The sequence below is a fragment of the Lolium rigidum genome, chromosome 4 (genome assembly GCF_022539505.1).
Source record: "Lolium rigidum isolate FL_2022 chromosome 4, APGP_CSIRO_Lrig_0.1, whole genome shotgun sequence".
Lineage (NCBI taxonomy): Eukaryota > Viridiplantae > Streptophyta > Magnoliopsida > Poales > Poaceae > Lolium > Lolium rigidum.
In genome coordinates, this window is record NC_061511.1 from 113,019,545 (window position 1) to 113,091,633 (window position 72,089).

Sequence of the window (72,089 nt, forward strand, 5' to 3'; positions counted from 1 at the left end):
CTGAACTTCCCTCGACATGAACTTCTACTTATCGGGCAATGCGGTTGTACTTCTTGGTGCGGTTTCATGAAAGTGTCCAGTAAAACAGAGCTATAACTTTCTTGACACTGTCAATTTGAGGTCCACGGCCACACAAAATGTGCAGCACAACCACGCGCATCTGAACTTCTCGCAACATGTACTTGTATTTCCTGGCCTTTGTGGTTGTACTTCCGAAAATATTTCCATACTAGTGTGTTTTACAATAAATAAATATGTGTTTCAGAATGATAGTTTTAGATTTTCCCTAGCCTCTATTTAAGAGATTCTGCACTTCCTGGATCTTAATATTTGAACTTCCCAACATTGCTATGTGAACTTATGTGTGAGTATTTTCTTTCTACAATTTGCAGTTCTGTAATTACTGTTTGTACTTCCTGTAGTCTCCTCTTGTACTTCTCGGAATAACTCCTTGTACTTCCTCACGGATGATGGGATTATTTTGTTTTTCCTACATTTGAATTATGTCAGTTTTTTGTACTTCCTATATTAAGTGGGTGTACTGCTGTTTATCGAATGGTTGTACTTCTCTCCGTCAACTATTTGAATTTCCTCTTGGGTGATTGGATTATTTCGTTTTTTACATTTGGATTTTGTTGGTTTTCTTGTACTTTCTATAATAGGTGCTTGTACTGCTCATGTCGAACGGTTGAACTTCCCGGATAACAGGGTTGACCTTTCTGTTGGAACTTACTTGAACTTCCTGTTTCTTTAGAGCTACTAATTATACTTTGTGTTTATCAACCATTTATCGTAATTGTGCAAATGATATACCACTAGAGAGATAATGAAAAACCGCAAAATTTTCATGTTCACGCTTTTCACACCTTTTGCACGGTTTAAATTTAATTTTAAAATACGAAAACGTTTCTATATGGCTAGAAAACGAACTTTTACTTTGATTTTCGAACCCCTTATTCAAATTGTGCAAATGATACACCGTTGGATAGATAATGAAATTTCGCAACTTTTTCATGTTTTGAGTTTTTTCAAATTTCACACAGTTTTTGACTAATTTTTAAAATACCAAAATCTGGACGTATTAAAAAATGAGCGGACAGTAATTTGGGCGATTTGTTTCAACCGTATGTCGGAATGATTCAAATGATATGGCGTTGGAAAGCTGTGGAGAAGGCGCAACTTTTTAATTTGCATTGTTTTCTCCAATTCGTTACGGTTTAAGAGAATAATTAAAATTACCGTCCGCCCGTTTGTATTAACACGCACCAAATGATTTGCCCGCAAATACCAATTGGTATATTCAAATAGAGAAATCGATATACCATTGGAAAGGCATCAACAAGCCACATATTTTTTGTATCTAACATTTTCCTAAATCCATACAGAGTCGAAGAAATTTTGAAAGTTCGAAAATCACATCACTGGTGTTCTTTGCGAGATAACGACTTGAATTTGATGAATTATATCCATTTATTTGTTGTGTAATGCAGTCGATAATGAAATTAGACACATACTCTACCATATAATTTTTTTGGTGAAAACGATTGAGGTGTTCGGTGATCAAATCGATGAGATTTGACCAATAGATTTCCGCCCCATAAACAGAGCATTGAACTTCCCACGATATGAACTTGTACTTCTCGGGAAATGAGGTTGCACTTCTCAACGTGATTTCATGAAAGTGTTTAGCAAAACGGTGAATATTTTCTTTGGACAATTTGCAGTTCATGTAATTACGCTTGTACTTCATGTATTCTTCGCTTGTACTTCTGGGAATAACTCCTTGTACTTCCTCGCGGATGACGGGATTATTTTGTTTTTCCTACATTTGTATTTTATCTGTTTTGTTGTACTTCCTATATTAAGTGGGTGTACTGCTGGTGTCGATTGGTTGTACTTCTCTCCGCCAACTATTTGAATTCCTCTTGGGTGACGGGATTATTTCGTTTTTTTTTTTACATTTGGATTTTGTCGGTTTTCTTGTACTTCCCATAATATGTGTTTGTACTGCTCGTGTTGAATGGTTGTACTTTTTTCATCAACTATTTGAACTTCGTTGGAGGTGACGGGATTATTTTGTTTTTACTACATTTGGATTTTGTCGGCTTCCTTGTACTTCATATAATAAGTACATTTGGAGGCGGTAGGCTTGGGAGGGCCGGCGGTGGGGGGGGGGGGGCAGGCCGGTGGCGGCAAACAAGGGACTTGGTGGTGGTGGGGATATGCACGGCTTGGTGGGCGTGCGGGAGGAAGTGGTTTCCGCAGTTTTTTCCTAATCGTATCCTATATAGGTAAAGTGGTGCTCAAAATATTATTTCTGTTAGAAGATTTTTCTGTTTATAAGAAAATAATTATGAGCGAGAGTTTTACTTGCTGGTAGCCATCAAGTCACAACTTCCAGTATCAGATTTTCTATCAATCAGCAACAGTACTCAAGCACCCAATCCGCAGTAGTGATCTGGTTATCACTTCATGACAAGGGGGCAAATGTATTCAGGCCACGGATATTTAGCTAATTATTACAGCATTATCAACCAATGTATGCGACTAAGCACAAGATTAATTCTAACATGTAGCACCTTCAATCTCTAAGAAAAAGTTATGAACCAACTCAAGAAACCAAAGAGCTGCGCTGGAGAACTCTTTTCGCTCATTACAGATCAGATTTGCCATGTACCTAGTTGTTGATCCTTCACCTTGCAGTCTTGTCACCACGGGAACTGCTACTTGAATGTGTCACTGCGGGAGCTCCTGTTTGATGTCTCGGCGCTGGTGAGCTTGAGGTGTGGTTTCATCTTTGCCGAAACTGTAGACTTCATTTCCATCACGTCCGGTGAAGACTACTACAGGGAAATATTATTTTAGATAGGTATCAAATGTATGCCCACACCCTGCCTAGTAGAGGATCAAGCATGTAGCTTGGAATGTAAATTACTGCGCTTTTCTGAAATGTACATGGGTATATTTCAAGTGTAAAGCATTATGAAGCAGTAGCATCTTAGTATAAAGTAAATTACTACAGTCTTTAGGATAACCAGGACACCGTGGACAAATCTGAAAGGTGGAAGCTTGACTATCAAGGTGAATGATTGACCTATCCTTACCTAATGCTGCCATTAATGGTAAAAAAATATCCCTATTTGACCCATAAATATCAGCACGTGTTCCATATGTAACATCACTTATTATTATGTTGACATGATTAGTTCCTGGAATGACACAAAATAAAATTAGTTATATGATGTTCCTCCACGCATATATCTCAAATCATATGTTACCCCACTCTAATCATTGGACAGATTACTCTTGCATCACATTTTATTTCAGAGAAAACAAGAGTAGTATGACATACAAATGTAGAGGATTTCACAAATGATGGAAAAGAGTAGTACTACCTATTTAAGGTCAGAAAAATCCTTTTCTAAAATACACATGGAGCAGCAAGTAAGGGACAGTGAGATAACAGAATTATATAATGCAGGGAGACAATTTTATTCAGGTTATGACTAGAAACCTTGAGCTGCAGTAACAAATTGGCATTAGATGGCTGCAGTAACAACTACATTGTCAGGGTGAGAAGCCTGAAATTTCATCTGAAGAGATGGCAGAGGTGACAGGCTCAGATATCTTAGCTATTTCTAGTGTAAACGTAATTATCACTAGAAACTAAATAACCAACCGATCAGTGATCAGTTTAACAATATGATACTCCCTCCATTCAGATTAAACACGGGTGAATATCGTTTTAGGCTAGCATCATTCAGAAACATGGTACGGACCGCGTCAATTAAAAACGTACAGAGGTAGTACATCACATCACATAATCATGATTTCACTAGAAACCAAAGAATCAAGCACGTACCTTGAAGTGTATCTTGGGTTCTTCCAACTTTTAGCTACAGCGACATTCCCTAAGAAAACTTTGTATTGGAGGCGGTGGAGAATCCCAGAAAGGCACTCCTGCAGCGACCACTGATATCGGACGCCCAGAAGTTGTAATTTTGGCCTACGTGAGGCTTCTGTGCCTCGAGCACCTGGTCGTCCGGCCGAAGACCAACACCGTCGGCGTACGTGCGACAAATATCTCTCCGCTGTTGGAACTAATTTTTTTTGCCAAAAATTGAACCAACGGAGGAATCAATTGAACACGTTCCACATATTCATGCGCTGATTCATACATCAATTGAGAATTTCTCAAATTGAGCTTGCCATGGATGACCAACGGACCTGCAGACAGAAATTCGCGAGCAGCCTAGCAGAATAGGTTCTCGTCCAGGTCCGGCGGGGAAGATGGTCATGGCAACGATGGGAGCTGCTGCACTAATGGAATCGGAGGAGTTCGAGCTGGGGGAGTCGCGCCGGTGGCTGGAAGTCGCGCCACGGCCGGGAATCGCGTCGGCGGCGGCGGAAGCTGCATGTGGCGGCGAGGTAGGAAGGCACATCGCGGATGTAGTAGGGATCTAGCGATGCGGCGGCCGAGGGAGGCTAGCCGCGGTGGGAAGGATCCGGCGGCCGACGGGGAGGGCATCGCCTCCCGGCGGAGGGATCCTTTTCCGGCAGTAGTGGGAAGACCGGTAGTGAGCGCAATGGGGATCAAGGTCGTGGGGAAGGATATGGATTTGGGATTCGTGGATGGTTTCCTTTGGACGGGTGCGGAGCGTTTTCGCTTTTTTTCTGGGCCGCCTCTTTATAGGGCCGGACGGTGCTCAGAATACTGAGCACCGGTTTCAGAATATATATATGCATGCTTGGTAGGCCATGCATGCACACTAATTATATATATATATAGTGTGAGGCAACTTAATCAAAGTGTGCATTTTCATTCGAGAACTTGTCAAAATTCAAGTTAATTTAATTTAATTAGAGGACCGCGAGGCCCCCTGGCCTGCTTGATGCGCAATTACGTGTAGTTGTCCTATATAGGGTTTAGGGCTTAGGGTTTAGGGTTTAGGGTTTAGGGTTAGGGTTAGGGTTAGGGTTTAGGAAATAGTGTTTAGGGTTTAGGGTTTAGGGAATAGGGATTAGGGTTTAGGGTTAGGGTTAGGGTTAGGGTTAGGGTTTAGGGTTTAGGGTTAGGGTTACAAGGGTTATTAGGGTTTAATTTTAACTTGTTGTGAATTAAAATACAACTTTTTTATTTGTGTGCTACAATTAATCAAAACTAGATCGATCGAGTGCGCACACACATTATTAGAGGCACCCGCGTCTTTGCGCATAAAGTGCATGCATATGTGTGTTGTTCTGGCCACCAACGATAGATCGAGAGAGGGAGATTTAAATCCCCAAGAATATGTTCAAATATATAGAACTTGTCAAAATTCAAGTTAATTAATTTATCATCGCTAATTATATAATTAATTAATGAATCTCATGGATGTTCTTAGATGATCGATATAGGCCATATATATATATTAATTGGGGTTAATCTAGGGTTTGCTAGCTATATATATAGAGCAGGTTTTTATTAGATCGAGTTAATAGCTAGGTTGGGGTTATCTGTTTTAAGTAGGGTTTGATTAACTAGGGTTAGTTATATATATGTGGTTTAGGGTTAATGGCACATTTAATTTAATTAGAGGACTGCGATACCCCTTGGCCTGCTGGATGCGCAATTAAGTGTCGTTGGCCTATATAGGGTTTAGGGTTTAGGGTTTAGGGTTTAGGGTTTAGGGTTAGGGTTTAGGGTTTTTAGTGTTTAGGTTTAGGGTTTAGGGATTAGGGATTAGGGTTCAGGGTTAGGGTTAGGGTTAGGGTTAGGCTTAGGGTTAGGGTTAGGGTTAGGGTTAGGGTTTAGGGTTTAGGGTTTAGGGTTTAGGGTTTAGTGTTTAGTGTTTAGGGTTTAGGGATTAGGGTTTAGGGTTTAGGGTTAGTGTTAGGGTTTAAGGTTTAGGGTTTTTAGTGTTTAGGTTTAGGGTTTAGGGATTACGGATTAGGGATTAGGGTTTAGGGTTTAGGGTTTAGGGGTTAGGGTAATTAGGGTTTAATTTTAACTTGTTATGAATTAAAATACAACTTTTTTATTTGTGTGCTACAATTAATCAAAACTAGATCGATCGAGTGCGCACAAACATTATTAGAGAGGCACCCGCGCCTTTGCGCATAAAGTGCATGCATATGTGTGGTGTTCTGGCCACCACTACAAGAAAAGTTCTGATACACAACGTCCGAAAATCAACTAAGGCCCATTTTTCGTCAACTAGCCCTACCACGTTTTTTCGGTTCGTCGCGTTCGGGCGCCCTTCCGCCATGGAAAACCGGACCGTTGGAGAAGTGTTTTCGGGAGCCCATTGACTGCTGACGTCGTGCAAACTGACACATGGCAGACGCTGTTAACTGCAAGTTAACACCGTTAACCGGCTGTAACCCCGTGGTAGATGGTAGGCCCGCACGAGGCCTGCCACGCCTTAAGCGGAACGGCCCATTTAGTTTGCGGGTCGGGCCAGCTGACTTAGTTTGATCGGTCAACTATATAGCTGGGCTGGTCCATTAGGTACGTGGGCCAGGCCTAAACTCTAAGATTGACGGGTCAAAATTTAAATTGGCCGGCCCACTAAGCATGTGGGCCGGGCCGAATGCCCTCTTTTGACCGGTCAACAGGCAAATGGGCCGGCCCACTAGACATGTGGGGCCCACTTTCCTGTTATTGGGCCGGCCCATTTAACAAGAGGGGTCCACCAAAAATCAAGTGGGCCGGCCCAATTACCCTATGGGTCCCTCTTTCCTGTTATCGGGCCGGCCCAGTTAGTAAGTGGGGTCCACCATAGATCAAGTGGGATGGCCCAACAAGCTAGTGGGCCGTCCCAAAAAACACAGGTGGGTCCCACTTTCCTGTTAAAGGGACGACCCAGTTAGTATGTGGGGTCCACCATATAGCAAGTGGGCTGGCCCAACAAGATAGTGGGCCGGCCCAATAAGCAGGTGGGGCCCACTTTCCTGTAACCGGGCCGACCCAGTTAGTAAGTGGGGTCCACCATAAAGCAAGTGGGCAGACCCAACAGGTTGGCGGGCCGGCCCGAATAAACATGTGGGGCCATCTTTCCTGCTAACGGGCCAGCCTAGTTAGTAAGTGGGGTCCACCATATAGCAAATGGGCTGGCCCAACAAGTTAGTGGGCCGGCCCAATAAGCTTGTGGGGCCCACTTTCCTGCTAACGGGTCGGTGCAGTTACCAAATGGGCTGGCCCAATTAGTATGTGGGGTCCACCATATAGCAAGTGGGCTGACTCAACAAGTTAGTGGGCCTGCACAATAAGCTTGTGGGACCCACTTTCCTGCCTACGGGCCGGTCCAGTTACCAAATGGGCTGGCCCAATAAGCACGTGGGGCCCACTTTCCTGTTGAAGGGCCGACCCAGTTAGTGTGTGGGGTCCACCTTAAAGCAAGTGGGCTAGCCCAATAAGTAAGTGGGCCAACCCATTTAGTTGTTGTTCATATGTCGGCCTGTTAGGCGCTTTAGGATTTTGTGGGCCGGCCCATATGTGATTTCGCTTAATTGGGCCGTTGAAGGGAAGGGAATTTGTGATTTAGATTGCGCCGCACAAAGAAAGATACTGAGAATATTTACGCGGACATGATTTCTGTTGGATAGCCTCACTTACCACAAGCACCATAGAAAGAATGCGCGAAAGAACTATAGAAACTAACTAAATATTACATCAGCTGCAAGGCTTTGAAAAAATATTACAAAACCTAGAGAAACTGAATGGTAATTAAACCTAACAATACAATGAAACGATTCAGCAATCTTTTAAGTTGTTCGTGCACCACCTATATCTGAAACAAAGACATTACAAATTAAGACAGCAACAATGGAAAGGCAAAGACACTACAATGTTGTTTGCCAAAGAATTTGGAGCTCACCATTTCCTCGCTATAACAAGATCATTGTAATGCGCACAGATAGTCTACCGGTATGGGGCTAATATAGACTACCAATAAGCAAATAAAGAGTGCATGCCACATTGCAACAGCCAGAACATTTTAACGTGGACAGATGGCAAATAATAAGCTGTGAGCTTCCTTTTGATGTGTATAATCTATACAAACATAAAAAAATTGATTTTCTAATCATTAAACAGCTGAGATAGTGCAAGATAAACAAGCAATGGAAATATTTTGTGGCTTATATAACCAAGAACGTTAGAATAAAACAACAGACTTACTAATGTCAAGTCTCATGCAGCTCACCATGTTGATACACTCATTGAAGATGTCCGATGTTGCCCTTATTTATAAAGGGAGTTTTTTTGCTACTCTGCATCGAGACACGATCAGTCATGCACATACGAGTTCCATCATGATAAACAGTATGTATGTACTCCCTTCATCCCAGTGGTATTCATGCATTAAACACCGAAAACAGTGAGCGATGGGCTACATAATTACACTATATATGTGGCTGGAACCTCTCAAGAATGTGTGTTCATGCATATATACACACACGCAGGCCTATAGCAATACAAAGGGTACACATACTTGAACCAGAGCAGCAGTACTGGCCTGACTTATGACAAACCAGAATGATACAATAGGTGTATCGTTTGAAGTGCAGCAAAAGAACCAACATGTTCAGTTACTTCCAAATTGACATGAACAACTACATAATAGAAGGCACTTACTTCTGTAACAAAGAATGAACCAGATAATAGTTATAATGTCAACAACTATAGAGCAGGTAATGCAAACCAACATGCTCAATTACTTAAATTGGCCATGAACTAAATAATAGCAGCATTTTACTGTCATGGCTAGTAATAAACCATAAAGGAATTATAATCTGAACTTTGTTGTGCAGGGAATGCTAATCAACGCGTTCAGGGACTTAAAATACGTAACAGGCAGCACATAGATTGTAGTGAAAGAACTGATAGCAGGCAGTTAATTTAGTAGCTCACGACGAACTAGGTACAAATAATAATGGTATTACTTGTACAGGGAATGCAGAGTGAGATGTTCAGTGACTTCAATTTGGCACGAACTACGTAATAGGAGGCTGTTACTTTTGTAACAAACAATGAGCCAAATAGAAGTTAAGATGGCAAAAGCTATAGAGCAGGGAATGTGAACCAACATGTGCAATTACTTAAAATTGGCCATGAACTAAATAATTACAGAATGTTACTGTAATAGATAGGAATGAACCAGATAGGAATTATAACAACACCATTCCTGAAGTTGTAGTGAAGGAATGAAAATCAATATGTTTCAGGACATAAATTTGTTATGAGCAACACGCAACGGATAGTTAATGCTGGAGCTAAGGATGGACCAGATACTGAAATATAGTGGGATCACCTGTGAACTTGTAGAAGAGCTGAAGAGGGAATGCAAACCAATATGTTCAGCATTCCAGGTGTGAGTGCCATGCAAAGTAAGAGAAGCGAGTTAATGTTGCAGCTTTTGAATAACCCGATGGCACACAAAGTTATTATCGAAGTAGCTAGTGTGATGAGTTTAAATAAATTCGTACTGTAGGATAGCAGAGCGATAGCATGCAGGAACTAATAGTAGTCAGTTACTTTGTTAGCTTACGACGAAGTAGATAGAAATAACAATGGCATCACCTTTAGTACAGGGAATGCAAACCAACATGTTCAGGGAGTACAAAATTGGCATGAACAGAATATTAGCAGGCTATAATTTTGTAACAACGACTAAGCAAGATATAGAAGTTATGATGGCTACATCTACAGAGCAGTCTACAGGGAATGCAAACCAAAATGTTCAATCGATTAAACTTAGCAATGAACTAAAAAATAGCAGGGTGTTACTGTCATATCTAGGAATGAACTTAAGGAGCTTCAGACAAACAAGCATCTGAACCCAGAACATGGCGCTAAAACAAGGGACTTACATTAGGAGAAGCACTCTGTGGGAGTCACAGCAGATCTTCCTGGGGTTGATAGATCCGGTGATGAAGTACACTATATGTGCTACTTGGGGTTGGAGAGACGGCCATTACACTTCATGGTTACTCATCTCATCTGCAAAAACGTAACGGCGCGTCGTTAGCACAAACATGTTCCCCCAAGATTAAACAAGAACTTGCAGGCAAGCACTAGAAAAGCGACAATAGAAGAATTTAGATCATGCACGGAGTCGGTGAAGCAGATCCGGTAAATGCACAGAGGTGTCGGTGAGCTAGATCCGATGCGGTGGACGACGGATACGGCGAAGCGGCTCCTGTGCGGTGAACGATACCGCAACTGAAGCGACAGCGGTAGACTGCTGGATGAGTATATGGTTTTGAGGTTCGGCGGGGATGATCCGGTCCGGTTGATGATGGCGTCGATGAAGCGGCTCCGGCAGACAGCCGGATGAGGAGGATCGCGGGGCCTAGGGTAGGCCAGGGAAATCCGGCGGGGATGTTCCGGTGCGGTGGTCGTGGAGGTGGGAGAGAGAGCGACTTGGGAAGTTCCGGTGGGTAGTCTCAGAGGAGAGACTGACCGAAATGAATTTTTTTTCGGGGAGTTTCCGGGGCTAGGGAGGTGGTGATCGAACAAAATGACGGGTAGACCCCCCACCAACCGAATTATACATGGACATTGCTGTCATCTTTACGAGGGTAGAATGGGAAGTTAGAAGCGTGTGAAATATTTGTATTTTTTGGGCGGGAAGTTTTGCCGCCGGAATGAGATTTCGAATTTGGCTACGGTCCAAGTAATACAAAAATATGAGACCGTACTAGTACGGCCAAGTGTCACATCAAGTCATCATCATGTTGAAAATCGGTTACCACGATCATAATCATGATTTATCTTGAAAATCCATTTTGAAAAGCCCTTCCGAAATATTTCAGGATTGGTAGGAGATTTTTGCAGTTTGACTGAAAATTGATTTTGAATATGGCTATGTTGCAAGTAATATACTCGTGATTGTAATATATAAGGCCAGGGGTAGACCATGCTACTTAGTAGCTCTGTTCAGCAAAAAAAGGCCAGGGGTGACATCAAGCCATCATCATAAAATCATTTACACCCAAGTTCTCCAAAGTTCAATTCAAAAACGCGTCTAAAATATTTCAGATTCATTTTGCGGGGGGTTTTGCCTCTCGACTAAGATATTGAACTTTGAACTTTGCTACAGTAGAAGCAATGTTAGTACTAGAAAAATGGTAGACCGGCGTAGTGCCTCTGTTCAAGAATCCAAGGCCTACGGTCACATCAAGTCATAATCACAACCGAAATAAGTTCCCATGTACTATCTCCTAAAAAAACTTAAATTCAAAAATGTGTAGCGAATATTTTAGAATTTATTGGCGGGAGATTGTAGCGCTTGACAGAGATTTTCAATTTTGGATTTTCGAGGAGTTTCCGGGGCTAGGGAGGCGGTGATCGAAAAAATGACGGGCAGACCCCCCACCAACCGACTTATACATGCACACTGATGTCATCTTTACGAGGGTAGAATGGGAATTTGGAAGCGTGTGAAACATTTGTATTTAGTGGGTGGGAAGTTTTACCGCAGGAATGAGATATTGAGTTTGGCTAAGGACCAAATATAATAACAATAAATTGTAAGACCGTACTAGTACCTATGTTCAAGGCCGAGTTACACATCAAATCATCATCACGTTGAATATCGGTTACAATGATCACTATCTATCGTCAAAATCCCATTGAAACGCGTCTAAAATATTTCAGGATTGGCGGGACATTTTGCCGACCGACTGAAATTTGATTTTGATTATGACTATGGTCCAAGTAATATAATACTAATATTATTTTTGGAGGTGGACGGAGGGGAAAACCCCACCATTTGTTATTTATTCCCGAAAATAGCCAAGTAGACGGTCCAAGTACATCGAGATAAATATACTAGTAATACTAAGGCTAGCCATAGTGCTAGTATCATGCACATTGGTCTCACAAAAATGCTGATGTTGCAGCTAATTAAGTAGGAGAGAGGAGATTAGAGTAACATAGGTAGATACTATATCATAGCGCAAACAACGAGAAAAGTTAATGCTAAACAAATTGGCATTGAGATTCTAAAAAAAAATATAGCATGACTATGATACTACTCCATGATACTACCCACTATAGAAATAGTATCATGTAGTAGTATCATATGCATGATACTACTACATGATACTTACCACTATGACTAGTCTAATATAAAAATGGTAGACCATGCGAAGTAGCTCTGCTCAGGCATTTATTCCCAGCAGTCATATCAAGCCATTATCACAAACAAATTGGCTAGTGGTTTTGCAGCTCGACTGATTTTGAGTTTGAGTGTGGCTACAGTCGCAGCTATATCTGTATCTATCCATCTATATCTATATTTGTCCATCTATCCACTATATATATAAAATCTCAGTTTTTGAAATCAGATAAGCCATCACCATGATGCACAAGCAATTATTGGCCGTTGGCACATCAGTTCTCCAACGCTTGATCCAACGGTCAAAGTTCCTTTTTTAAGAGAACGGTCAAAATTCATTGGATTCGCTCGGGAAATGCGCGCGCCAAAACGAGTCTGACGAAGATGTTTCTAGAGTTCTCACGGACGCGCCTTGGCGATATATTGAATGCAAATCTTGCAAGGTCAAAAAAAATGCAAATCTTGCAGGATCGTATGTCGCTGCTATGAGGTGAAGTACTCCACGAAACCATGAACATACATGTAGATGGGAATCCCATGTAGATGATCTGAAGAACGACCCGCTGCATCTTTCACAAATCCATCTACATGACATGATAAACTTTAATTAAGGAGCAACCACTTAACAATCATTGCCCAAATCTAACGGGTTCGACAATAAGCTGGTAATTCTCTATTATATATAAACACCAAAAAAATAAATTAGCAAGTAAGAAAGGAGTGTCAATGCCACCAGGACTTACAAAAAAAAGGGAATTAGCACTTAATAATCTCTTTGTTTTAACACATACCTTCTGCTCAGGAATCAAGGGCCTAGGGTCACATCAAGTCATAATCAGATCCAAAGTCGGTTCCCATGTTCTCCAATTCAAAATGCGTACAAAATATTTCAGTGTGTGAAATCATTGTATTCGATAGGCCGGAGGTAAATGCTACATTGTTGAGATTTTGAATTAGATGGTTGTTAAGCTATTGATTATATGGAGTCGAAATTTGGTAGCATACATAAGTATCTCTATTCACAACTCGCCTCTACACAAGCAGGAACAACTGTTGAGTTGCAGCACAACACAAAGGAGAAGCCACTGTCCCGTTCATTGCACTCAATACAACGATGAATGAACCAGACCAGTTGACAAGCTTCTAGACCTGGGCTACATGTAGAAAGCTGGAAATCAATGGATCACAGAAAATCATCAGTGTCAAGCTTCATGCACTAGCCAACGCAACGAAAAGTCCGAACCGATGGAAAGGGCTAGGCAATCCACTTTATATATCTCAACATAGCCAACGCAACAAAAAGTCCACACTGAAAGAAAGGGCTAGACCAGGAGAAGAGAAGAGCAGGTTTGCGAAAGCGATGACTCGAACTTGAGACTATGGGCTCTGATACCATGTCAAGCTTCATCCAAGAGCCAACGGAACCAGAAGTCAGAACTGATGGAAAGGGCTAGGTAATCCACTTATAATATTAACAATCAGCAGGGTTCCGATTCAAAAAAAATCCACACCACAACAAGGAAACGACCACCAAGATCATAGCAATTGCAGATAAATGCACCTACGAAATATGCTCAGACTAAGGAACCATTTTACAGGACCAAGGTACTGACTTTTCACTGTCCCCGTTCATCTCCAATTATCTACCATATACTCTTATTACTAGCTTTCCTAACCTGCTCCAGTAGGGCCTCCTTCTCTTCTGTTATCGTTCTAAAATAGTCGACTTCTAGTCTTAGCGCAGCTGATGCGGCTCGTTCTACTTGGAGTTGCTCCTCTAGAACTTGAGCATGCAAATACTTTGAATTGGACATGGACTTGCACTTCAGCAGTCCAACATTCCGTAAGAAAGTATTTTTGGCACAACCTTTCTTTTTTATTGCCATGGAAAATGCCTTCACACATTCTTCATCGGTTTTTTTCCAGACCGTTTTTACCGGGTTTTGCCATCTCTAATTTCATATCTTCCTGCAAAAAATTCAGTTCGTACACATGTGTAAACATGGTAGTTACTACAGAGAAACTTGCTGATAGTAGATTGATCATGTGTATGACCTACTTTTATTCCTACAGTTTGGCATGTCTGATTCACATCACATGAATTTTAATAAACATCTATAATATCATATTGACATGTACTTTACTACTCCTACAAGTTGGGATGTGTGTCGTCACAAAATTTCAATCGTAGAGAAGACTTACAAGAACACTCAGTGCGACTTCTCCAATCACTTCAAATTTGTTCTTCTCGCATGCTTCGAAAATCTCTGGCAGAGTCATCTCTTTGTTTGGTTCCCTTTTACTTGCATTATCTAACATCTGCATTTTAGTACTACCATTTATAAATCGAATGACGTGGTTGAAATGGAGGATCATAATATAGGTTGCACACTGGTGTATACTCTGCATGATATTTTACTAAAATATTTCTAAATAGCAGTATAAAACAACATGTCCTTACTTTTTGCCGAATGTGCACAATAAGGCTATGAGATCCCGTACGGCTAGGTAAAAGTAGTTTACCGCGGTTTTTCTAATTCTGTTTAGCCAAATTCTGCAAAAAGGAGACTAGTGAGACACTGCTATAAATAAGAATCCAAGATGTGATCTGGTCTCAGTCTTACAAATCATACCATATTCTTTGGATCAGACCAGTGCTTCACAAGATCTCCCCACTGTTTGTCAGTCATTTGCTTAAGAGGAGATCTAGTTGGAACACTCCCAGTAATCTTTCCAGTGAAGTATTTGTTCTTTAGCCTGCTGCGATACTGGCGCAGACAGTCTGAGAATAGACTATTGAGAACATGCTTTACTTCCTCTTGGTCCTCATCGAACTCGAACCTTAACTTGTCCACAACAATATAAACCGTTGGTGCGATATACATAGAGCCAACAACAAGCTAGAAGGAACGGGACGTGCCAATGTGGTATACTAGTATGAGTAACATTACCAAGAGAAAGATGACTTACGTGTAACTCTGTGCACTAATTTTTGAAAATGCGCGAGAGGTGTCTACGTCTTTGTTTCCATGTTGGGAAGATAGGAATTTCCTTCCTGACGAAAATTCCTACATCCGATACTAATTTACAAGATTCTTCTGGGTCCGGTGGCCTTCTGCCACCTACGATAAATGAAAGGCGAAATCTTGATTCCATCCCAGCAAGCTTAGCTACGAACATTTTCCCTACTATTGGGCCCCTCGTTTTTCTTGATCGTGGTGCAACTACAAAGTTAAGCGTTACATCAAGCAATCAAGGTAGATATATGTATATTTATCTATAAAGTATAACTTTATAACGGAGAATGAAACTATAAGCATTGGAAAATGTACCTTCTTTGGTGTGGGGCTCATCCTCAGGGGAGTTGTCTATGGCAGGACTAATATGGGTCAGTGGGAGATCATCAACAGTTTGTTGATGTTGTGCTAGTAGTGTTTGGCCAGTTGTGGTTGTGTTAGCTGGGACTGGTAAAGTGTGTCCTTGGGCAGTATTTCCTACCACAGCTACTGCTGATCCCAATTGTGGCTGAGAAGTTGGCGTGGAAACTGGTTCTGCTGCCAATTGTGGTTGAGAAGTTGCTGTGGAAACTGGTTCTGCTGCCAATTGTGGCTGAGAAGTTGTTGTGGAAACTGGTTCTGCTGCCAATTGTGGCTGAGAAGTTGCTGTGGAAACTGGTTCTTCTGCCGATTGTCGCTGGTTGACTGGATTGGTAACAGGTGGCTGATTCAACCGCTTGGGGTGTTCACCATGTTTTTTTATTCAGTACTCTTAGCATTTTAGTTATGTTCTTCAAGTAGTGCCATGAATCACTGAGACTGTCTAGTAGCAGACGCAGATTTCTTTTTTGGTTGCAGCTGTTCTATCACCGATTCAGGTGCCTGTTGAATGGTCTTCCTCTCATTGGTGGTTCCTGCGAAATTCTTACTTGAAGCTGCAGATTCCTAGCACACATAAACGATATTTCAGTCTACAGAAGTCCCATATATTTATATGATGATATGCAAATGGAATAGAATGAAGAACAGTAAAGGATGACGTGCATGCTGAAACATATATATGATGCATTAAGGAGACCTGGAGGTGGCATGTGAACATGTTTGGTGGGATTCAGGATACAAGTATACAACACATGGAAGTTGCAACAGATATCTCAAAGTAAAAACATAGAAATCAGCTGGTGGGGATGAGGAGAATGGTTAGGCAAGGCATCTTCCTGAGTCAGCTCTCCAAGAGGCTCAGCAGGATCAAATTGTGAATCATAACATTGTTCTTTATCTTTGGGGAGGGGAAAGAGTTCTTCTCCGATTTTGTTCGGGTTTGCACTAGAGGTAATAGCCTTACCCATGTTTGTATCCATACGGCTTGCAACTCTGCTACATATCGTCCGTATCCGTTCCTCGTCTAATTTATTCTGTAGTGCAATAATATCTAGAATGCATTACAAAAAAAATGCTAATGAGATGGCGGTGCAAGTAAGCAAAAAATACTTTTCGAAATCACATGCATAACGAAAGCGGCCACATAAAAGTGTTGATCAACCTTCTTGGGAGTGGAAGCGTGTACGCTTTGGTTTCCTGCCGTGGACCATGGAGGCGCTTTGTGTACCCATCTCTCCGGTCCGGTGGACGGAGGGAGTAGGGGATTAAGATACGAGAACCCGGCGATGGTGATTGTCGCTGACAAGGCGGCGGTGGAAGTCGGCTACGGAGGAGCTCGTATGGTATAGTGGTTGTCGGTGGGGGGGAGGTGGAAGCTACTCCGGCTTGCTAAAAAGCAAGGGAGACGGTGGAACGTTGTCGGTCACTACGGTGGCCGATGAGAAGGAAGTAGTGCTGGTGTGGGAGTGGGACAGTGGGCCGGCGACGGCGTGTGAGATGATCTGGTGGGTCATGGAAGGTGGAAGCGTGGGAGAGAGATGTGGGGTTCGGCGCCGCCGGTGATAGGTCTGAATTGAGCGGTCCGGGGGGGGATAAGATCGGCACTGTACTTATTTCACATCGCTTTGAATTTTGGAAGCGGGAGGAATTTCGGCGGGAATTTTGGGGCAGAGTTGAAATTATTACTGGTTGGTGGAAAACCGTGGAACCCTAGCCTACGAAATCCTAGGTCTGAAGCTGAGTAGGTTCGGGGTCAAGGGGATATGCTTGTTGGTTCTTGTGTGCATATGATCTCTTTATTTCAAAATTCATCTTCTATACATTTTGAAATGCCAAAAAAGAATAAAACAAAAAATGCATGTGTACTTCTTCGCTTGCTATATACACATAAAATATTTCAATGGAAAATCGAATAGTAATTTGGGCTATGTAAAAAAGAGTTAAAAAATTGTGCTAACAATAAGGCTTTTTATGAGACATGTTTTCTCTCTTTTTTTACATCGACCATGAAAAATACTTGTTTTTCGTGTAAAATATTAAAATTTGCATCGACCATGAAAAATACTTGTTTTTTTACATCAACCATGAAAAATACTTTTTTTACACCGACCATGAAAAATACTAGGAATTTGCTAAAGTTATATTTTCCATCTTGTACACAATTAAAAATATCTTTAAAACAAACAAATCTCTAATGTCTAGGTGTACCATCTCTACTAGTAGTATATACTAGTAAATTGCATGTGCCTTGCACGTGAGAGCTCTTTTTTTTAGTGAAACAATTTCGATGCAATAAGAATTCAATATTTTTTTAACAAAGGAGGGGGGGCCAAGGGCTTGGATACCATTAAGTGCAACAGAGGGTTACATATTACAAATTATAGATGGGGCTGAGAAATTAGAAAATAATAGATAGGTACCAGATTTTGCAGGAAAGTGCTTACAAAGAAATGTAAACATGCAATCAGGTCCTCCGGTTCTCCTACAAAGAAGAACCTCAGGCCATGGCCATATTCACCGGCGACGGGGACAATACCACTTGGCACCGAGTCAACGTTGAGCTTCACGACGAGCTCCGCACATGGCCTCCGCATTGAGGTTGAAGAAACGCCGGCGAGCATGGCCACCACATGGCATTCACAGTCGGCCATCAATCAGAGGCCGCCGTGTGTGTACTACAGATCGAGGAAATCCCTTGTCCAAGGCAAGTCGGCTCCGGCGACGAATCTGACATACTTCAATGTCCTCGCTATGCCTCCACTACGAGCAGAGAAGAATAGCAGGGCCTCGTCCAGCACCGATGCCCAGCTGGCGACACGAGACAAACTAATTGAAGGAGTTCACGCCGTCACTCCATCCATTAAGCTGCATCACCTCGCCGAGACGAACACGGTACCATCGTTCCCGTAGAAGATGACCGGACGTCTTGGCTCTGGCGGTGCCAGCACCGGGATGATGAACGCCCTCGCGGTGGCGTACGGGATCACACTACTAGGAAAAAGCCTATAGATGGAAGAAACACTGCCGGCGCACCACAGGCTGAACGCGCCGGTGGCATGTGGTGCCGGCGCACCACTTTTCAGCCGCGCCGGCGATGCAGGCTTACTACCGGCGCACCAACGAAAAACACGCGCCGGCGACTGTTTCTGGCATGGGCTCGTCTGCTCCGGGCCAGGCCTAAGAAACACTGCCAGCGCACCAGCCCAGGAGCGCGCCGGCGGTAATTTTCTATTGCCGGCACGCCCCTGGGCTGGTGCGCCGGTAGTGTTTCTTGGGCCTGGCCCGGAGCAGATATAGCCGGATGGGCTATATATTGACGGCGAACCCAGGTCGAGGTGCGCCGGCAGTAACCTGGGAGTTATTTTTGAGCCACCAACCAGCACTCACTCACCTACACACTACACTTCACTCCTCCACACAAACCCGAGCCTTCTCCCAACCCAGCTCATTTTTGCCCATTTCTACCCCCAATTTGGCCAATTTGACCAAACAAAATCATACTTTTTGAGCAAATCTTCCCTTCCTACATGCATCTCCCACATCCCCCTATGTAGATCTAGATCTACTATCCCGCATTGACCGCTCAATCTAGATCTAGATCTCGAAAGTCGGCTTCCATACGCCGTGGTCGCGGCGCGACGTCTCGATCTCGTCAACGAATATATCAAACAAATAGGTGATTAATGAACAAATTGAGGAATGAAATCGACGTATATTGGACATTTGAAGCAAAGCTCTCGTGTGTGGCATATATGTATGTTGTGTTTGTGCTTGTGTGTGTTGGAGTTGAAAATGAGTTGCCAACGTTGCGACGAAATGTTGATTCGTTAAGTTTCCGTTTCGGCACATTTCTGGCGCTCCTATGTCCTACCGTGTAGGAAGGTCATGCCGAAATTTTCCGTGAAAACTACCGACGGATGCATGGTTCTAATCAATTATATAATCTTACCGTGCAGGCAATAATGGTTATCGAGATGAGTGAAAGCATCGTGATGAGATATCTGAAACACGCGATCATCGACATGTATGAAAATAACCGCACAGAGGTATTGTGTCCGTGCCAAAGATGCAAACTAGGGAAATGGTTTGCCCCTATTCAGGCAAATTGCAGGGGCACCTGCTCACTAATGGTTTCATGCATGGACACACTCAATGGATGAGTGATGATGGCGCGGAGGTCAATGGGGCGACGGTAGCAGGTGGTAATGGCCGGCAAGAAGGAGGGCATCATGATATTGATGACGATGAAGAGTTTGTCGCACAGGACGATGCATATCAGTATCATGATGAACAAAATGTTGAAGACGCGGACAATTACCTTGACGACGACGAAGAGGTGCCGCTAGCTTCAGTCGTGCGGGACCCTCATCTTCAAGATCTGCTTCTCGAAAAGACGAAAGGCGCCAAGCGGAAATCAAATCTTGAGCAACTGGAGACAGACTCGAATACTTCGTTGTACGACTCAGGTCGCGGGTTGGAGGAGTCCCACTTGAGAGTAGCGCTCGATGTACTGCAGATGAAGGCGAAACACGGATGGACGAACACAAGCGTCAACGACATTCTGGAATACGTGAAAGATCTCCTTCCTGCCGGGAACACGTGTCCTGGTATTCTAGCCGAGGCCAAGAGAATCACGTGCCCTCTCGACTTACCCCACGAAAAGTATCACGCCTGCATCGACAACTGTATCATGTATCGCAAGGAGCACATGGACAAGAACAAATGTCCTGTGTGTGATGCTAAACGGTACAAGAAAGGGAAGAAAGCTCCTCGGAAAGTTGTGTGGTACTTCCCGCTCGCTCCCCGGCTGCAACAGTTCTACGCGGACCGTAAGGAAGCAAAGCTCCTGTGCTGGCACACTCAAAGAAAGGTGGCAGTGTTGAATGATGTAGAGCGGATTGAGCACCCAGCGCTGACACACCCTTCGGATGCAAGCCAGTGGAAAGCATTAGACAATGAATTCGGAAGTTTTGGGGTAGATCCCAGAAACATCAGGTTGGGTGCGAGCTCGGACGGATTCAATCCATTCGGAAACAAGAGCAGCACACATAGCACATGGCCCGTGTTTGTATGGATCTACAACCTCCCGCCCTGGTTGTGCATGAAGAGGAAGTACATACAGATGAGTATACTAATTCAAGGGCCGACACAGGCAGGAAACGATATCAACATGTATCTCGAACTATCAAAGGAGGAGATTGAAACGTTGTGGGCGGAGGAAGGGGTGGATACATGGGAGGCCGTCGAGGAAGAATATTTCCCTTTGAGAGCCGCGTTGATCACGATAATGCAGGACTACCTCGGATACGGTTAAATTTCGTGCCAGGTGTGCCATGGACACAAGGCATGTGTCAGGTGCATGGAAGAGACTGTGTTTTTGCAGCTTGGTAAGGATCCCGGCTCTTCGAAAACTATTTACATGGGGCATTGAAGGTGGCTACACAAGACTGACCCGTGGAGAAAGCGTGGAGATCTATTCGATGGTAAAAATGAACCCCGAGGTCCTCCACGTAAGAAGAGTGTCAACACCTGGATTTTTAGGTCCAGATGCCTATTATGTCATTCATCGCAATCCCAGGATAATGTTGTTGCGAGGCATAATAGTTGAATATCACAGTCATCATTTATTACAAACCAGGATAATATTGTCTTACAACTTGAATCACATGATCCATATTACACAAATAGTTGATCTACTGATCAACGAACAAACACAAGTTCATAGCGGAAGCGTAAAGATAAAGGGACTCTCTAGTCCACAGGCCAACGCTTGACGTCAGAAAGCTCCTAGTTGTCATAGGCGTCCTGCTGATCATCGTCTTGGTAGTTCTGTTCATCTTCATACTCTGGCCATTTGAATAGCCAGGAACAAAGCCGTAAGTACTTTAAGTACTTGCAAACTAACACTAAAGTAAGTGCTAACCATTGAAGTAAAGGTGCTAAGCTCTATCTTAACTTGCATAAGCCAAATTTTAGTTCACACAAACTTTCAGTAGCATAAAACTCCAGATCGATGCGAATTGGAGAGTAGTATTCAATAGTTTTGCAGAGCAAACAACTAAGATCTAGGGTTTATCTTAAACGTGGTCTAAAACAGCTAGGGGGCGTCCTGGGCACTTATATAGGTGTCCGGGACAAGTTCCGGTCGAAAAGATACAAAAATAACCGACCCGGAATAGATGCGGTCGAGACAGGACTCGGATTGGTCCGGTCCGGAATCCGGTCGACCGGGCTGTGGACCGGGCGGTCCGGTCGGTGGTCCGGTCAACCGGGCTGTGGACCGGGCGGTCCGGTCGGTGGTCCGGTCAACCGGTCGGAAACCGGAAAACTGCGAGGTTTCCGGTTTCTGTCCGGTACGATACGCTCCCTCCGGTTGGTGGCCGGTTTGCGGCCGGTCGACCGGGCCAGGGACCGGGCTGGCCGGTGCAGGGGCCGGTCCGACCGGGTTCCGGACCGGCCTGGACTTCTTCTTCTCCTCTCGCGCATTCCTCCCGCTCCTCCCTCGCGCGTCCATGAGATATCTTCATGTCCAGCTCCATGTCCAGCTTCACGGCCATCTTGACGTCCGTCTTCATGTCCAGCTGCTCCTCTCCTCGTGCGATGCTTGTCTCCTCTTGATACCTGATGACACATAAGTAGTAGGACTTAGGCAGTATAAAGTTCTCATCAATCAAAGTATCGTTTAGAAACAAGTTCACCTGTTGTTTAAGTAGTTTCGCACGAGCTCTTGTAATTGGTCCAATCCGAACTTCATTGGACTTGAGCTTCACGACAGGTTCATCTTCATTTGTTAATGACGGAGGTAGTAGTGAGGTAGGGATGTCCTCATCATCTCCCCCCCTTCAAAAGGCGTCGACCCCAACGCTCCAAGGTCTTCTCCGTCATATGGTGTCAAATCAACAACATTGAAAGAATTATCGACACCAAACTCATCCTCCGGAAGATCTATTGAGTATGCATTATCATTGATCTTGGCAAGCACTTTGTAAGGACCAGGCACCACGAGGCTTCAACTTAGACTTCCTCGGCTTCGGGAACCTATCCTTGCGAAAATGTACCTAGACCAAATCACCAGGCTTGAACAACATCTCTTTGCGCTTCTTGTTCATCCTTGCAGCATTGCTCTTGCCTTTCTTCTCGATCAACTCTTTAGTCTTCACATGGATTTTCTTCACAAAATCTGCCCTCTTGGATGCCTCCATATTAACTCGCTCATGTATGGGCAAAGGCAACAAGTCAAGTGGAGTAATGGGTTTGAAACCATACACCACCTCAAAAGGACACGGCTCCGTGGTAGAGTGTACCGCCCTGTTGTAAGCAAACTCCACATGCGGCAAACACTCTTCCCACTCCTTCAGGTTCTTCTTGATCATGGATCTCAACAGTTGTGACAAGGTTCGATTCACCACTTCAGTTTGACCATCAGTTTGGGGATGACAAGTAGTACTGAACAGTAGCTTTGTCCCCAACTTCCCCCAAAGTGTGTTCCAGAAGTAGCTCATGAACTTCACATCACGATCAGAAACAATAGTCTTCGGGACTCCATGTAGTCGAACAATCTCCCTGAAAAACAGGTTAGCAATATGCGACGCATCGTCGCTTTTGTGGCAGGCAATAAAGCGTGACATTTTAGAAAATCTGTCCACTACCACAAATATAGAATCATGGCCTCTCTTAGTACGCGGCAAACCCAACACAAAATCCATACTAATATCTTCCCAAGGTGTAGTAGGTGCCGGTAACGGAGTATACAAACCGTGAGGCTTCAGCTTGGACTTGGATTTGTTGCAAGTAATGAACCTCTTCACATACCTGTCCACGTCCCGCCTCATCTTTGGCCAATAAAAGTGATCAGCGAGCATGAGTAGCGTCTTCTCACGCCCAAAGTGACCCATCAAACCTCCAGCATGAGATTCCTGCAATAAGAGCAAACGCACAGACGATTCCGGAACACATAGTTTGTTAGCTCTAAACAAGAACCCATCGTGTATGTGATATTTTTCCCATGCTTTACCAATAACACATAAGCGGTATGGTTCAGCAAAATCATGATCAGTCGCATACAAATCACATAACACCTCTAATCCAGGAATTTTAACATCAAGATGGGTTAATAGCATAGTTTTCCTAGATAGAGCATCAGCAACAATATTATCTTTTCCCTTCTTATGCTTAATAATGTACGGAAAAGACTCAATAAACTCAACCCACTTAGCAAGACGCCTATGCAAAGTAGATTGGGCTTTCGGATATTTCAAAGCTTCATGATCGGAATGTATGATAAATTCTTTTGGCCACAAATAATGTTGCCAAACCTCAAGAACTCTAATTAAAGCATACAATTCTTTATCATATATAGGATAGTTCAACTTAGCACCGAGAAAGTTTCTCAGAAAAATATGCAATTGGGCGACCCTCTTGCATCAACACACCACCAATTCCAATACCACTAGCATCACATTCAATCTCAAATTGCTTATTGAAATCAGGAAGTGCAAGCAACGGTGCAGAAGTTAACAATCGTTTCAGTTCATCAAAAGCATGATCTTGGGCAACGCCCCACTCAAAGACAACACCTTTTTTAGTCAATTCATTCAAAGGTGCAGCAATAGTAGAAAATTTGGGCACAAAACGGCGATAAAACCCAGCTAGACCATGAAAACTCCTTACTTGACTCACATTCATGGGAGTAGGCCAATTTTGAATAGCTTCAATTTTAGACACATCTACTTCTACTCCATGCTTAGAGACAACATAACCCAGAAATATGACCTTATCTTTGCAAAATGTGCACTTCTCAAGATTACCATAGAGTTTACTATCACGAAAACACTTGCAAAACATGTCGAATATGTATAATATGATCAGATTCATTGCGGCTGTAAATTAATATGTCATCAAAATACACAACCACAAACTTGCCAATAAAATCACGCAAAACATGGTTCATCAGTCTCATGAAAGTGCTAGGTGCATTAGTCAAACCAAAAGGCATTACTAACCACTCGTATAAACCAAATTTTGTTTTAAAGGCGGTTTTCCACTCATCCCCTTCTTTCATCCTAATTTGATGATAACCACTACGCAAATCAATTTTAGTGAAAACAGCAGCACCACTCAATTCATCTAGCATATCCTCTAAACGGGGAATAGGATGACTATATCGAATAGTAATGTTGTTTATCGCTCTACAATCTACGCACATACGCCATGTACCATCTTTCTTAGGAACAAGAATAACAGGAACAGCACAAGGACTAAGGCTTATGCGGATATAACCTTTGTCGAGTAGCGCTTGTACTTGCTTCTGTATCTCCTTCGTCTCTTCGGGATTCGTCCTATATGGCGCCCTATTGGGCAGCGATGCTCCGGGGATCAAGTCAATTTGATGCTCAATACCTCGCAATGGTGGAAGTCCTGCGGGTACCTCTTCCGGAAACACGTCGCTGAATTCCTGCAAAACATTAGAAACACCAAGAGGAAGAGGGGTCATGTCGTTAGAAACCAAAACCGTACCCCTGTACATGAGCACCAGAGGCATGGCTGTAGGATCCTCACAAAATACTCTCATGTCTTGTTTGGTGGTGATACGTCCAATTTGCATCACTATTTTATATCATAATTTGCTGTTATTCATTGATATATTTCATATTGGGACACAATACTTATGTTATTTCATCTATTTTGCATGTTTCATGATTATTTGGAGATCGAGCACCGGAGCCGAGATTCTGCTGGAAAAAGCATCGTCGGGATGCAATATTTCGGAAGATCAAGCTGTGGAAGGAAGTTTTACGAGAAAATCCTATTTTTCCAGATGACGGAGGAAGCCAGAAGGGGGAGCCAGCTGGACCCAGGGTGGGCCCACACCATAGGGTGGCGCGGCCCATGGCCTGGCCGCGCCACAATGTGGTGTGGAGCCCCCTCGGCCTCTTTCGCCTCCTTTTCTTCGCGAAACCCTTCGTCCCGAATACCTAAGCCACAGAGGAATCCTCACGAAGGGTTACAGCCGCCTCTGCGGGGCGGAGAACACCAGAGAGAAAAGAGCTCTCCGGCGGGCAGGAATCCGCCGGGGAAATTCCCTCCCGGAGGGGGAAATCGACGCCATCGTCACCGCCATCGAGCTGGACATCATCTCCATCACCATCATCATCATCTCCACCATCATCACCGCCATCTCCACCGCTGGACATCGTCACCGCTGTAGCAATTTGGGGTTTGATCTTGATTGTTTGATAGGGGAAACTCTCCCGATATCGATTTCTACTTGTTGTTTATGCTATTGAGTGAAACCATTGAACCAAGGTCTATGTTCAGATTGTTATTCATCATTATATCACCTCCGATCATGTTCCATATGATGTCTCGTGAGTAGTTCGTTTAGTTCTTGAGGACATGGGTGAAGTCTAATTGTTAGTAGTGAACTACGGTTGAGTAATATTCAATGTTATGATATTTAAGTTGTGGTGTTATTCTTCTAGTGGTGTCGTGTGAACGTCGACTACACGACACTTCACCATTTATGGGCCTAGGGGAATGCATCTTGTACTCGTTTGCCAATTGCGGGGTTGCCGGAGTGATAGAAACCTAAACCCCCGTTGGTATATCGATGCGGGAGGGATCGCGGGATCTCGGAGTTTAAGGTCTGTGGTTAGATTTATCTTAATTACTTTCTTGTAGTTGCGGATGCTTGCAAGGGGTATAATCACAAGTATGTATTAGTCCTAGGAAGGGCGGTACATTAGCATAGGTTCACCCACACAACACTTATCAAAACAATGAAGATTAATCAAGCTGTATGTAGCGAAAGCACTAGACTAAAATCCCGTGTGTCCTCGAGAACGTTTGGTCATTATAAGTAAACAAACCGGCTTGTCCTTTGTGCTAAAAAGGATTGGGCCACTCGCTGCAATTATTTCTCTCGCATTTTACTTACTTGTACTTTATTCATCCGTTACATCAAAACCCCCGAGTACTTGTCCGTGAGCATTTACGAGTGAATCCTTCATCAAAACTGCTCGTCAACACCTTCTGCTCCTCGTTGGGATCGACATTCTTACTTATCGAAGATACTACGATACACCCCCTATACTTGTGGGTCATCAAGACTATTTTCACGGCGCCGTTGCCGGGGAGTGAAGCGCTATTGGTAAGCGGAATTGGTAAGGAAAACCTTTACTTGTTTGAGCTGATTTTATTTACTGCTCTCTGCTATAAGTCATTATGGAGAGATCTTCTCTTCAATTTCTATTTGGGAAATCTACTACTACTGCAACGAGTAGTGGATGAGGCGCCAGGTGAGGAAGTAATACCATATAAAATACCTACGAAAATTATTGAACATGTTATGGATAACCGCTATGAAGGGGATGGAACTATCCATCCTGGTGATCATTTACTTGTTTTTGCATGAATTATGCGGGTTATTCAAATGTGCGGGTATTGCTATGAATGAAGTTAGGAAGAAACTATTCTCTATATCGTTGTCCGGTAAAGCGGCGCATTGGTATAAATTGTTGAAGAATGGTGATTCTCTTGATTGGGAGGACATTGTGCCTTTATTTTATTCCAAATTTTATCCTCCAAGTGAAATTCACAAAGATCGGAACCGCATATATAATTTCTGGCCTCATGATGGAGAGAGTATTGCCCAGGCTTGGGGGGATTGAAGTCTTTAATGCTCAAATGCCCCATTCATGAGCTTCCTGGTAATGTTATTATTGATAATTTCTATGCAAGACTTTCTTTTCAAGACAAGACCTTGCTGGATACTTCTTGTTCCGGATCATTTACACGCAATAAAGAAGAGTTTAAAAGGGACCTTCTTGATCGGATCCAAGAAAATACTGAAGGTTGGGAGAACGACAAGGATAGAGAATCAGGTATAATTTATGATTATAAATGCATTGAAGCTTTTATGGATACTAATACATTTCGTAATATGAGTGCTACATATGGTCTTGATTCTCAAGTTGCTGTAAACCTTTATAAAGCTTTTGCCTCTCATTATGAATTTCCTAAGAAGAATTTTGATAAGTATCATGAACCGTACAAAGATAAAATTGATTCATCTATTAATAAGTGTGTTGTAATTGAAACTGCTGATCGCGTTATTCCTGAAGCTTATATTGAAAAAACTCCTTTTCCTGCTAAAATGAAAGAGTACTCTGTTATAAATAGTGCGGTTCATAAAAGTGAAAAGAAACCTAGAGAACCTGAAGAACAAATAAAAGTTGAACCTGTTGTTGCCATAGTTAAAGATCTTGTGACTGAAAATGTAGAGGATGGTCATATTATTTTCTGTGAAGATGCTTCTAATATTGTTTCACATCCTAATAAACCCAAACAAGCTAGTGTTCCTATGCTATCTGTTAAAATTGGTGATCATTTTTATTATGGTTTATGTGGTATTGGTGCAAGTGTTAGTGCTATACCTTATGAGCTTTACACGGAGATTATGCACGAAATTGATTCTTGTGAACTTGAAGATATTGATGTGGTTATTCAGCTGGCTAATAGAGAAACTATTTCTCCAATTGGTATTGTTCGAGATGTGGAAGTTCTATGTGGTAATATTAAATATCCTGCTGACTTTTTGGTACTTGGTTCTGCTGCTAGTGATTATTGTCCTATCATTTTTGGTAGACCTTTTCTAAATACTTGTGGAGCTATTATAGATTGTAAGAAAGAGAAAATTTTGACTAAATTTGCTGGTGAATCTTATGAGTTTAACTTCTCTAAATTTACCAAAACTCCTTATAAAGCTGATTTGCCTAGTAATGATTTTAAAATGGAGCAAGTGTGCATCTATTGTTCTTGTTCCTAATAATCCTTTGCAGCAACATTTGGAGGATAGCGAGAGTGAAGTTTTTAGGAAAGAAAGAGATGAGCTTGAGGAGATTTTTCTTCGCCAACCTATTCTCAAGCATGATTTACCGATGGAAGACTTGGGTACAACACCGCCACCAAAGGAAGATCCTGTTTTTGATTTAAAGCCTTTGCCTGATAATCTTAAATATGCTCATATTGATGATAAGAAAATATATCCTGTTATTATTAGTTCTAAGCTTACGAGTTTGAAGAAGAAAGATTATTGCAAATATTGAAGAAACACCGAGGTGCTATTGGCTATACTCTTGATGACTTGAAGGGGATTTCTCCCTCTATTTGCCAACATGCCATTAATATGGAAGATGATGCGAAGCTCGTTGTTGAACCTCGGCGTCGTCTAATTCCCAAGATGAAGGATGTGGTAAGAAATGAGGTATTACGACTTCTTGAAGCTGGTATTATATATCCTATTGCTGATAGTAGATGGGTTAGTCCTGTGCATTGCGTTCCTAAGAAAGGAGGAATGACTGTTGTGCCTAATGATAATGATGAGCTCATACCTCAAAGAGTAGTTGTAGGGTATAGAATGTGCATTGATTATCGAAAAGTTAATAAAGTTACTAAGAAAGATCATTACCCTTTACCATTTATTGATCAAATGCTAGAAAGGTTATCTAAAAATACTCATTTTTGCTTTCTTGATGGTTATTCCGGGTTTTCACAAATTGCTCGTTAAAGCTAAAGATCAAGAGAAAACCACTTTTACTTGTCCCTATGGAACTTATGCTTATAGGCGTATGCCTTTTGGTTTATGTAATGCTCCTGCTACTTTTCAAAGATGCATGTCTGCTATTTTTCATAGCTTTTGTGAGAGTATTGTGGAAGTATTCATGGATGATTTTTCTGTCTACGGGAATTCTTTTGATAGTTGCTTGCGAAACCTTGATAAAGTTTTGCGAGAGATGTGAAGAAACTAACCTTGTTCTTAATTGGGAGAAATGCCACTTTATGGTTAATGAAGGAATTGTATTGGGACATAAAATTCTGAGAGAGGTATTGAAGTTGATAGAGCTAAAGTTGAAGCTATTGAGAAGATGCCCTATCCAAGGGATGTTAAAGGTATTCGTAGTGTTCTTGGTCATGCTGGGTTTTATAGGAGATTTATTAAAGATTTCTCCAAGATTTCAAAACCTCTTACTAATCTTCTTCAAAAATATGTACCTTTTGTTTTTGATGATGATTGTAAGGAAGCTTTTGAAACTCTAAAGAAAGCCTTAACAACTTGCTCCTATAGTTGAACCCCCGATTGGAATTTACCATTTGAAATTATGTGTGATGCTAGTGATTTTGCTTGTAGGCGCTGTTCTTGGACAGCGAGTAGATAAAAAACTGAATGTTATTCATTATGCTAGTAAAACTCTTGATGCTTGCTCAAAGAAATTATGCTACTACTGAAAAAGAATTGTTAGCTGTAGTCTTTGCTTGTGATAAATTTAGATCTTATATTGTTGATTCAAAAGTTACAATTCATACTGATCATGCTGCAATTAGATACCTTATGACAAAGAAAGATGCTAAGCCGAGGATTATTAGATGGGTACTTCTTTTGCAAGAATTTGATTTACATATTGTAGATAGGAAAGGTGCTGATAATCCTGTTGCTGATAATTTGTCTAGATTGGAAAATATTGCTTATGATCATGTTCCTGTTAACGATAGTTTTCCAAATGAACAATTAGCTGTAATAAAGGTGAGTTCGCGAGACAGTCCTTGGTATGCTGATTATGCTAACTTTATTGTTTCCAAGTATTTGCCTCCAACCTTTTCAGCTCAGTAGAGGAGGAAATTCTTTTATGACTTGAGGCATTATTTCTGGGATGACCCACACTTATATAAAGAAGGAGTGGATGGTATTATGCGAAGGTGTGTTCCCGAATATGAACAACAAGAGATATTGAGTAAATGTCATGGCAGTGCTTATGGAGGACATCATGCCGGAGATAGAACCGCGCAAAAGGTTCTACAATCAGGTTTTTATTGGCCAACTCTCTTCAAAGATGGAAGGAAGTTTATTTTATCTTGTGATGAATGTCAAAGGGTTGGTAATATCTCCAGACGCAATGAAATGCCTATGAATTATACTCTTGTTATTGAACCGTTTGATTGTTGGGGATTTGACTTCATGGGACCTTTTCCCTCTTCAAAAGGTAACACCCATATACTTGTTGCCGTTGATTATGTTACTAAATGGGTGGAAGCCATACCTACAAAAAGTGCTGATGGTGAGACCTCTTTAAAAATGCTTTTAGATATTATTTTTCCTAGATTTGGAGTACCTAGATATATTATGACTGATGGAGGTTCTCATTTTATTCATGGAGGTTTTAGAAAAACTCTTGCTAAGTATGGTATTAATCATAGAATTGCTTCCGCTTATCACCCTCAAAGTAGTGGTCAAGTAGAATTATCAAATAGAGAAATTAAATCTATCTTGCGGAAAACCGTTAATAAATCTAGAAAGAATTGGGCTAGTAAATTGAAAGACGCACTATGGGCTTATAGAACTGCTTATAAAAACCCCATGGGAATGTCACCTTATAAAATGGTTTACGGAAAAGCTTGTCATTTACCTTTAGAACTAGAACACAAAGCTTATCGAGTCGTTAGAGAATTAAATAAAGATCCTAAACTTGCCGGTGATAAGAGATTGCTACAATTAAGTTCTCTAGATGAATGGAGAAGTGAAGCTTATGAAAATGCTAAACTCTTTAAAGAAAAAGTTAAAAAATGGCATGATAGAAGGATCATCAAAAGAGAGTTTAATATTGGGGATAAAGTCCTATTGTATCGGTCTCGTCTCGGATTCTTTGCGGGAAATTACTCTCGAAATGGGAAGGACCATATGTTGTTGAGGAGGTGTATCGTTCAGGAGCAATTAAAATTAGCTCTCTCCAAGGCAATGCTACGCAAGTGGTGAATGGACAAAGACTCAAGCATTATATCTCGGGTGATTCTTATAATGTTGATGTTGATATTATTCGAGTGGAAACACCGGAGGCTTTCATCAAGGGACAAATTGACAGTCCGCCGAACTCGACTTTGAATAGGTAACAAGATCTGGTAATGAAAAGTTCGCGATTTACTTTCCGAACATTATTTTTGTTGTTTTTGGAAAATATGAAAAATTACGAGTTCGAAACGGAGTGGAAAGGACGCACGAGGGCGTGCCACCATAGGCCGGCGCGGCCTGACTCGGGCCCGCGCCGACCTATGGTCCGGCCGCCTCGTCGCCCCTTTCCGACTCCGGTTCGACCCGGTACTTTCCGTTTGATCTGAAAATTTTTATTATAAAATCCCCCGGACCCCCGGAGGTCCGTATATCGTTTTCTCGACGTGTTTTGTTTCAAGTCTGTTTCGCCGGGATTTGTTTTAGATCTAGAGCCATCATGTCTTCAACGGGAACTCCGAAGGACAGCTCCTGCAAGGACGTTGGCAACTTGTACATGGAGGAGCTGAGGATGCACCCAAAGGAGTTGATGCTCATCGAGGGAAAACTGCAGATCAAAGATGTTCAGGGTCCCAAAGGAGAAGGAAGCTTGGAAGACAGGATGGAGAAGCTAGAACAAGAGGTCTTCAATTACAGGAAGATGGCCGAGCGTGAAGTGGATATCTTTCACAAGATTGTGTCTGAACTCATTGCTGAACACGAGAAGGAAACTGCAAAGCTATGGGGCGACATCCTCTCACTTCACGACACCACCAACAAACTCCAGGCTCAACTCTATGACATCCATAATCAGAACTGTGAGTATGAAAACAGGTTTAAACATATAAGCCGTGCTGCTAGTTTCAGGATTCCCGAGACCAAGATGTCATTTGTTGATGGAGAGCCTCTATCTTGGAAGTCCGAAGATGGGAATTCATCACCACCATCACCAAAGGAGTAATCCATCATCGGTATTGGCATCCCCTTGGTTTGTTCCAAGCTTGGGGGAGTGCCGTGGTATCACATTATCATTACCTTTTACTTTTTATTATCAAGTAGTGTCATATCATGAGTAGGGAAGTTATCGTATAAGATGGGTTGCAGTATGGAAGTATCTCTCCTTTAGTTTGTCTATGTATCCCTTGGTGTGAGTTATCGTTATGGAATATTAATGAGAAGTCCTATCATTTACATATTGCACACCTTATTTTAGTTTGCAATTTCTACTATATGATTGATCTTGATTTTAGTATTGGTACCACTTTGGGAGCATTGAGTTAATCTATTTGGTTTTGGCAAACTTAGCAATGGTCAATAGCAACAACACTTTGAGTTTAAGAAGAATAGAGGAAATACATGTAGAAGATATTATTATCTTTCTTATCAGTTCTTAGCTTAGTATTCTAAAAGTTAAAACTGTTTGTGCTTACAAGTAAGATGCATGATTGTTTCTATCACATGTATATTTGTTTGTTTCCCTCAACTCTTATGCTTGCTATTTAACCTTGCTAGCCAAAGACCTGTACTGAGAGGGAATACTTCTCGTGCATCCAAACCTGAACCCAAACCTATGCCATTTGTGTCCACCATACCTACCTACCGCATGGTATTGTCTCGCCATTCCAAGTAAATACTTCATGTGCTACCTTTAAACAATTCAAAACTTATTACTTCTTATTTGTGTCAATGTTTTATAGCTCATGAGGAAGTATGTGGTGTTTTATCTTTCAGTCTTGTTAGGCAGCCTCCACTAAAGGACTAGTGGCTTCATCCACTTGTCCTATAATTTTGCAATAAGAGCTGGCAACGGGGTTCCCGACCCCAATTAATCAACCTTCATTAATAATTCTCTTCACATGTTTTGCTCGATTCATCAGTAAGCAACTTAATTTTGCAATAGACACTCCTCCATGGTATGAGATTGTTGGAAGGCACCCGAGGATTTGGTTAGCCATGGCTTGTGTAAGCAAAGGTTGGGGGGAGTGTCATCCTTAAAATAAACTAAAGTACATGTGTAAACAAAAGAGAAGAAGGATGATCTACCTTGCTGGTAGAGATAATGTCCTTCATGGGAGCCGCTCTTTGGAGGTCTGTTTGGCAAGGGGGTTAGAGAACCCGCTACCAGTCGTTGACAACGACAAACACCTCTCAAAACTTTACTTTTATTCTCTTTATATGATTTCAAAACTGAAAAAGCTCTAGCACATGATTTAATCCCTGCTTCCCTCTGCGAAGGGCTTGTCTTTTACTTTATGATGAGTCAGTAAACCTACTTCCCTCCATCTCAAGCAAGCATTTGAGTTGTTGTGATCAAACCATTATATTGTGATTTGCTTCATCATGTCTTTACTCTTTCTTGTTTAGTACAAGTTTTACCTGAATGAATATAGCTTTGAAAGTCATCAATGATTAATATAATTGAGTATGCAAGTTTACCATAAGCTTTATTATAAGAGTGCTGCTCAATAGATGAATATAATTTGTTAAATGTTCTCTGACCAAGAACAAAGTTTGCCATCACCAATTATGATTCCTTATGCACCTTTATTTGTGATTACCTTATACTTGTTTCAAGTTGAATTATATGAGGAAGTTGTCTACTATAATGTCTTGTGTGAATGAATATGATGCTTCTTGTCCGTATTTTATTTATCGACTCTTCACTCCATAAACATGTGGTCCTGTTTACCGAGTTCAGTTTCGCTTGGGGACAAGCGAAGTCTAAGCTTGGGGGGAGTTGATACGTCCAATTTGCATCACTATTTTATATCATAATTTGCTCGTTATTCATTGATATATTTCATATTGGGACACAATACTTATGTTATTTCATCTATTTTGCATGTTTCATGATTATTTGGAGATCGAGCACCGGAGCCGGGATTCTGCTGGAAAAAGCACCGTCGGGATGCAATATTTCGGAAGATCAACTCGTGGAAGGAAGTTTTACGTGAAAATCCTATTTTTCCGGATGACGGAGGAAGCCGAAGGGGGAGCCAGCTGGACCCAGGGTGGGCCCACACCATAGGGTGGCGCGGCCCATGGCCTGGCCGCGCCACAATGTGGTGTGGAGCCCCCTCGGCCTCTTTCGCCTCCTTTTCTTCGCGAAACCCTTCGTCCCGAAGACCTAAGCCACAGAGGAATCCTCACGAAGGGTTACAACCGCCTCTGCGGGGCGGAGAACACCAGAGAGAAAAGAGCTCTCCGGCGGGCAGGAATCCGCCGGGGAAATTCCCTCCCGGAGGGGGAAATCGACGCCATCGTCACCGCCATCGAGCTGGACATCATCTCCATCACCATCATCATCATCTCCACCATCATCACCGCCATCTCCACCGCTGGACATCGTCACCGCTGTAGCAATTTGGGGTTTGATCTTGATTGTTTGATAGGGGAAACTCTCCCGATACTGATTTCTACTTGTTGTTTATGCTATTGAGTGAAACCATTGAACCAAGGTCTATGTTCAGATTGTTATTCATCATTATATCACCTCTGATCATGTTCCATATGATGTCTCGTGAGTAGTTCGTTTAGTTCTTGAGGACATGGGTGAAGTCTAATTGTTAGTAGTGAACTACGGTTGAGTAATATTCAATGTTATGATATTTAAGTTGTGGTGTTATTCTTCTAGTGGTGTCGTGTGAACGTCGACTACACGACACTTCACCATTTATGGGCCTAGGGGAATGCATCTTGTACTCGTTTGCCAATTGCGGGGTTGCCGGAGTGACGAAACCTAAACCCCCGTTGGTATATCGATGCGAGGAGGGATCGCAGGATATCGAGTTTAAGGTCGTGGTTAGATTTATCTTAATTACTTTCTTGTAGTTGCGGATGCTTGCAAGGGGTATAATCACAAGTATGTATTAGTCCTAGGAAGGGCGGTACATTAGCATAGGTTCACCCACACAACACTTATCAAAACAATGAAGATTAATCAACTGTATGTAGCGAAAGCACTAGACTAAAATCCCGTGTGTCCTCGAGAACGTTTGGTCATTATTAGTAAACAAACCGGCTTGTCCTTTGTGCTAAAAAGGATTGGGCCACTCGCTGCAATTATTTCTCTCGCATTTTACTTACTTGTACTTTATTCATCCGTTACATCAAAACCCCCGAATACTTGTCTGTGAGCATTTACAGTGAATCCTTCATCAAAACTGCCTGTCAACACCTTCTGCTCCTCGTTGGGATCGACATTCTTACTTATCGAAGATACTACGATACACCCCCTATACTTGTGGGTCATCAGGTGGCTAATGAGACTAAGGAATTCACTCTCTCACTTTTCGTTATATCACTCACGGCATTACAATTCTCTCGCCTATCTATGGATGCATCCTCCAAGTTTACTTCAATCTTCTGACGAGACTCATTGACAATTTGCTGCGGTGACATAGGTTGTAAGTTAATTTTCTTTCCCTTGAACTCCAAGTGATATGTATTGGCGCGGCCATTGTGTTGCACAGAACGGTCATAGAGCCATGGCCGGCCCAACAACAGGTGACAAACCGTCATAGGAACCACATCAAAATCAATGGAATCCTTATACGGTCCAATCTCAAAATCAACTCGCACCATGTGGCTCACCTTCATCTCACCATTATTGCTCAACCACTGAATATAATATGGATGCGGGTGCGGTAGATACTTCAGTTTCAGCTTGGCACATAACTCTTTGCTTGCTAGATTGCGACAACTTCCGCCATCAATAATAACCTTGCAAGCTTTATCAGGACCAACTAGTGCCTTTGTTTGGAACAAATTACAGCGTTGTGTAGATGCACTTGACTGCACATTAAGAACACGCTGCAAGACAACAATAGTTTGAGCTTCAGAACGAAAAGCATCATAACCATCACTATCATAATCATCCTCATCTGGAGCATTTGGATCAACATCATCTCCAGTTTCATACTCATTGTCCTCATTAATTATCATAACTTTGCGATTAGGACAATCCTTCTTGAAGTGACCCTTGCCACCACATGTATGACAAACCATATCACGGTTGCGCGCTGTCGACATGTTAGAACTAGTTCCACTTGCTGCAGGAGCGGGCTTCTTTGTGTTGGTGACACTAGAGACCGGCTTGCTAGACGAAGAAGGAACATCCGCAGGGCGCGATGACGGCGCCATGGAAGGCGGCGCGCGGGGTGTATAACGCCCAGCGCCTGTAGCACGGCCCTTCATTTGCAGTTCTTCAGCCAACTGTGACTCAGCTTCTCTTGCATGATGTAGCAACTCATTCATAGTAGCATAAGTGTGATGACGCACAATACCCTTGATGTTAAATCGGAGACCATTCAGAAATCTCTGTAGTGTCATCTCAAGAGACTCACGGACACGGGCACGCTGCATAAGCATCTCCATCTCCATGTAGTAAGCATCAACTGGTCAACACACCTTGTTTCAATTGGGTCAACTTGTCAAAGACGGAACGCAAGTAATTGGTAGGCACAAAACGAGCTCTCATTGCCGCCTTCATAGCACGCCATGTGATAATAGGCAGCTCACCATCTTCTTCTCGAGCACTCACAAGTCCATCCCACCAACGCAATGCATAGCCATCAAATTCGGAGGAAGCAAGCTTGATCTTCCTATCTTCAGTATAGTCAGGATGTAAACGCCATAATCTCTCAATCTTCAGCTCCCATGTAAGATATTCTTCAACATCAGTACCTCCTTCAAATCTGGGAATTTAGAACTTGGGTTTACCCAAACCATCTTCTTGTTGTTGAGGAACACGTTGGGCTCCGACGGGGACAAAACCACGACCACGGAAATCACCAACACCACGGCCAATACCACGACCCATACCACGCCCTTGAGCATTAGCAGCTTCAGCATTGTCGCCTTGCACACTGCCATCATCATCATGCGGTGGTTATTGTGGTTGCACCATCGTACGTATCTCAGCAACAGCGTTTGTCAACGCTTGTATAGATGCTTGCATAGTTGCCACAGATGTTTGAACGGTGTGAACCGCTGTAGTCGCCTCATCGACCTTCAAGTGGACACCTTGCATTTCCTTGTCCAACACATCACTAGCAACTCGGATTTCACGTTGCAAATGATCACGAAGACCCTCATATTCACGCCAAGTAACTGGTGTAGCGGCGTCCTTTTTCTGCATCACATCAACATTCTCCGTAGAAGACATGATTAGTAGGTTAGTGCACTAAACAAAAATCTTTTGGTGGTACTCTCACAACTCACTCAAAACTGATAAGAAAGGTAAATCTTACCGCTCCAAAGTGAATTAGTCTTGCTTACCAACTTGGATTGACGGACTAGTGCACGGATGTAGCGAAGCGAATTTCAAGGGTATAAGAACAATCACACGACAAAGCAGGATATATGTGGGGCTGTAGGTGGGCTACCTATTTGCACAAATAACAAGCTCTAGCGCTGACCGTAGACAACCAATGATACTCACACAAGGCGATATAATGGGGCAATGCAACTATATGTAGGAAAGGTTGCAATGCACTAGAGAGACGCTAGCAAAGCTCAACGAGACAGGCACAAGATTGCTCAACTACGGGTGCAGTAAAGTAAACTTAGGCCTTCACTTGATTCAACTAGCACAACACTTCTCTTTTTGTAGAACACACGCAGCTATGTAGCTCTTTTTGCTTCTTTTCAATTTTCTCTTTTTTTTTGATTTTCTGACACAACTCCTTGATAACACGGCCAACAGAAATTGCAAAGCACCAAAACCTAACGAGCAGCCTGTCGAGCGGTAAAACTAGTCTCTTCTGGGGAAGTTCCTAGTCACTTTATATCGATAGGCTGTGTCTATGGTTGGGAACAAGCACACTGTACGCTATGTGGACTCGGAGTAACAAAACTGACACACTATGATAAACTAGATGATAGAGAAAACACAAACCCTAACAATTCTACTAGAGGAAAGATAAAGATACGCAAAAACAACTACGAAAAGCAACTAAAACTAGAAATTAGTGCAATCTAAGGCTATGGCAAACCCTAACCCTAACTTTTTATGGCTTTTTCTGGATAGGAAAACACTCACAACTCAACTATGGGGTGGATTGTGGATGGCTTACCGAGGAAAACTGGAAATCTGATACCAAGATGATAAGGGGTGGCCCGATCTTCTCAGTAAGCGACGGGTGTTGATGAACACGTGATGGTAGCAGCGGATGAAATCGATGATGATGAGGAGGATAACTTGTATGACGCCGACGAAGTCTCTCGATTGATTCCTGATGCCAATGCAACAGCTCTCAACCCCGCAAGATATTCGCAACTCCACACACTTGCGCACGTAGCCGCCGACCACGAAGCGGTAGATTGCAATCTTCTAATCCCCAATGGAACAACGAGATCACACAAACTTTCGGTAGCATAAAACTCCAGATCGATGCGAATTGGAGAGTAGTATTCAATAGTTTTGCAGAGCAAACAACTAAGATCTAGGGTTTATCTTAAACGTGGTCTAAAACAGCTAGGGGGGCGTCCTGGGCACTTATATAGGTGTCCGGGACAAGTTCTGGTCGAAAAGATACAAAAATAACCGACCCAGAATAGATCTGGTCGAGACAGACTCGGACTGGTCCGGTCTGGAATCCGGTCGACCGAGCTGTGGACCGGGCGGTCCGGTCTGTGGTCCGGTCAACCGGGCTGTGGACCGGGCGGTCCGGTCGGTGGTCCGGTCAACCGGTCGGAAACCGGAAAACTACGAGGTTTCCGGTTTCTGTCCGGTACGATACGCTCCCTCCGGTTGGTGGCCGGTTTGCGGCCGGTCGACCGGGCCAGGGACCGGGTGGCCGGTCTGCGGGCCGGTCTGACCGGGTTCTGGACCGGCCTGGACTTCTTCTTCTCCTCTCGCGCATTCCTCCCGCTCCTCCCTCGCGCGTCCATGAGATATCTTCATGTCCAGCTCCATGTCCAGCTTCACGGCCATCTTGACGTCCGTCTTCATGTCCAGCTGCTCCTCTCCTCGTGCGATGCTTGTCTCCTCTTGATACCTGATGACACATAAGTAGTAGGACTTAGGCAGTATAAAGTTCTCATCAATCAAAGTATCGTTTAGAAACAAGTTCACCTGTTGTTTAAGTAGTTTTGCACGAGCTCTTGTAATTGGTCCAATCCGAACTTCATTGGACTTGAGCTTCACAGCAGGTTCATCTTCATTTGTTAATGACGGAGGTAGTAGTGAGGTAGGGATGTCCTCATCAACGTGGATCACCAACCATAACCTTTCACTTATAAACTCTAGTATGAGCACCTCTCCCCATGAGCTTGGCCTCCCAATGAAAACCAACTGTTAACCTGGGAACTGCACAGGGCTTGGCCGTTCAATTCACCTCAATTCACATCATTTCTCAACAACGGAGGCAGCCTCGGCATAACCCCTATGATGTGTGTTCAGAGGGAACCCATACTAAGATGTATAAACTTCCAGTTAAGCCCTACCCATAATTAGGTATTGTGGGGGTACTCAAAATTGGAAAGGTATCGCATTCAAACCAATATCAGGGTTTTATCAAAAATCACTATCTTCTCTTGTTCACATCCAACTTCATATCATTCAATGAAATGCTTCATCATTCCAAGGTTTCAAATTCCACAAGTCATATGTTCCCATCTAAAGTAGTCAAAGTTTTAGTATTTTAGCACTAGCACTAATCATGAGGGGTGCTACATTGCTTTGCTATCTTTGAACTAACTTTGCTACTCTAATAATTTTATTCACCTAAATCAAGTTAATTCAACTCTTTGGAAACAACAAGTAAAACTTGTATGATGTAAAAGTAGGATAGGCTTGTGTAAGAAAAATAAGAATCATGGTGCCTTGCCCAAGGAAGGCTTTGCACTTTGCAAGAGTATTAGCTTGCCTTGGTAGTTCTCTAGGTTTTCTTCTTCCTCTTCCTGGTAGAATCCTTCTTCCTCTCGGTATTCTCCGAGGCTAGCGTCTAAATTTGAATACGAGGTATAATCACTAAACAAGCCCAAGAGCTATACTAAGCTCATAAATACTTCACACAAACTATGCTAAGCACACACATAAAATAATTAGGTACATTGGTTTTCTTGATTAAAGAAAAGTAATTTCCTCTCATTACAAATGTAATTAATAATTTCTATTTAGTTCTTGAGAAAAATAATTTCCTCTCATTGAAATCTTCTTAAGATTTAACTTCTCAAATAATCATACATGAATTCATATTGACCTAAGTCAAACATTCATTATCATTATTTGAGAAAATGATTTAAATGAGGTAGATCTCCTCATACCATTTTATAATTCCACAAATGATTTAAATCTCCAAAAATTCATATAGGAGTGTTTGGAGCAGGGTGCAAACATCACATGAATTCATTTGGGACAAGATTTAAATGAAGTAAATCACTTCATATGATTTACATAATAGTTTTGGACAATATCACTTAACTAAACTAGCCATATTGTCCATTAGTTCAACTAGGGCATGATCATGCAAAGTGACCACACCATTTCTTTGCAGAAACAATTAGTGTAAGTCAAATGTGAGCTATTGGAGTTGGAATTAATTTAATATCTATTGTGGTTGATTTTTAATAATCATTTGAATATGAAAAAGTCCCTGTCTTCTTCTTTTTATCATTTTATTTCTGTCACAGATATTGAGGTGGGACCAGTGGCATGTTGTAGAGCTTTTTACTAGCTTCCCAAATATATAAAATTTGTTCAATTCGGCCAAGCAAAACAGATTCTATGAATTTTCAAAGTTGGATCCAGTATTGAATTTGAATCAAATTTATTAAACGAGATTTGAATTAAAAAGGCCGGCGGGAAAACTAACTGGGCCCAAACGTTTAAAACGGCCCAAGGCCAGCCCACCACGCATCCACGCACGCGCGGGCCGCCTGATAGTGGGCTCCACCCGTCAGCGACTCATAATAGCCGAAACGGTATGGACTAACGTGAGGTGTTGGATTAGAACACGGATCAACGGCGCACATTCATCGTCGTAGACGGCGAGAGAGGGGCTCGCCGGCGGCTCGGGTAGGGGGTCGGAGAGCTCACCGTGGCTCCAGCTAGGGTGGGCAGTGTGCTTGGGGACGTTGTGGACGACGACGAAGCAGCCTGTAGCAGTGGCGTCGCTCGGGGAGGCCTGGATCGACGGCGATTGCTGCAGGGCTTCCGCGGCTCCGATCTTCCGATTGAGCTTGCTCCGGCGACGATTGAGGTGGCTAATGGTGCTGGGCGAAGCGGTGGTGAGAGGTGGTCATGGTGGTGTGCTTAGATCGTCGAGGGGAGGCCTCTATTTATAGGAGGGAGGGGGTGCCGTGGGTGCTGCGGCAAGTCGACAAGGGCGCGGCCGCTCCGGTGGGCTAGAGGGCTACGCGACAACGCCGTCGTGTTCACGACGTCATGGCTTAGCTACGAGCGTGAACGGCGCGGCAAGGGGACGTGTAGGGTGGTCGGGGCCGTGCATGTACTGTCGCGGCCGTGGCGGGCGCGCTTGTCCTCTACGGCGACCGTGGTTGCCAAGGCGTGACGCAAGCATGTCCGGCGAGCTCCGCGTGGCGAGGAAGGTACCAGGGTGAGCGGGGTTGGTCGGGGTACGGCGGAGTGCTGTGAGCGACGCGTGGCCGTGTCGCGCGCGTCCGTGCACGGTGACGTCGCCCATGCCGCTCGCGGCGTACCTGGGCGTACTGGGCGCGACCGTGGCGAGTCGTGGCGTCGTCCTCGCGGTCAAGGGCGCGTACGGGCGGATCCAGGAGATCATTGTCGACGCGTTTGGCACGGTTGCAAGGGCTGCCGTGGAGAGAAGAGAGGGGAGGCGCGTCGGTGGCGAACGTGGCCGGCATGGCCATGTCCACGCCATGTCTGGCCCTCTCCTTGGCTTTCTTTGCATGGGCTAGGTGTAGGAGTGTCCAGGGATCAATGCTAGGGCAAGTGTTGGTCAAATGATGGCCTGGTTTGATCACATTTGAAAAATGGGGAATGTTGCATTTGTTTCAATCTCTCACCATCTCTTGATCATATCTCTTGATCCAAAATGAATTTGATATGTTGATCTTTACAAAAGTTGTTCATCTTGTTGTGTACTTGGATGAAATGCAAAGATTTGAATTTGTTTGGTTTAGAAATCTTGAAATAGAGAAGCTCAAAGTGGTGACCAGAATATAAAAGTCAAAAATGACCATTATCTCATGTGATCACATTTTGATTTTTTAATTTGGTTTAAATGGTATATCTTTGATTCTCAAAGTTGTAATTACTCTTTAATATCATATTACAAGTATTGGTGAAGATCAAATGGGTCTAGGGTCAAAGCTGCAAAAATGGCATAGGCCATATGTTAGGGTTTTTAGGGTTTTATTAATATTTGATTTCTTTCTCTTTTTGATTTATTTGATTGGTGATCATCACTTGATCACTTTAGGGTTTTATAGTTCATCACATAAGTAATAACACAATCATAATGGCATATCACTCAAAATGCACAAGTCCTATGCAGGGCACTATATGCAAATTAAAAGTTTTTGTTGATTCTCAAATTTGGATCTCTGGAATTCTTCTTCTCTCTTTTATTTGAAATTTGGGATGTTACAAAGAGCGGCGAAGAGATCGATACATTACTGAAAGGTTGGTAGGAGTGCCCTACGCCGGGAAAGATTCGTCAAAAGCCTGGAGAGAGGAAGAAAAAGGCAACGACGCCGCTCATTGGTGTATGGAAAAGGAGGTCCGTGTTTTGGGACTTGCCGTACTGGAAAATTCTCGATACACCTCACTTCCTTGATGTCACGCATATCACAAAGAACGTGTGCGAGAGCTTGCTTGGCACTCTTCTCAACATGTCGGACAAGACCAAAGATGGGCCGAAAGCAAGACACGACCTGAAAGTTTTGGGCATCAGGGAAGAGCTTCAGATCCCGTCGACCCAAGACGGACAGTCGGAGGAGGAGACAGACGGCGGTCAGAAGCGCAAAAGGATTCAACAGCCAGACTATTACTCCCCCCCTCTTGCTTCACTTTTAGTCCGGCTGAGGTCGATCAATTTTTCAATTGCCTTCTAGGAGTCAGAGTGCCCTTCGGTTACTCCGGGCTAATAAGCAGATACATGGACCCTAAGAAACAAAACTTCAGCGGCATGAAGTCTCATGACTATCACGTGATGATGACGCAGATTCTTCCAGTTGCAATACGAGGTATAATGGATGACCATGTCCGTGCAACGCTGACTGGGCTCTGTAGCTTCTTCGACGTCATAACTCGGAAGTCGATAAGAGTGAAGAAACTCGCAAGGCTCCAGGAAGAGATCGTGGTGATCCTATGTGAGCTTGAGATGTACTTCCCTTCTGCATTCTTTGACGTGATGGTCCATCTGTTGGTCCATATCATGGATGATATCATCAATCTAGGGCCGGCATTCCTACACAACATGATGTCGTTTGAAAGAATGAATGGGGTCATTAAAGGATACGTTCGTAACAGGTCACATTCGGATGGAAACATCGTCCAGGGCTGGCTCACCGAAGAGTGCATCTCTTTCTGCACGAATTATCTAGACATCGAGGACCCTGTTGGTTTGCCTCAAAACAAGCACCTCCGCAGGTTCGAGGGAGTAGGCCACAAAAATGGAAGGAAGGAACTGCACGTGCACATGTCTGGTCGGACTTCCGACTTTGACAGGGCCAACTTAGTAGCGCTACAACACATTGACTTGATCGATCCTTGGTTGAAAGAGCACAAAACCATGATAGAGAACAGTGGCAAGACGATGATGACGGAAGCAGAAATATTCAGAGAGCACAACTCCTCTTTTGTGCGCTGGTTCAAAGACCACATTGATGCTAATCCCCCACCAATGGATTCTGACAGGGATAAACTAGTATTGGCCTTATCACATGGCCCCGCGCCCAACATCATGACTTACCAAGCGTACGATATCAACGGGTACACATTCTACACGGAAGAAAAAGACAAGAACAGTGTTTACCAGAACTCAGGGATAACGATGGATTCCTGGATGGGTGACGTAAAGACTAGATACTACAGAAGGATCGAGGAAATCTGGGAGCTTAGCTACGCTGGGGAGAAAGTGTCGATGTTCCGTATCAGATGGGCTAAGAGCATCACAAAAGAAGACCGGTATTTCACCACCACGTTTCTACCCGAAGCCAACAAATCAAAGTCCACGAACGCCACTGTGCAGAATGAGCCATGGGTACTGGCAGAACACGTGCACCAATGCTTCTTCATAACCGACCCATCCAGGCCTAGACGTGTTATCGTGAGGAGAGGCAAGAGGACCATCGTCGGAATGGATGGAGTCACCAACGAGGAAGACTTCGAAGGACAGGTCGGAGACCCAATGATGGAAGAATCCGAGGAAGAAGACACAACATACACCACAAGAAGAAGCACGACCACGCTACCGAGGTCAGGTCGACCCTTCAAAAGAAGAAGTCACGACACAAGGCTAAATTATTCAACGACGAGCAAGAAAAGCAAGAAGAAAGTGAAACACTCTTCTCGATCGATGAAATGTAAAAATTTATTTTCATTATATAACTCATATTTTGTGTAATTCATAACTACTCATATGGTCATGGCCAATATTTATGTATAACTAATATTTATTGTGTTTGTCAATATTTTATGCATGCATGTATATATAACTCATATTTTTTGTAATGCATGCATAACTCATATTGCTTGGTTATTATCTTGAAAAGAGAAGGAAATAAAATAGTATAGGATTTGTGGAAAAGAAAAGAAACATAAAAGAAAGTGAAAATAAATAAAGAAATGAAGAAAAAGAAAATAAAAACAGAAAAGGAAACAGCCAACCAGGGGCTAGCTGGGGGACAAGTCCCAGGTATTGCCGGACTCACCTTATTGCCAGTGCACCACCTGTTTGGTTCACCGGGGGTATAATTGTCCCCAGCGAACAAAGCAGGTGGTGCGCCGGCAATAAGGTGGGTCCGACTATACCTGGGACTTAACCGCACCGCGCGGATCTTCTCCCTCCTCATTCCCAATCGATCGAGACGAACCGTCGCCGCCACCGTCGATCTCGAGCGCTGCCGCGAGGAAGCCCTGGACCAAGAGACCTCGCTGCACGCCGGAGCCGCCGCGCAAGGAGGAGCAGGGCGTGGCCGCGGAGAGGAGGGGGAGGGCGTCACACTCCGGCCACCGTCGCCACCGTTGCCGAGAGGAGGAGGAGGGCATTGCGTGCCGGCCACCGTCATGGAGAGGAGCAGCAGGGAATCGCCACCATCGCCGTTGGTAAGAACCCCTCTCCCTTCCCTTCTCCTTCCCCTCTCCATCCCCCTCTTCCTTCCCTCTCTCTGCCTCCGAATTCTTGAAGTAGTTCTTGCAAGAATGCTTGATGTGCCTTCGAATCCTTAGTTCTTGCAGTAGTTCTTGCAGAATTCTTGATGTGCTCTGATTGCAGTAAGAAAAAATTGAAGTTCTTGCCTACGAAAATCCTTAGTTCTTGCAGTAGTTTATAGTTCTTGATGTGCTCTAGTCGATTTAGGGTTTATAGTTTATGCTCTCTGGTTGCAGTAAGAAAAAATTGAGTGTAGGATGCTACTGAAAATGCCTAATGCAAATGCTACTGAAAATGCAAATGAAAATGCAAATGCTACTGAAAATGCAAATGCTACTGAAAATGCTAGGATGCAAATGCTACTGAAAATGAAAATGAAAATGCGTAATGCAAATGCCTAATGCAAATGCTACTGAAAATGCAAATGAAAATGCAAATGCTACTGAAAATGCAAATGCTACTGAAAATGCTATTGAAAATAAAAACTAGACACTAGGCAGTACGTTAGTTCTTCTTTAAATGAAAATGAAAATGGTTTCTCTAGCTAAATTGGTTTAGTTCATGCTCATGGTCATGTTACTGTCACATTTATAAACCATGCCAAAGTTAAATAACCTGTATACATGTGTATTAAATGATTTAGGATTTAAATTGGTGTTATGCATGGTTGATGCTAGTTCTCTGGTTTGGAATTTAAAATGCAGTAGGTCTAGTTGCTAGTTTAGGACAAATGATAAAAATTGGTTCTCTAGTTGCAACTAAATCAATTTAAAATGAAAATTTAAAATGCTGTAGGTTTATTTGCTAGTTGCTATTTTCTTTAAATGATGAAATGCAGTAGAAAATGCTTTACATGTTACTCCTACTGGTCATGCTACTGCTACTGCTACTGTTCTTGAGAAAAAATGGTCATGCTTTGGGAAGATTAGCACAGAGTGACTTGTCAGCTGGGTTTTGGTCTCGCTGTAGCTTTCTGAAAATAAGCAAGGCATAATTTCAATTTGAATCTTGAGAAAATACGTAATGTTTAGCAGTAGGTAAAATGCTATGTGCTATGTGCTGTTGTAATGCTAGCAGTAATGTTTAGGTAAACAAGAAAACAAAATAAATTTGTTCTCTGGTTCATTTAGCTCATTTAGGTTTTGCTATTATAAAATGATATCGTGTATTGCTGTTGGTGCTTGGAGGGAGGGCTGTATTTCTGGTTTCTCTGCTGTATTAAGCACATCACTATACTTAGCTAGACACATGAGTTGTCTTATGAAATCAGAATGTCAGCACCTCTGTACGTTCAAAACCTTGTGATATGTACCTCTCTTTTTCTAAAGAAATACATATAATGCTGCCAGGGGTGCCAGGGATGTAAAATGCTCACTATACTGGTTGTAGTACATGCAATGCTGCTGCTACTATTGTTGTTGCCTGCTGCTACTATTGTTGCTGCTACTATTGTTGCATCTATAATTGGAATTATGTAATTTGAGATGGGAGGTTGGAGAAAATTCCTACATGTATCAGGAATTCCTAGATGTATCAGCATTTGAAAATGAAAATGAAGCTGGTTGGAAAAGAAATGATATATGATATATGTGTTTGAATTTCTGTTACAGGGATTGAGTTGCTATTGAGTGCCGGAATGTTGATTCACTTCCGTTCTGGCAATTCTAGCACTCCGCATGACCAATTTTTAGCAAAGGTCATGCCGAATTTTTCCGTGAATTCTAACTCTTTTCATCTTCTATTAGTGCAAGCCACCATGGCGTCTCAAGAACAGTTAGAGGCGCACTACAATAAGTACTTCTTTAGGACGAAGGAGGATGCCGAGGCCGCTGGGGGTGGCGGCGACGAGGACCATGAGATGGAGGATGCCGCCGGGGGTAGTGCCGACGAGCCAAGTGGCGACGAGGCAAGCGGCGCCGCCAGGGGTGGCGGCGAAACAAGTGGTGACGATCCTAGCGGCGCCGCCGGGGGTGGCGGCGAGACAAGCGGCGACGATCCTAGTGGTGCCGCCGGGAGTAGTGGCACCGGGACAAGTGGTTCCAAGAGGCCGCGGAAGGCAAGGCGCCAAAACACGGTCGCCACCAGCAGAGACACAATCTTAGAGGTGGACCCTGCCAGTGGTTTGCCGGTGGAGCCTAAGGGTGTTGCCAAGGGGTACGGCAACCAACTGGCATGTATCCTCCGAGAGGTCATAAATCTCAATGAGACGGACCTCCACCGAGAACAAAGCGCATTTGCGAGTCTAGCTCATTGCGAGGTTGCACTCACGATACATGTTCCTAGGCGACTACGCCTCCACTCATGAAACCAAAAACATTGTGAACTCACAAGCCCTCCTGAAGTTCACCAAACACCTCAACAGCTATAAGTACTTGGTGCGGAAGCTGAGTGCTGAAGGCAAAGGTTTCGAAGAGGTCCACTCTGCCTTTCCGCATGTTACACAAGCAGACTTTGATGCTTTTGTGGCCAATGAAGAGCTACAAGCGACCAAGAATCGCAAGGTGTGGCGGAAGGAAATGCGGGAGCTTAACATCGGCAAGCACAACCTTGGGAGCCGTGGGTACGAGGGAAAGGAGCCCTATTGGGAGAAGGAGGACGAGGCGTATATAAATGCCAGCATTGAGAACCCCTGGCTCAAGTACAAGGACCCGCTTGAAAGAAGATTTATCAGGTCCCGCTACCATCAGAAGAAACTAACCGGGGAACTTGTCACGGACCCCAAGGTGGTAACCGACATAATTTGGTTCACGCACGACAAGAAGGTCCTGGCGTTGGAGAAAAAACTGGTAAGCCATTTACCGGTTTAATTAGATCAAGTATTGTTCATATGATAGTAGCAACATTTCTAAATGGCTCACGTTTCTTCCGCAGGAAGAAGAAAGACAAAGACTTTCTCAATGTGACGAAGGCTCCTCGTCCCAGCCGTCGACGGGCAGGGTAGCCTGGGACAAGCCTCTCGTACGGCGCTAAACATCGTTAATGATCATTCACCTACGAGAAGGCCGCATAGAGGCCGTGTGGCTAGCGCCGGTATAGGCTACAAGCATGCTCACTACGGCTTGTCGTCCGCGGCCGATAAAAATGCACGCAATGAGAGGAAGCAGCGGGAGGCGGAGAAAATGAGGGACTCAATCCTAGCCCATGTCCAAGATGGTTTGGTACCGCAACTGGTACCGCAACTCAAAGCTTCACTCGTACCTGATATCACAGCTGAAGTCGCCGCTTCAGTCCAAGCTGATTTCAACGCTGTCGTCGCGTGGTATGAGGGTGGCAAACTAGCACCCCCCCCCCGCAAATGCAAGTGGTTAGCTTCGGTGGCAGCAACTCGATGGCGCCGCCTGCCGCTGGCAATGCCGATGTTATAATGGAGACTCCTCCGGCCGCCGGCAATGTCGCAGGTGCTAGGGAGGATTCACCGGTCATGCCGGGTAGCAGCCCCTCCGTCACTTGCACGCCCACCGCCGCATGTGTCGGCCCGTCGACATTAGCCGAGCTCAACGCCCTCATGGTAATTAAGCTAGTGTACATCAAGTTAATATATTAGTTTCGTCATCCTTGCCCTCTCTCTAACGCCGTACACATGTTCACGCAGGCGCTGTCAACGCCATGCACCTTCCTGATGAAAGTGAACGACGAACTCAAAGAAGTCGCGAGGGGGTCCATCCTTCGCCCTCTGGATAAGAAGTGGCACACACGAGATATGGAGGATGACGTTTACCAGGTTGAAGTGGATCGGTCGTTACCGGGCTATGAGGATTTGTTTCCTCCTAATCAACCGCATGGTGCCAATGAGGATAGCCCGTTGAAGCTGGCCTCACTAAAGGGTTGGGTACTGCTATGGCCGAAGACCCTAATTAGGATCAACACCTACTCGGGGTCGATGACAAGCAAAGGAAAGCACCTTGCGGCGTCACAGGTCAGCGTCCCTCCGCAACAGCCAGCGGCGCCGGTGGTCCGCCCCCCCCCCACAAGAGCCAGCGGCGTCAGCGGTCAGCGCCCCACCACAACAGCCAGCGGCGCCAGAGGTTAGAGCCCCACCGCAGCAGCTAGCGGCGCCAGAGGTTAGCGCCCCACCACAACCGGCGCCAGAGGACGAGGCCTACGAATGTGACGACTTCCAATGGGATATTCCTACGTCTTCAAAAATTCTCCATGAGAATGCCCAGATGGATCTGAACGCGACGACCTCGAAGAGAGTATGATCCAAGAAGCTGTTCGATTCTCAAGAAACAGCTGAGGAGGAAACGCATGAGGAGGCCACCACCGCCGCCGCCAAAAAGATGCTGAGCCCAAACATACTCCGTGCTACGGCCAATACGGCGATGGATGGTGGTGCAGTACAACCCAAGAAGTGGAAGAGGCCAGGGAAGAAGGACGCCAAAGACAAGGCGGCGGCCAAATCCAAGGACAAGGTCCCACTCCTTGACAAGTTGCCAAACAATTGGAGACCTCTACATCACTTGGGTGAACCGATGCTGCCGGAGCATGTCCTCGCCGTACTCACCAGGGATATGAGGGGCTTGCATGACACTGTCATGTATCTGGAGAAGCAACTTCTCAAATCAAAAGATCCTAATTACCCTCTCTTCGTGGGGAAGGTGCCAACTGGCATGAACTTCGTCGAGAAGTACCCCGCGGACTTGTGCTTCATCCGGTTCAATGACATCTTCAGCGTCTTTCGCATGCAAATGCTCCACTTTAGTGTGGTTCGCCTAGTTGCTCTTAGCTTGTCTTCCCAGATCGTTAAGGAGCAGACGCCGATCGTCGCGATAATGGACCCCTTCTATATGCGGGAGAGCATCATTTGCAACGCTGGGGATCAGGCGATTGCCACCCAGTAGATCTAGGATTTCATGATGGCGAACATTAAAAAGAGCGGCATTCTCACCCCTTACTTCCCCGAGTAAGTAATCACTCGCTAGTCCCCATCACCATTCTATCCTATATCTCCATTTGCATTTGCGAAGGTTAATCCGTGTGTTTTCCGCAGAGACAAGTACTGCACCCTCATCGTCGTGCACCCGCAACACTCGCATGCAGTCTATCTCGACTCGGGTAGGGACAAGAAGAAAGACTACGCCCACATCATGGCCGTTCTCAATCATGCTCTCGCCAACTTCGCCTCCAAGGCAGGCCCCCTCAAAGTAGAGAGGAAATCCTGAGGAGGCTTGGTCTTAACCCACACAACCAACTTCGCCTGCCTCAGGCAGTCGAAGGAAGACAATGGGATGGACGCGTGGTACACCATCCTTCAGATGCAGGAGTACATAAAGTACGCAGATGACATGTTGCTACCAGAGAGTCTCAGAAACATGTTTGCAAACATGGCGGATGTCCCTGATAGAGAGCTGAGAAAAAACTGGGGTCGCATCCAGCAGTTGATTTGCACGATAATCCTGCAGGATGTCAACAATAGGTCTGGCGAGTTCTTCTACGGCTACGGTCTACCACCTAATGACGAGATAGAACTCCGCTTGGAGATGTCACATGATGATAGGCCGTTCAACTCGCTGGGGGGCTGCCGTCCATTCCCCCTAGGCCTACAACCTGATCCTACGATGGGAACTCTTTTGCTAAAGCTTGAATGATATGTCCATGAACTTCCGTATTGTAATAATTGCTATATATTCCGGCCCAATCGACTTGTCGCTTTTATTTAGTTTGTATGGATGTGCATGTGAACCTGTGTCTATAGTTTCATTTACTTTGCAATATATTTCAAATTATGGCGTGTGTACCTTAATCATTATTTGCATTTACTCGACCCTTGCTTGCCTCGTATTTGGAGTTCTCCGATGATTAGAATGTTCGGTCACTCGTACACTCGGGGGTGGAGCCAGTGAGCCTTGGTGTGATGGTCACAAATATCAATCTATTGTGCATCCTACCTAGCCTCACTGACTCCATCCCTGGATGTTAATATTTGTTTCGATCGACAAAGTATGAGGCACATGCTATTTACTTCTTACTACTTGTCTTTTATTTTAGTTGACACTTCTTAATTGTGTTGGTCGATGATTAGAATGTTTGGTCACTTGTACACTCTGGGGTGGGGTGAGTGAACCTAGTGTGATGGCACAAATATCAATCTGTTGTGCATCCTACTTGGCTTCACTTACCCCATCCCTGAATGTTAATATTTGTTTCGACCGACAAAGTATGAGGCACATGTTATTTAGTTCATACTACTTGTCTCTTTTTTGAGTTGGCACTTGTTAATTGCATTGGTACTGACGTTTTATTTGTCTTGTGCATGGAGATGCCGACGACATATGTCGTGTACAAGGGGAGGGTTCCTGGAGTTTACGACGACTGGGAGGACTGTCGTAGACAGGTGCACCGCTTTAGCGGCAACAACTACAAGGGATAACCCACTAGGGTGGAGGCGGAAGGAAGATACGCGCGTTTTCTAGCGGGAGAGATGAGGGACATGAGGAGGAACCGGATGAAGACCATGGCCTTCGTGATGATGCTCATCGTGACCATGGTCATGTTCTATGTGATTGTACTTTAGGTTAGTAGCTACATTATGAGGTGTATGACGACACTTGTGACGACTATGTACCGAGACTTGTAACTTTGTGAAACTTGGTCGTTCGATGTTGCATATGCACATTTGTTGTATGAATCAACATTTCGAAACGAGACTTGCGTATTTGTGTATTGATACCGAAATGAGACTTGGCTCTCTATGTGCTTCTCATATTGCATGTACTGCTGTATAAATGTGACCTGTTGTGTAAATTTGCAAATATGCATTGTAATACGCTGGAAAAAGCTATAAAAATTGTATTTTCGAGTACTACTGCCGGCGCACCTCCATGCCCTACTGCCGGCGCACAGGGCACGCGCCAGTGCTGGCATCCCTACTGTCGGCGCAGCTGCACGTGCACCAGTGGAATAGAGTATTTGCCGGCGAATCAGGGCCGGTGCGCCGGCAGTAGATGCCCTACCGCTGGCGAACCGATTGGTGCGCCGGCAATACCCAGTTATCACCGGCCCGTTCGCACCGGCGGACTTTGGTGCGCCGGAAATAGGAAAATTAGGTGCGCTGGCAATAGGCCATTCCCTTGTAGTGTCATGTCCACACAAATCGAATGGATTTCTCTGAGGTGGGCGATGAGCACTGCTGGCGAGGCGGCGAAGTCGCAACCGGTCTCTGTGCAATCGCACGGGCCGTGCGGGCACGCGAGCTCGTGGTCGTGGATCCCGTTGTAGGCGACCACGCTCCCGCACCCGTCGTGGGGGCACTCCATCCTCTTTAATCTGCTTTGAAAAGGATATTTATGGGGAGGGGAGGGGAGGGGAGGGGTGAGTGGAGAAGAAAGATGGTGGTGGCTTTATTAACTAGATGAAACCCCGCGCGTTGCGGCGAAAAAATAAGCTAATAGGTAGGTGATTACATGTGAGGCAACTACATAGTTAGGTTGACCCTTTGATCATACCTTTGTTGTAATTCAATGGAAAAGAATAACAAAATTATGCAGTCATTCATATACAGCAACTGTCCATTATCCCTAATTTTTTACAGAAGGTAGAGCAAGAGCTTGTAATAGAAAATTAATGTACCGGAGGAAACGACAAACCTTCGGCAAGACCCTCTCTATTAGAGTCATGGTAATTCTAGTGAAGGACTATCACTGAACAAAACATTTGTCCTTGTTCTTTGAAAATGATGAGGGAAATCTAGCAAACAGTATAGGGTTATCATATACCCTATAGGCATAGAGGGGAAACAAAACGCTTGCTCGCACTATTTTGAACAAAACGATATACAGAATGGAATGTAGGAGTATATGATCAAAAAGGTAAAGCAAGTTGTAAAATCAACAGTGTAAGAATCTTAGCTCGTGAACTATAGAATACAGGTTGGGCCCCTAGTTGCATCCCTCGCTCGTGAACTGAAGCCGTGAGAATGAATTACTCCTGCAAAATAATAACGATGCAAACCATTGCCCATAAAAAACAAAAGATTAATTTTTAAAAATATGAAAAGTAAATCTTGGAAGATAAAGAGAACAAAAAGAATTAGCATCCCGAGAGGGTAAGCACGAAGATGAATTACGTAGCCCCGGAAATTAAACTGAAGCGCTTATTGATCTGTTCCAGGCTTGAATCTTGAAGCCACGAGAAAGTCACTTTAGTGGAAGGGGATCCAACATAATGAAGAAAGATGTGGTAGAAATAGTCACCTGTAGAAAGCAATCGCAAATCTAATTAGCGAGCCAACTGCCGGACGCAAATCTGGTAATATACTCGTATCTGAACATAATCAAGGAAGGATGGGCAAAACTAATCAGCTCAAGGAAGCAATGTGAAAATTAATTATCACGCAAAGATTAGAAAGACCGGGAAAGGGGGAGTTGGATTGCGGGCGGCGGCCACTACTGCAGATGAACAGCGACCGACGAGTGGACGAAATCCATGGTGTCTCCCCTGAAAAAGTTCTGTTTAATCTCGAGCAAAGGCCAGGGAGACGGAATCTCTCGAGCCGACTTTGATTTCATACTCCTAGAAATTAGGGAGGCGGGCCACCAGATTTGCAGGACAATGAAGATGCAACAACACGTTTGGTATTCTCCTGGAAATTAGGGAGGCGGACCACCGGATTTAGAAATTATGGCTCCTGAATGGAAACCGTTTTCAGCATTAATTAGGGACAATTCAATTGGAAGTACAATCCTCTATTGGCCTAAGCGCTAAGCTTTTTCCTTGCCGATGCGGTCTCCACTTGATCTGAAAATTGAGATGACGTGGCTCACTGTGAGACCAGCAAAATGGGACCAACTATTAAGAAAGAGAAGATTCGGGCCTCACCGTCCCACCTGTTTGGCTAAAAAAGGTGACGCTGAATGTTTCACTGTATATGTTTTCACACACAATACACCTTATATGATGGCCAAAAAATGGATATGAAGATTTTATCGAATTATCAAAAAAATAGATTTATGTTTGACATATGTGTGATGTTACTCAAAATTGAGCTACATGTTACGAATGGACGGTCGGCAATTTTGAGGGAAGAAAATGAATTTCAAAATATTGAAATACTTTGAGTGTCTCTGTGTGAAGCCTTGCACTGAGATCATAGAAATTTCCATTACCCTTGTACAGATGGTGGGTCCTAAAAGTTGAAGTAATTTGACTGAAACAAAAAGAACTTCAATGAAATAAAAAATGTGGACTATCTTGTGTCGTCATATGAGATATAGATGCTATAAAAATAACAAACTACAATCCTAAGGGTGATTTATATAAATCAAGTTTGATTTCTTGCTTTCATGTATGATTTAATTTATTAACATGGCTTTCTACCCCCACCCCCCTCCCACCCACACACACACTCTCTCTCTCTCTCAAATGGGGGTGAGAGGAGAACAAGGATGTTCGCAACTCAGGCCTCACCATCCTACCAGACTTATGTCGATGCCCAATACATCCATGATCTATAAAGATGACATTGACTGTTTCATAGTCTACATTTTCACAAGCATTATACCATATATATTAGCCAAAATGTGATGTGTAGATTTTCTCTAATTGTACCGTATTTGGATTCATGTTTGACGTATGAGCGATTTTACTCAAAATTCCACTACATGTTCAAATTGCCAGGTCGGAAAATTTGAATGAAGAAAATAAATTTTAAATATTGAAATAAGTGTGCATATATATATATATATATATGTGTGTGTGTGTGTGTGTGTGTGTGTGTGTTGTGCACTACGATACATAAAATTGTCATTACCATTTTACGAATGTGGTGGGTCCTAGAATATTGAAGAAAATTCAAAAAAAGTGTGCTAGCTTGAGTCATCGTATGAGATAAAATTGCTATACAAATAACAAACTTACAACCTTAAGGTAATTTAAAAAAGATTTATTTTCTTGCTTACACATGTGTGGTCATGTTGATTGCATTGTATATTAGTGTGAACTTACTAATAATTATCCCAAATTTTGGCAGCAATTTGCATCTTACCGTTCACATATATTTTATTCAACTTCATTTCACACAAAAATACATTCTACTTTATTAATGTAAAATAGCTTTATTGTGAAGTGGCTACCTAAGAGAAGGGCAAAATTTTCAAGGTAACAATTTCGAAACATGGAATACTTCATAAGATGACCATTTAGGTAATATATATGTTGATTATTTCTCGAGTTTGTAATATATGTGGACTTATGTTGAGTTTTAACCAATTTTGGTCAATTTAAAATTGCATGTTTTTTAAAGTTCGTCATGAGTTTTGGTAGAAAATATGCAGATTTTACCATGATAGGGTGTTATGCTCCATGCATGACAAAACTACAAAGAAAAGATGAACAATTTATACAAATGTCGAAGCCGGTGAATTTGAAGCAAATTTGAATGCAACCAAAGGAAATTCGTTAAAACTAAAAAAAAGATGAAGAGTTCATGAGGAAATGGTATGGCGATTTGAAAAGAAAATGAATAACTACATATGTGAATCTGGTCATAATAAACGAAAAAGCCAAGTAGAGTTTCCAATTTTGTTCATAAAAATAGATAAAATTTGAACTAGATTTGTGATGTAGATTGGTCATAGAAACCGCTATAAGCCATCGAAATGTACTGAAGTGAATGATTCTAGGCATCGATATTTTAATTACTTCATGTAATGTAAGGAGTTCTTTTTAATAAATGGAAAATAAATGGAAAGAAGTACTGTAAAAAGTTTCAAATGGTCTATATTTATGTTTTAATATATTGAAAGTGGTGAAGTAGACATATAAGTGCAGTGGAGTATAATACTAGTACTCTACTACACTTTATTTTGGGTGGAGTGAAGCCTCGCTGTCGTTTCCTATTCGACGGTATCTCGGAGGAGGGATCCTCACGAGGGGGAGAAGAAGTAGGGGCCATAGGGCGGAGAGTCCTCGGGACGGTGGTATGCGATTTACCTAGCTTCAGAACACCTGCTCGACGACAGGGCCTACTGCTGCTTGTCTGGAATTATATGCGCGCTTTCGCGTTGTTACAATGAGTTGTGGTCGTGCCTCTAAGGCTCCCAGCATCCGGCTTATAAAGGCGCACGGATCTAGGGTTTACATGGAGAGTCCTACCCGGAATACAAGTTGCCTAACTACGGTACAATGTCTTGCCGTGTACGTCAAGGATCTGCCTTCCATCTATGTCGTACTGGATCCGGATACCTTATGGGCCTCCATAGATCCGGCCTCCTTCGTAGGTCGGTTGGAATCCGGCTCCCTGCTCCTGGGCTGGACTTCATCCTTCATGATCTACAGCAACTGGGCCACCCGATGGGCCACATGCCACATCACCATCTGTGGGCCACCCGGGATTGCCGGATCTAGGCCATGCCGCTGATATACCAATAAAGTATACCCACAACAGTAGCCCCCGAAGTTCTCCGAGATTCATCATTCTTTCGACTTCATTCAACTCGGATCCGAAGAGAATCTTGAAGAGCTTCCAAAACTTTCTAGTTTCCGACTTCAATCAACCGGAAATCATTCGCTTTTCTTCAACGGTATCTTCAGCAGATTCTTCGCGCACGTTGTACTGAACTTCCTTTTTTCCCGCGCTAAATTTTTGCAGATGCAAATCTTCAGCCGGAAATTTCGGAGCTGCTCAGTTCTAGTTACCGCTGCCTCGATTTCACCGGTTTAACCTAAGACACGTGGCATCCATCCAACGGTGTGACCGTTCCGTTTCCACCGTTGGATCCGGTTCACGAATCTACGCACGTGCCCTATAAATACCCGCCGCGTCGGTAACTTCTCCATTCTTTCACCGCGCTAGCCACTTCGTCTTCTTCCTCCAGCTGCGCCGCCGACCGGATCTCATCTTCGGCAAGCTCGCCCACGGGAAGCTCCGTCCACCGCCGCTCCAAGGTCAACCTCGACCCGAGATCGCCACGGTTGATCGGGAAATCCGACCCGCCGCCGATTTGTGGTCAAGCGGAGCTCAACGCGCTCCATCCGGCAACCTCACCTTCACCGGCACGACGCACAACCACCGTGCCATTAACGGTATGTCCGCCGGACTTGTAGGAGAAGACGTAGTTTAGATTTTAGACTAGCTCCGGTTTACTTAGTTTAGTTCGCCACATGGGTGCAGCCGGAAGCATGTCACCTAGCTCACCAAAATATACTGATAGTTCTCCGAACAGCCCTGATCCTAGCTCACTAGAACCAAGCTGTCCGGAACCCATAGCATTCCTGCCACCATATATTTCCAACACCAAGTTAGCTCAACCATTCTCCGCATCTTTAGCAACGCGTTAGGCCGGATCCCAACTCTCCAAGAGATCCAAGAGGAACTCGAAGGCCAAGCCAGGATGGCAGCCAAAGTGCAGGAGGCGGAGATGAAGAAGGCTTCCAAGGCATGGATCCGAGAGGGCGAAAAAGGGCAGTGGTGGCCTTGCGAGATCAAGGATTCGGATCTCAGAGACCACCAGAGTGAGGGCATGATTTCTCCCAACTGGACTTTCATGGCAGACTCCATCTCCCGCAAGCCGGATAAAGATGAATGCGTCCTGACTAAAGCTTAGGTCGAGCGCGGTCTATCGCTCCCCTGCTCGGAGTTCTTTCTGTCCATCCTCTCCACCTACGGTCTTCAGCCCCAAAATATCTATCCCAACTCATATCTCCTCCTTTCGAATTTCGTGACGCTCTGCGAGGGGCATCTCGGAATCCGCCCCGACGTCCGCCTATGGCAGTTTTTCTTCCGAGTAAAGAAGGAAACAAAGGACAAGGCCATGGTCAACTGCGGAAGCATGATTTTCATGCTCCACCCTGGCCGTATGTATCCGCCTCACTCTTCCCACGAGTCTGTTCGGTACTGGAACGCCGGATGGTTCTACGTGAAGAACGTCAAAGTTCCGGACGTCCACGACGGGCTGCCCAAGTTCGTCAACGAGCCTCCGGAAGAACTCGACAGCTGGAGCTTCGTCCCCACCCTCGCTCACTTCCTGATCTTGGAGAAAGCTGCGCGAAGGATTTCTTGGTTAGTCCATGATGGGCTAACCAGAACTGATCTCACACTTAGCTGGTTTTCTCTCCGGTTCCAACCGCTGCGGTACAACTCACGTTTAATGTGCGAGTACACCGGGGTTGATGATCAACTCCGAGTAACCCGCCACGACCTGCCAGCGGATTCTCTCAAGAGGAGGATCAAAACTCTTGTGACGATTGGCCGGGGCCAGCCGGTCCGGGAATTAGTGAAAGACATCAACATCGACAACCAATGTCCTCCGGTACACACCTGTACTTTGATATTTTTAACTTCTCATTTTTGTGAAGTGTTCTAACTTTTTCTTGCCTTTTCTCTCCAGCTCAATACTTTGGCGGAGGAGAACTTCCACACCTTACTCAGAGTCCCCGTCAGCGGCGAGGCAGCGGAGGAGGATCCGGAGGACGATGATGAGGAAGAGGAAAAATCACCCAAGAAAGCCGCTCCTCGACCCACCAAGCGTCCCCGCGCCAAAGCTTCCGGCTCCGAAGCCAGAGCCAGCGGCGAGGCCTCCACCAAGAAGGCCAAAGTTGTAAAGCCACCACCTCTTGATTCAAGGAAGGCGGAATGCGGCCGTATTAAACTGCTGACTACAGCTGGAAAAAGGTCATGCCCAATTCTTCCCGGCGCCACGCAAGTTTCCGAGTTCGATGCTTCTTTGTTGACTTTGTAGAACTTGTTACTTATACGTCTCCTTCACTTGTTTGTAGGAATCCGACTACCACCACCACTCGGACCAACATCCAGAAGCCTATCACGAAATATATGAAGAGATCTACGGCTGTTGGTCCTGTAACTCCAGCTCCACCAAGCTCCTCCCACGCAACTCCTCAACCGTCTCCACCCAAATCTCAAACCTCACCTGCGTCCGCTACCGCTTCACCGGAGACTATTCCAGTAAGTAGCGAGAAGGCAGACAGAGGGAGCTCCGGCATGAAGCGACCTACTTAAGAAGCTAAGATCCCAGGCCAAGAAGAGGCGGAGGTTAATTCTTCAGGAAAGGCTGAAGCTGCGGCTAATGATGTCGTCGGATTCCCGGAGAACTTCGGCGATCCGACCGACCTTACCTCCACCCCCAAGGCATATGCTACCAAGTTTTTCAACAAACTCACTGAGGCGGAGAAATGGGATCTAGAACAAGATCTGCTCAACGCCATGCTGAACAACGCCTGGGGGAAGCCGGATGCTGAATCGTCGGAGATTCAGGATTTCAAAAGGATGTCGGCCAGTTCTGCGACCAGCTCCTCTGCAAGCGCAAGGTACTTCCCAGTAGCCCCCAAGTATGTAGGCGGAAACTATTCAATAGTTAGCTCCGAAATACTTAAAAGAGACTTACACTAAAGAAGATTTTTTGAAGTGTTGTAGTAGCCCCCAAGCGTCATGGCGGATAATTTTTCCGGCAATAATGCTTCGAAAGGATCCACTCTTGTTTGTAGCGTAACCGGAATTTACTCATGCTCTGTTTCTATTGCAGGAACAACAAGCGTTGCATTATGAACTGCATAAGAACATTGCCTTGCAGCGCCGCGTAACCTTAGGTCAGGCGGAGCAAATCCAGGATGTTAAGCTAGAAAATGCAGAGCGGAAGAAACAGCTGGCGGAAGCCCAAGGTTGGTTTCCGCCCTATCATGCCATTAGTCCATGTTCCGACTATCAAATTAGTTTTGACGTATCCTTGTATAGGTGCATCCTCTTCCCTTGCCACAGCTTCGACCGAACTCGAGAACCTGCACCCCTCGTACCAAGATCTGGAGACGAAATTCGCGGAGGCGGAACAAAAGCGGGAGCAGGCAGAAAAGCAGTGATGTCTACGCACGCTTCTATTCTTGTAGACAGTGTTGGGCCTCCAAGAGCAGAGGTTTGTAGAACAGCAGCAAGTTTCCCTTAAGTGGATCACCCAAGGTTTATCGAACTCAGGGAGGAAGAGGTCAAAGATATCCCTCTCAAGCAACCCTGCGATCACAAAGCAAGAAGTCTCTTGTGTCCCCAACACACCTAATAGGTGCACTAGTTCGGCGAAGAGATAGTGAGATGCAAGTAATATTGATGAGTATGAGTGGTAATAGCAATCTGAATAAAATATGGCAGCGAGTAAACATGCAACAAAACGAGTAAACAAACGGAGATTCGATGCTTGGAAGCAAGGCCCGGGGATCCTGCTTTCACTAGTGGACACTCTCAACAATGATCACATAATAGAACCACTCTACACCCTCTTGTTGGATGATGAACAACACTAACTGTGTAGGATTACACGAACCCTCAATGCCGGAGTTAACAAGCTCCACAGTATTCGATATTCATGTTTAAATAACCTTAGAGTGCAAGATAGATCAACACAATTACACCGAGAACTAACATAGCATGCACACTGTCACCATCACACTATGAAGGAGGCATAGATCACATCAATACTATCATAGTAATAATTAACTCCATAACCTACAAGAGATTATGATCATAGCCTACGCCAAGTACTAACACGGATGCACACACTGTCACCATTACACCGTGCAGGAGGAATAAAACTACTTTAATAACATCACTAGAGTAGCACATAGAATAGTAGTGATACAAAACTCATATGAATCTCAATCATGTAAAGCAGCTCATGAGATTATTGTATTGAGGTACATGGGAGAGAGATGAACCACATAGCTACAGCGGAGCCCTCAGCCCCGGGGGTGAATTACTCCCTCCTCATCATGGGGGCAGCGATGGCGGTGAAGATGGCGGTGGAGACGGCGGTGGAGATGACTCCGGGGGCAATTCCCCGCCCCGGCAGGGTGCCGGAACAGAGACTTCTGTCCCCCCAATTGGAGTTCGCGATGTGGCGGCGCCCCTGGAGTCTTTCTGGAGTTTCGTCAAGAGGTACTGTGTTTTTAGGTCGAAAGGGGTTATATAGGCGAAGAGGCGGCGCAGGAGGGCTGACAGGGTGGCCCCACCCTAGGCCGGCGCGGCCAGGGTCTGGCCCGCGCCGCCTTATGGTGTGGTGGCCCCCGGCCCCTCTCCGACTCTTCTTCGGTGTTCGGAGCCTTACGGGAAAAATAGGAGGTTTGGCGTTGATTTCGTCCAATTCCGAGAATATTGCCCGAACAGCCTTTCTCGGAACCAAAAACAGCAGAAAACAGAAGCGGCACTTCGGCATCTTGTTAATAGGTTAGTTCCGAGAAAATGCACGAATATGACATAAAGTGTGCATAAAACATGTAGATATCATCAATAATGTGGCATGGAACATAAGAAATTATCGATACGTCGGAGACGTATCGGCATCCCCAAGCTTAGTTCCTGCTCGTCCCGAGCAGGTAAACGATAAATACGGATAATTTACGGAGTGACATGCCATCATAACCTTGATCATACTATTTGTAAAGCATATGTAGTGAATGCAGCGATCAAAACAATGTATATGACATGAGTAAACAAGTGAATCATATAGCAAAGACTTTTCATGAATAGTACTTAAAGACAAGCATCAATAAGTCTTGCATAAGAGTTAACTCATAAAGCAATAAATTCAAAGTAAAAGCATTGAAGCAACACAAAGGAGATAAAAGTTTCAGCGGTTGCTTTCAACTTTAATATGTATATCTCATGGATAATTGTCAACACAAAGCAATATAACAAGTGCAATAAGTAAACATGTAAGAATCAATGCACACAGTTGATACAAGTGTTTGCTTCTAAGATAGAAAGAATAGGCAAACTGACTCAACAATAAAGTAGAAGATAGGCCCTTCGCAGAGGGAAGCATTGATTACTATATTTGTGCTAGAGCTTTTCATTTTTTTTAAACAAGAAACAATTTTGTCAACGGTTTTAATAAAGCATATGAGTTATGTATAAGACATCTTATAAGTTGCAAGCCTCATGCATAGTATACTAATAGTGCTCGCACCTTGTCCTAATTAGCTTGGGTTAACACTGATTATCATTACATAGCATATGTTTCAACCAAGTGTCACAAAGGGGTACCTCTATGCCGCCTGTACAAAGGTCTAAGGAGAAAGCTCGCATTGGATTTCTCGCTTTTGATTATTCTCAACTTAGACATCCATACCGGGACAACATAGACAACAGATAATGGACTCCTCTTTAATGCATAAGCATTTAACAACAGCTATTATTCTCATAAGAGATTGAGGATTAGCTGTCCATACTAAAACTTCCACCATGAATCATGGCTTTAGTTAGCGGCCCAATGTTCTTCTCTAACAGTATGCATACTCAAACCATTTGATTGTGAAAACCGCCCTTACTTCAGACAAGACGAACATGCATAGCAACTCACATGATATTCAACAAGGGTAAAAGAGTTGATGGCGTCCCCAGAAAACATGGTTACCGCTCAACAAGCAACTTACTAAGAAATAAGACACATAAGTACATATTCTTCACCACGATAGTTTTTAAAGCTATTTGTCCCATGAGCTATATATTGCAAAGGTAAAGAATAGAAATTTTAAAGGTAGCACTCAAGTAATTTACTTTGGAATGGCGGAGAAATACCATGTGGTAGGTAGGTATGGTGGACACAAATGGCATAGTAATTGGCTCAAGGATTTGGATGCATGAGAAGGATTCCTCTCAATACAAGGCTAGGCTAGCAAGGTTGTTTGAAGCAAACTCAAGTATAAAAGGTGCAGCAAAGCTCACATATGCACATATTGTAGCTATTATAAGACTTTACATTGTCTCCTTGTTGTTCAAACACCTCAACCAGAAAATATCTAGACTCTAGAGATCAATCATGCAAACCAAATTTTACAAGCTCTATGTAGTTATTCATTAATAGGTGCAAAGTATATGATGCAAGAGCTTAATCATGAGCACAACAATTGCCAAGTATCAAGTTATTCAAGACATCATACCAATTACTACATGTAGTATTTCCCGTTTCCAACCATATAACAATTAACGAAGCAGTTTCAACCTTCGCCATGAAAATTAAAAGCTAAGAACACAAGTGTTCATATGAACCAGCGGAGCGTGTCTCTCTCCCACACAAGCATTTATTCAAACAAAAACAAAAACAAAAGCACACGAACGCTCCAAGTAAAGTACATAAGATGTGGCCGAATAAAAATATAGTTTCAAGAGAAGGAACCTAATAATTTGTCGATGAAGAAGGGGATGCCTTGGGCATCCCCAAGCTTAGATGCTTGAGTCTTCTTGAAATATGCAGGGGTGAACCACCGGGGCATCCCCAAGCTTAGACTTTTCACTCTTCTTGATCATAGTATATCATCCTCCTCTCTTGACCCTTGAAAACTTCCTCCACACCAAACTCGAAACAAACTCATTAGAGGGTTAGTGCATAATCAAAAATTCACATGTTCAGAGGTGACACAATCATTCTTAACACTTCTGGACATTGCTCAAAGCTACTGGAGGTTAATGGAACAAAGAAATCCACCCAACACAGCGAAAGAAGCAATGCGAAATAAAAGGCAGAATCTTTCAAAACAGAACAGTCCGTAAAGACGAATTTTAAAAGGGCACCAGACTTGATCAGATGAAAATGCCCAAATTGAATGAAAGTTGCGTACATATCTGAGGATCACTCACGTAAATTGGCATAATTTTCTGAGTTACCTACAGAGAATTAGACCCAGATTCGTGACGAGCAAAGAAATCTGTTTCACGCGCAGTAATCCAAATCTAGTATTCACTTTACTATCAAAGACTTTACTTGGCACAACAAAACACAAAACTAAGATAAGAAGAGGTTGCTACAGTAGTAAACAACTTCCAAGACACAAATATAAAACAAAGTACTGTAGCAAAATAACACATGGGTTATCTCCCAAGAAGTTCTTTCTTTATAGCCATTAAGATGGGCTCAAGCAGTTTTTATGATGTACTCGCAAGAAATAGTATTTGAAGCAAAAAGAGAGCATCAAGAAGCAAATTCAAAACACATTTAAGTCTAACATGCTTCCTATGAAAAAGAATCTTGTACACAAATGAATTCATGAAGAACAAAGTGACAAGCATAAGAAAGGCAATACAAGCGCAACTTCAAAATTCTCAATATAAAGAGGGGAAACTTAATATTATTAAAATGCATATAACCATGTTTCCCTCTCTCATAATAACTTTCAGTAGCATCATTGATGAAATCCACAATATACCCATCACTTAAAACATTCTTATCATGGTTCATATGCATAGAAGTATCATTAATTTTGGCATAAGAAGAGTTATTCTCATTAATAGTAATTGAAGCAAGATTATTATCAAGAATTTGAACATGGTAAACAAGTTGCATATTAAAAGAATTGTTTTTGGTAATCCAATCATGACTATGACAAGTTTCATAAGGATAGTTATAACCTATATCATAGCATTCTTTATAATAATCATCAAAGATCGGAGGCACAGTGTCATCATAAGAAATAGAATAGTTATCTTTCACAGTCGGTTTATCTATGACCATACCATCATTGTTATTAGAAGGAGATGTATTAAACATATAATGATCAGTAGCAAAAGGATTTTCAAACACCTCTTCCCCAAGCTTAGAGCTTTCTATATCATCATGGGAGGAAGCATGGATAGCACTGACACTATGGCAATTATTATCATCATCATTTTCAGAATTAGTTTCCCAGAGATTTGTAATATCAAAAGTAGTGTGCTCATTCAAATCATGATCACTAATGTATGTAAAGGGAATAGGAAGATCATCGTATTCAGATTCATTATCATAATAATCATTAGTAGCAACATACTTACGGTTACCTAGCGTTATCTCATTCACGCGGGGATATGCCGTTACCTTTTCCTCTTTATTCTCCTTCTTCTTCTTCTTCTTCTTCTTCTTCTTCTTCTTCTTCTTCTTCTTCTTCTTCTTCTTCTTCTTCGTTCCCTTCTTCTTCTTCTTCTCCTTCTCCTCGTTTCCTTCTTTAGGAGGAAGAGGCTTGAAGGGTGGCTTGTCCGCATAACCTGATTTACTTTCAGAAACAATAGAAGAAACTTGGGAGGATCCCTCCTTTTCATTAATTAGTTGAAAACACACAGCGGTCCTATCATATTTTGGCAAGGTGTCATCTTCTAAAATATTTTGTATGTAAGTATTTGTATGGCTATTATCAATGCAATAAGAAAAACACCCATGCAGGACATCATCAATATCAAGATCACTCACATGTAACAAAGAGATTTTTCTCGACAGTTCTTCACACCCCAAAAATAAAGTAAGTTCATCATGCTGATTAGGAGTAATTTCATCATCACAATACAAATTTGCAGCACTCATTGGGTTCAAATTATCATTGGAGGGGCATTGAAAATTAAAATGACCCACTTCATGGCAAACTTCACAAATAAAAGGATAGAGGGCACAAACTTTTTTACCAAGATCATCTAGAGCCCTAAACCACTTTGTAGTTTTTTCATTAGCATGATGGATACAATATTCATCTTTGATTTGATTAATTCCACAAGGTCTATGTATTCCACAAAAATTAACATGCTTATAGGAAATAGCATTCTTAGGAGTTTGAGCATGCTTATTACAATAATTAACAACAATTTCATTCTTCATGCAAGCCTCTTTAAAAGATTCATGATACTTATCAAAATTCTTTTTAGGCAGTTCAAAATGAGAAGCAAAGGCTTTATAAAGATTTGCAGCAACTTGAGAGTCAAGACCATAAGTAGCACTCATATTTCGAAATTTATCGGTATCCATAAAAGTTTCAATGCATTCATAATCATAATTTATACCTGACTCTTTACCTTTGTCATTCTCCCAATCTTCAGCGTTCTCCTGAATCCGATTAAGAAGGCCCCATTTAAACTATTCTTTATTGCGCGTGAATGATCCAGAACAAGAAGTATCCAGCAAGGTCTTGTCTTCAAAATAAAGTCTTGCATAGAAATTATCAATAATAACATTACCAGGAAGCTCATGATTGGGGCATTTGAGCATTAAAGACTTCAATCTCTCCCATGCTTGGGCAATACTCTCTCCATCATGAGGCCAGAAATTATATATTCGGTTTCGGTCTTTGTGAATTTCACTTGGAGGATAGAATTTAGAATAAAATAGAGGCACAATATCCTTCCAATCAAGAGGATGCTCATCCTTCAGCGAGTTTATACCAATGCGCCGCTTCACCGGACAACGACATAGAGAATAATTTCTTCTTCACTTCATCCATAGAGATACCTGCACACTTGAATAACCCGCATAATTCATGCAAAAACGAGTAAATGATCTCCAGGATGGACAGTTCCATCCCCTTCATAGCGGTTATCCATAACACGTTCAATAATTTTAATAGGTATTTTATATGGATTACTTTCAGTAGGTGCATTTAAAATATCACAAGCATCATTAGAGTTATCGCATATGGGAGATAAAATATTATCAGAGCAAATTTTCTCCCCTAAAGATGGGAAGCTAAAAAGATCACAAAATCTAGCTTCCCCAAGCTTAGACTTCTCCATAGCATTAGCGATAATTGCATTCATACTAATAACATCGCTACTAGCATGCAAATAAGGTTCCATAGGTTTTTTAATTTTCGCATCAAACAATTCTAAATCAGGAAAAAGATTAAAAAGCTCACCAAATTTTTTGTTGTTTTCCATTATGCCTAACTAGTGAAAATAAAAACAAGAAACAAAAAGATGCAATTGCAGAATCTAAAGGAGATAGCTTCGAGCACTCACACACCGGCAACGAGTGCTAGGAAATAGCTTAGTAGTCGAAGGATGTGAATACCTTTTACCTTACCTCCCGGCAACGGCGCCAGAAAATAGCTTGATGTCTACGCACGCTTCTATTCTTGTAGACAGTGTTGGGCCTCCAAGAGCAGAGGTTTGTAGAACAGCAGCAAGTTTCCCTTAAGTGGATCACCCAAGGTTTATCGAACTCAGGGAGGAAGAGGTCAAAGATATCCCTCTCAAGCAACCCTGCGATCACAAAGCAAGAAGTCTCTTGTGTCCCCAACACACCTAATAGGTGCACTAGTTCGGCGAAGAGATAGTGAGATGCAAGTAATATTGATGAGTATGAGTGGTAATAGCAATCTGAATAAAATATTGCAGCGAGTAAACATGCAACAAAACAGTAAACAAACGGAGATTCGATGCTTGGAAGCAAGGCCCAGGGATCCTGCTTTCACTAGTGGACACTCTCAACAATGATCCCATAATAGAACCACTCTACACCCTCTTGTTGGATGATGAACAACACTAACTGTGTAGGATTACACGAACCCTCAATGCCGGAGTTAACAAGCTCCACAAGTATTCGATATTCATGTTTAAATAACCTTAGAGTGCAAGATAGATCAACACAATTACACCGAGAACTAACATAGCATGCACACTCGTCACCATCACACTATGAAGGAGGCATAGATCACATCAATACTATCATAGTAATAATTAACTCCATAACCTACAAGAGATTATGATCATAGCCTACGCCAAGTACTAACACGGATGCACACACTGTCACCATTACACCGTGCAGGAGGAATAAAACTACTTTAATAACATCACTAGAGTAGCACATAGAATAGTAGTGATACAAAACTCATATGAATCTCAATCATGTAAAGCAGCTCATGAGATTATTGTATTGAGGTACATGGGAGAGAGATGAACCACATAGCTACAGCGGAGCCCTCAGCCCCGGGGTGAATTACTCCCTCCTCATCATGGGGGCAGCGATGGCGGTGAAGATGGCGGTGGAGACGGCAGTGGAGATGACTCCGGGGCAATTCCCCGCCCGGCAGGGTGCCGGAACGAGAGACTTCGTCCTCCGAATTGGAGTTTCGCGATGTGGCGGCGCCCCGGAGTCTTTCTCAGAGTTTCGTCAAGAGGTACTCGTGTTTTTAGGTCGAAAGGGGTTATATAGGCGAAGAGGCGGCGCGAGAGGGCCGACAGGGTGGCCCCACCCTAGGCCGGCGCGGCCAGGGTCTGGCCCGCGCCGCCTTATGGTGTGGTGGGCCCCTGGCCCCTCTCCGACTCTTCTTCGGTGTTCGGAGCCTTCCGGGAAAAATAGGAGGTTTGGCGTTGATTTCGTCCAATTCCGAGAATATTGCCCGAACAGCCTTTCCGGAACCAAAAACAGCAGAAAACAAGCAATCGGCACTTCGGCATCTTGTTAATAGGTTAGTTCCAGAAAATGCACGAATATGACATAAAGTGTGCATAAAACATGTAGATATCATCAATAATGTGGCATGGAACATAAGAAATTATCGATACGTCGGAGACGTATCAAGCAGCTGGCGGAAAAGATCTCCGAGCTTATCCAGAAAGAGGGCGAATTTCAAATGAAAAGAAAGGTTGACTGCGACACTCTCCAAAAGCAGCAGAAAGAGATTAACGGGCTCCGGAGGTACATGGAGATAGCGGAGAAGCACTGGGACTTACTCAACACGGATGTCATGGGTACAAATCCGGAACTCATTCAATAAAACTTATGCGTTGAACTCAATCTTTATGCTTATCTCCAACTATCGCACACAGAGCATCTCGGATATAATGAAGAGCGTTGGAACCAGTTTCCCCGCGATGATCTTCTCCAGCTCGCCGGAGATGACTGCAAAGACTTTATCTCAGCCCGCCGGAAGATTTGCCATAATTTGGCGATTAAAAAGAGCCTCACTTGCGAAGTTCGCAAGCTATTCAAAGAATGGACATTCTTCCCGAGCTGGTTGGGGATCTTCAAGCTTCATCGGCCCGAGGCGCTGCTGCAATGTCCTTGGCCATGTGTTGATAGTCGAGATTGATCGTTCCCAATGTTCTTGCGGTTGTAAATACTCCATATGCCAACTTCTGATACTGCGGGTACTGCTGTTTTGAAGGTGATAGAACTTCACTGATGAAATATACTGGCCTCTGAACTCCGTGAACTTTCCCCTCTTCTTCTCTTTCAACCACAAGTACTGTGCTAACCACCTGGGGTGTGGCCGCGATATATAACAGGAGAGGTTCCTTTTCTTTGGGCGCCACCAATATTGGAGGTGTCGAGATTGTGTGCTTAAGGTCCTCATAGGCTCTGTCTGCTTCTTCGTTCCACTCGAACTTTTCTCCTTTCTTGATCAAGGCGTAAAACAGTAACGCCTTCTCTCCCAGTCTGGCGATGAATCTGCTTAAAGCTGCGACTCGCCCAGTGAGCTATTGTATTTACTTTAACTTTGTTGGCTTCCGCATCGTCACAATGGCTTGAATTTTCTCTAGATTAGCCTCGATTCCTCTTGCTGACACCAGAAACCCAAGAATTTCTCCCGCAGGGACACCAAAGAGCATTTCATCGGGTTCAGCTTGAGGCAGAATTTATCGAGATTGTCGAAAGTTTCCTTGAGATCCTCGATCAAGGTTGACCCCTTCTTTGTTGTTATGACGACATCGTCGATGTATACTTGAACGTTCTTGCCAATCTATGTGGCAAGATGTGGTGACCTGGCATACCACTGCATGGTGTAGTATGCAAGTCTGATATAACACCGATGAAACACCGTTCCACTAGTATTATATCGCTCAGAGTGGTACAATAGAAACATATGCGGGTCCAAGGCATGTCTATAGAATTACACACAGACTCTACTACATAAGATCATCATAGCCTCGTACTTTACAATGGGGTAAAACTGCAAATAAACTCCAGAAGAACGACTCGTAGTCTAATCCTATCACGAACTCTACTTGTAGAGTATTTAACTAGCTACAGAGGCTATGAATAGATTCTAGCTAAATAGGAGCTAAGTTTAGGAAGCTAGTTCCTTTCTAATGCTAATCTAGGTTTCTCCTTGTTGGATGTGGTAACTGACTCCTCTGACAGGGTCCTCTCTCTTGAAGTAGTTGTTGACTCCTCGGCCTTCGAGTTGCATTGTAGATCCTCCTTCGAAGCCTCCGTATCTAAGCAGGGGATTTAAGAGTGGGATGAGTACGAGCGTACTCAACAAGTTCATTATAGGAAAGAGGTGTTTACTGCACTAGCTACGGCAGTAGAACAGAAAGTCTAATACCAATGCAGGTTTTGATAACCATTTCTTCAAAAGGATACTTTTATTTAGAAGAACTATGTTCGTCAGCCTTCACCGGTTTACTAGAACTTCATGGAGTTCCTTTCCGGTCGTGTTCGCAGTTCCAAAACCCGGAACAGGGAGTGACATGTCACGATTCATTACACTCTGCAGAGGTGTGTTGCTTTACCCATAAGAGATCTTAACCTTGGTGCCAACCGGGAATGACCCGTCCACACTCCCTTTGGTGTGAGGCCCGGTATAAGGTCCTAGCCAAGTTATACTCCTCCTCTACCTCGAACACCCACCCTTTGTTGCAATTCCGACCTTGGGTCCTCGCCGGCCAGCGTACCCATAGGATACCATCCGATCTCGACTACTACCAGGTTCGATGACCTGATACCTTCGCCGGTCGTTGCAACCCATCATAGACCGCATTACCGTGGGGACTTGAACGGGTTCCCCACCCTACCGCTTGTCCCTCGAGATTCAAGTGTCTACGGTAAGCGCATCCGTTGATGAACGAGAGGTGGAAGTACAACTGACTACACCGTCCCACTCCAGATCTTATGGTTAGCACGAGTTTTACGGCACAAGAATCACTGGACGACATTTGTTGTTTAATCCTAGATGGATATAAACCCTTGCAATGGAACCTCCACCATATCAACACATACCATGTTTCCATTGCCCACCACATAGTCATATTCATATTTATGAAAATAGTTCTTTTGGTTTTTATGCAAGAGTGATAAGCATAGTACTTTGCAAGTAATTTGGTAAAAATACTCAAATGACATGAGCAAGCGATGAACTTGCCTTTCTTGACTGCAAGATTATGCAGACAAGGTCTTCGGTACGCAATAACTCCAAATTATGAAATAGCATCATCGTCCGGTAAGTACGATGTTTAGAAGATTGGCAAGGATGCAATAATGCATAAGTATGAGATGCAATCGCTCTAAGTGTGACCTAACCCCGATGATTTATGATTAGTGAGTTGTAATGATTAGTTAGAGATGCAATCGCTCTAAGCGTTGCACTTTTAGAGATGGTTCACAAACAAGGTTCTTATTAAGGGTTGATTACCTAGAATCATAAACAAGTGGTATAATGCATAGTAATAATCATATACACCAAGATATGGTAGTTGTATAATAAGCAAAGGGCAATTGTCAATTTTAAGTCCTATAGTGTATGGTTGATGGTTACTTGTTATATACTTCAAAAGAATAACTTTGGAAGAACATGTTCTTTAATAAAGAACAAGTATATGATAATTAGGGTTGTGGAGTTCTATGGTTTACTATGGTTCTAGTTAGTTCCTGGAGTAAGTATGAGATGGATCCCAACAGAGTTGGATTCATCAGCTACTAGAGCTTGTATGATCTAATTAAGCGTAAACATCTTAATTAGCAATGGTTTCTATTAAGGGGGTATATCTTACTAGTGATAGCTGGCTAGGGTTTATAGATCCTATTAAGTAGGT